Source organism: Cornus florida, unplaced genomic scaffold (assembly GCF_030987335.1).
Source record: "Cornus florida cultivar Cherokee Brave unplaced genomic scaffold, ASM3098733v1 CherokeeBrave_3.0.0_Hap2_Chr11, whole genome shotgun sequence".
NCBI classification, from domain to species: domain Eukaryota; kingdom Viridiplantae; phylum Streptophyta; class Magnoliopsida; order Cornales; family Cornaceae; genus Cornus; species Cornus florida.
In genome coordinates, this window is record NW_026775581.1 from 123,300,066 (window position 1) to 123,372,154 (window position 72,089).

The 72,089-nt window shown below is 34.8% G+C and overlaps 3 protein-coding genes, 1 long non-coding RNA gene and 2 other non-coding genes across 7 annotated transcripts; 3 read left to right on the plus strand and 3 right to left on the minus strand.

Annotated features, from left to right (window-relative positions):
• Window positions 1-19,190: 19,190 nt before the first annotated feature.
• LOC132282043 (heterogeneous nuclear ribonucleoprotein 1-like) lies at window positions 19,191-22,446 on the minus strand. The gene is made up of 3 exons (XM_059783675.1): window positions 22,180-22,446; window positions 20,169-20,177; window positions 19,191-20,075 (listed from the first exon to the last, which is right to left on the minus strand). Exons 1-3 carry the CDS (start codon window positions 22,444-22,446, stop codon window positions 19,191-19,193), a joined length of 1,161 nt encoding a protein of 386 aa, XP_059639658.1.
• A 10,479-nt stretch (window positions 22,447-32,925) lies between these two features.
• On the plus strand, window positions 32,926-36,965 carry LOC132285077 (growth-regulating factor 1-like). 2 transcript variants are annotated; one of them, XM_059787242.1, is made up of 4 exons: window positions 32,926-33,586; window positions 34,304-34,525; window positions 35,037-35,391; window positions 35,763-36,965. In XM_059787242.1, the coding sequence occupies exons 1-4, from the start codon at window positions 33,163-33,165 to the stop codon at window positions 36,562-36,564; spliced, it is 1,803 nt and encodes a 600-aa protein (XP_059643225.1). In that variant the 5' UTR covers window positions 32,926-33,162; the 3' UTR covers window positions 36,565-36,965. The 2 variants fall into 2 exon arrangements, with proteins under 2 accessions (XP_059643225.1, XP_059643226.1); XM_059787243.1 differs by having other exon boundaries at window positions 35,766-36,965.
• Window positions 36,966-40,907: 3,942 nt separating this feature from the next.
• Window positions 40,908-41,001, minus strand: LOC132287599 (small nucleolar RNA snoR8a). The gene has a single exon (XR_009473094.1). It is a non-coding gene; the product is annotated as a small nucleolar RNA snoR8a (small nucleolar RNA).
• Window positions 41,002-41,113: 112 nt separating this feature from the next.
• LOC132287607 (small nucleolar RNA snoR126) lies at window positions 41,114-41,214 on the minus strand. Its single transcript, XR_009473101.1, has one exon. It is a non-coding gene; the product is annotated as a small nucleolar RNA snoR126 (small nucleolar RNA).
• Window positions 41,215-58,215: 17,001 nt separating this feature from the next.
• LOC132285072 (phytosulfokines 3-like) lies at window positions 58,216-58,946 on the plus strand. The gene is made up of 2 exons (XM_059787236.1): window positions 58,216-58,433; window positions 58,549-58,946. The coding sequence occupies exons 1-2, from the start codon at window positions 58,320-58,322 to the stop codon at window positions 58,675-58,677; spliced, it is 243 nt and encodes an 80-aa protein (XP_059643219.1). The 5' UTR covers window positions 58,216-58,319; the 3' UTR covers window positions 58,678-58,946.
• A 4,224-nt stretch (window positions 58,947-63,170) lies between these two features.
• On the plus strand, window positions 63,171-66,702 carry LOC132285562 (uncharacterized). Its single transcript, XR_009472572.1, has 2 exons — window positions 63,171-63,498; window positions 66,216-66,702. It is a non-coding gene; the product is annotated as an uncharacterized LOC132285562 (long non-coding RNA).
• Window positions 66,703-72,089: the final 5,387 nt, after the last annotated feature.

Sequence of the window (72,089 nt, forward strand, 5' to 3'; positions counted from 1 at the left end):
AAAAATAATGATAAAAAAAATCATTATCTCATTGTTTTTGCACGTTACCTTACCTTTGTACCAGTTGAGTATACTATTAGTGATAATATATAAAGTTGCTTTAATAAATTTTTTGTTAATTTGAAAATAAATAAATAAATTACTTGCAACATTTCATGGGTCCTTGGCTCATGCTATTACTAAAAAAATGGTTTACCTTAATAAAAATTTCATTGGTTGAAAGTAAAATAAAATATTTTTTACAATTTTTTTTTGTATTTTTTAATATAATTACTGGCAACTATTTTACACCCTTTCACAAAGACGATTTACAGATCTAGAAGGTCTTACATGTCTCAAAGTCTTTCGTTCAAATTTCTATCTCCTCTTTATATCTCTTTACGCACAGTATAGTGGACTTAGAACATTTATATTTATTTTTTAATAAAAGCTTGATGTTGCTGATAAGAAAAAAAAAAATAGTATACCACCTTGCAATTGTAAATGATTTGGTCACATGTATAATTCATTTTGGAGAATACCATAATATAATCAAATTGTAAATATATATATACACAGACACACACATATAATCAAATTGGCAATATTACAAAATAACTCACATTATATATTTTATTACATGGGCCAGGGCCATTAGATTTGGTATAGTTTTTTTTGGGTCTTGTCTTCGAAAGCAAGTGATTAGGCTACATCACATGGGCCTTTGGCATGGTAAAGGTTGAGCTAATAGTCGAACACATACTTCTTCTTTTTTTTTTTTTTAAATTTATTATTTATTGATTTATTTTTTATTATTATTATTAACATGAAACTCACACACACTCCAAGTATATAAACAAGATCCTAATAACCAAAAATCTGAATATGTCTTTTTAAGAACTATATTGACAAAAAAAGTTTCAAAAAAAAAAAAAAAAATAGCAAACTATACATACATTATACAATACCAACTATACGAGAGGGCCTGTTCGGAAGGCCAAAACGTTATTGGTTTTGTGGTTTTGGTTTCGGTTTTGGGCTCATATCTCGTTTGGTGTGGGCTGATTTGGTTTTGAATAGTGTAAAAACAATACCAGATTTGGGCCAAAACCAATATCAAGAATTTGGTGATATTGGTTGATTTTGCACTGTAGCGACGGTATCAGATTGGGCCGAATACTGTAGTGCTGGTATCAAGTGATACCAAACACTGTAGCGGTGATATGAGGTATAAAAACATACTTTTTCTCAAATTAGGTCATTTGTGCCTTTCGTTTCTCTCTCTTCTCCCGCATGTTTGAGAGGCGATTTGGGGCGATTTGTTGTCTACCTTTGATATACAAAGGTTGTGCAAAGATCTTCGAGAGTTTGTAGATCCAACATCAAACCAGTGGTTGTCGTACCTCTCTGTTGTCTAATTTGTCTTTGTTTTTGCGCATCTCTTTGACGCGATTTTGGGGTTTCAACTTCAACCCTTCTCAGTTCAGTCGTTGTGCGAGGTAGTTCGAGACTTTTGTGCAACACCGGGTCTTTGAAGGAGCTGCAGGTAACGGCACTAGGAAACCCTAACCCTAAAATTAAGACTCTATTTGTATGTATTGTCGATTTCGAGTTTCTGTATGTGGGATTTTTGTTTAATTATGTTAGTGGTATTCTCGATTCTCAGATCTATGTCTGTTGTCTGATTTGTCTCTATTTTCGCGCATATCTTTGACGCGATTTTGTGGTTTCAACTTCAACCCTTCTCAGTTCAGTCATTGTACGAGGTAGTTCGAGGCTTTTGTGTAACCAGTCTTTGAAGGAGCTGCAGGTAACGGCACTAGGAAACCCTAACCCTAATTAAGACTATTTGTATGTATTCTCGATTTCCAGTTTCTGTAAGTGGGAAATTTTTTATAATTATGTTATTGGTATTCCGTATTTGTTATGGCTTGATTATAATTAGGAAGTGGTACTCTGTTTTCAACTTTATTTTGTGATTGAGTGCTGTATTTTTCTTTACCAATCCTGAATTAATTTGATTCTAAACTCCTTATTTAAAGACTAATTGGGCAAGCTTAATGAATCTTTAGACTTAAAACTGAATATGTTAGGTTGATTAATCTGTCTAAAGACAGAAATTTTAAGAAATTTTGTCAACATATGGAATATTAGTTTTTTGCGAACATATGAAAATGTTAGGTCGATTAATCGCATATTGTGTTTGTATTCTTCTAATTAGTAGTAGTGGTTACACCTTCTTTTTTTTTAATGCAATACCTGAACTGGACACTTGTACCAGAAAAAGTGCACCAAAAAAAAAAAAAAAAAAAAAGAGCAAAAAAAAAAAATTGTATTATGATACTCATAATGTAAAGAGAAATGAAAAGAAGTACTTTTATTTACATATGTACTGCATAAATGCAAAGAAGTACCTTTATTTACATATGTACTGCATATACTGATACTTTGTTTGGTAGTATAGAAAAAAAGTTAGGGGGAACACTGAAAATAAGGGGTGAATGAGAAATTCGGTCTTTTTTTATTTTTGTTTTGTTTGATAGAAAAGAAGATAATAAATTAACAATTTATTATGTTCTCAAGAGAGAATGAAGGATAAAGTTTTAAATTATTTTTATCATTACGTTGAGTAATATCTATAATATTGTAATTGATAGTAATATAATATTGTAATTATATAATAATTTATTTTTCCTTCCCTTCTTCTTCCGCTCATTTTTGGACCAAATTTTTTTTATAAAGAATGAAGAATGACATATTATTACTATTATCCTTTCTTTCATTGCATCATTATTACCCAACAAAAAATTGCCCCTTATTGAAGTGTTTTATAGATAGTACCTTCTTTACTTATCATTAACGTGTTAAATTATGAGTCAAAACACAATTCAATGTACTAAACTGTTTAATTACTTAATAATAATCAGATGGACATGAACAATGACAATGTTGAGCAATACCCATCAAAAGACATTCATTCTCTTGATGATGAGAATGGTAAGGATGTTGTACTTATTGAACAGGCCGATGCCGCTGTGTGGTGTGATGCCCATCAAGAGAAATTCATGCTCTTGATAGAGGAAGAGGTTGGAAAAGGAAATTATACAGGCACGACTTTTAATCCAATTGGGTGGACACATATTGTGACGCAATGTTATTGGAAACTGAAAAGAAGTACACGAAGGACCAATGTAGACAAAAATTCAATAATATAAAAGCACTGTACAAAGATTGCAAACAAATATTATCTGAGACTGGTGTAGGGTACAATAGTGAAACTGGGATGATTGAGTTGGAAGCTGAAAGATGGGTTCGATTGTGCAAGGTTAGTATTTCAATACGTGTCTATTTACCATACATACAGTTAGTAATTAGTGATTTAGTATTAAAAGGGTTTGATGAACAATAATTGTAAGCTAATAACGTGTAGGTTCTCAAGTATGGCAAAAAAATAAAAAAACAGGGGTGTAAGAATCATGAGCAGATGGTAAGGATTTTTGGGAATACACATGCTACTGGCAAGCATGTTCATCCTTCTACAAAGCCACCCAGACCTCACCAAGTGCTAATAATGCCTCAAGTGGCAACACATGAAGCTGAAATTCATAACACTGAGGGCAATGCGGGCATGACTGATGTAGAACAACCTAATGTAGAAGGACCTATTGACCTCAGTCCTACTCCCAAACCTGTAGCTAAGAAACAGAAAAAAGAAACTTTTTCAGAAACAATGTCTTTAGTGATGGAATGTTTAACTAATATTGGGAACGCGAAAGCTGAGAAAATTGCAAAAGCCATAGCAGAATCATCTTCTAGTTGTCAACCATCTCGATTTACCGAAATGCCTGAAGTGACATCTCCTAGTAAAAAAGAAAAAGAAATGGATCCCCAGCTTGAAGAGTGCGTTAAGATCGTCAACACATTAGTGGGGATTAATGATACCTATTATGCTAAGATCATAAGGATGTTTGGTGAGGACAAGGTGTGGAGGGACATATTTCTTTGCATTCCTGATGACAAGAAGGTTAGGTGGGTGATGAATCAGCCTCTGTGATTTCTTCGGTATCTTACTTTTATGTGCTTTTGGATGACTGCTTTATAACTGCTCTTACATTACTGTTGGATGACTGTAATGAATTTTTCTTATCCACTGATTTTACATTATTGTTGGAAGAGTGTATTTAATTCCTCTATCTACTACTTTTAAATTAATGCTGGATAACTATTTATGTTCTATATCTATTGTTTTTACATTATTACTGGATAATTGTATGATTTGGTATGTCTTTTCCATTTTGCTTAATTTTTATTACAATAACTGCTTCTGTTTATTCTTAAATAGGATAGTAGCTATGGACATAAGGACAATATTAACCATTTATGATGATGATGATGAGGAGGAAATTCTTGTATTGATCGCAGCCGTATATGAGTACTATCATAAACATTTTGATAAGCAACGTTGTAAGAATTCCATGTTACAAGGGGAAGATTACATTCGAGCTCTTAAATGGACATGAAGATAGGTGTTATGAAAATTTTCAGATGTACCCTAACACCTTTAGGGCATTGTGTCGTGAGTTGAAATTGTCAGGATTGAAAGATTCAACATTTCTAACGGTAGAAGAACAAGTTGCAATCTTCCTACTTACCATGTCTCACAATGAAAAGAATCGTGTCGTTGCTGAAAGATTCCAACACTCTACATCTACAATTTCATATCACTTTCATACTGTCTTAAAGTTAATTTGTGAGTTAGGGACTAATATTATTGTTCCCTCAGATTTGAATGAAATTCCTAAAGAAATAAAGAACAATCCAAAGTTTTACCCATATTTTAAGAATTGTGTAGGAGCCATAAATGGTACTCATATCCATGCTGTAGTGCCAGTTGACCAACAAATACCCTTTTGTGGTAGAAAGGGTGATACGACCCAAAATATCATGGCCGTGTGTTCATTTGATATGAAATTCACATACATTCTAGCAGGGTGGGAAATGTCTGCTAATGATTCGAAGATTTTAACTGAGTGCATTCAGAATCAGGATTTCAATTTTCCATCACCACTCGAAGGTAAAAATATTACCTTTCCATATTTATGCATTTAACATTACAAATACGTTAATTTTAATACTTAACATACTTAACATGACAGGTAAGTTTTATTTAGTGGACTCTGGGTACGCCAATCAACCGGGGTTTTTGGCCCCTTACCGGGGTCAACATTACCACATGCAGGAATATCGTAGACATACTAGAGGACCACGTGGTAGAGAAGAGGTGTACAATTTTAGGCACTCGTCATTGAGGAATATCATAGAGCGATGTTTTGGGTTGGTAAAGATGAGATTCGCTATATTGAAGCAAATGCCCCCTTATCACTTTGATACTCAAGTTCTTATTGTCATTGCCTGTTGTACATTGCATAATTTCATAAGATCCAAAGGTGAATCTGATGAAATTTTTTATTCTGAAACCCCTTAATCTTCACAAAATGAACCTGATGTGGATGACGATGTTCAGGTGGTCAGTGTTACTAATACACAGATACGACAGATGGATATTTATCGTGATAGTATTGCCAACCTAATTTGGGAGCACTGTAATCACTAATTATAAAACTGTCTAATAGTGTGTAGAATTTTAATATGGATAACTTTAATAACTAATTATGTTACGTAAATTAAACTCAGATGCTCCTTATTTATGGATAACTGTAATAACAAATTATATTAGGACATCAAATATTAAATGCTTTAGTACTTATAGGTGCACTTATGTATAGGCTTAAAGGTGAGCAACCACAATGTGCATGTGGTAGAGGTCCTATGCATCGGTATAGGGCTCGAACTCCAAAAAATAATGGTCGACAATTCTATAGGTGTCCAGCTCGGGAGGTATGGTTTTAAACTTTTAGGTGCTATTTTTGCTACTATTTCCTAATTGTATAATTTATATTTCTTGTAGTCACATATGAATGCATTTATGTGGGTGGATGAGTTGCACCAAGGTGCACAAGTTGAAGAACAGATTCAATCTGACTTGGACAGAGTTATTGCAATGATTCAAAATGAACAATGTAGACAGAAGTACATGCTCTTCCTAGGTTGTGGATGTCTTGCTATCACAATCATGTTTATTGTGATTGTCCTCTTGTTGCTCATTATCGTTGTTATTAAAAGATGAAGTTAAATAAATTTTCATCTTTTGTAATATATGACATGTAATACGTATTTAGTTAATTTCCTGTGTTTCATTTGGTATGTAATATATACTTAAATGGTATATTTTGAACTGCATATTAGTTGCTGTTGTATTCTCTACTCTGTCATTTTGGGAGTGAGCTTTAGGGCATTTCTAAAATTTGCTACTGAGGTCATTTACACTTTATTTGCAACTTAGTCTAAAAAAGGTTAGATATATCTGATTTAGTACTTCTAATTATTTCATTCCTACCGTGTTATTTTGTTTTTCTCTAATGTTGTTCATGTGTTTTGTTTTGCATGAGGTCATTTACACTCCAAATTTGCAGCTTAGTCTGAAAAAAGGTTAAATATATCTTGTTTACTACTTCTAATTATTTCATTCCTACCGTGTGTTATTTTATTTTTCTCTAATGTTGTTCATGTGTTTTGTTTTGCATGAGGTCATTTACACTCCAAATTTGCAGCTTAGCCTGAAAGAAAGTTAGATATATTTTGCTTGAATTAAATTTCTGGACGGTGGCCCTTGTTAATTGAATTTTGTGCGCGGTGTCCCTTGTTAAAATAATTTTGTGGGCGGTATCCAGTGATACCCCCGAATTTCCGAATGCGGGTTGGCCAGGCCTACGCCCGAATATCCGAGGATATCAAAACAAATTGATAATAAACGAACACAGAGTACAAAAGAATAAAGAAGAATAAATAAAATGATGACAAGAAACTAAAATGATAATCTAATAATAAATCTCATAATATATTTCCATTAATTAATAAACTCTTCTGATACAACTGATCCTCTAAAATACAACTCGGGAATCCATACTGTGTGGACCCCTAGAAAATCCAAACTAAACAAATGATAGTAATCTAAAACAAGAAACTGAATCATAAAGGAACTCTTATGTAGCATCGGAAGAATGAAATAGACTGATCCCCGCTCAGCACGAACAACCTCTACTTGTGACGAACACCTGAAAAATAATGGTGGGTCAAGCCTACAAACAAGTTCTACTCTACTACAGTCCAAGCAGAGATCCGATACACGTATACATCCTAGTCAATCCAACAGTAACTAGTAGTCCGTATATATATATACACACACTAAAGGAACCTCACTAGACTATAGGGTTGTCTCAACCTGAATAGTAGGCAACATGCAAAACGCACATATAGTGGGCATGAGTACCTAGACCTACTAGGGTACACAACTACACTATATCTAGCTACACATCCCTGGCGATATACGCGCCCTAACCATTGATCCTGAGATTCAAGCTCATATCATGGCACCATACTTATATATATATATAATCTAGTAACCATCCTATCCAGTATAAATTAATCCTCCATAAGTCATTCAACTTGTTCAGCTGACCTGACTTGAATATAAGTAGGACTTAACATTTTAGTTAATCCATTCCCTTATATAATAAATTAATCCTCCATAAGTCATTCAACTTGTTCAGCTGACCTGACTTAAATATAAGTAGGACTTAACATTTTAGTTAATCCATTCCCTTATATAAAATAGGTAGGACTTAACTGATAAGTTAATCCATCCCTAGAATGCCACCGTCCCATACCGGTGCATTAAACCACACAATCCAAGAATTGATGTAACAATTAAGGAAATACATCAAACATTCCATAAATAACTATGATAAATATGATATCAAGTTATCACATAATAGGAATGACTTATTATTTCTTTAAACTTCATATATCATATGTCATACACAAACTGAATATTATACATGATGATATTTTATTATACCGTTAAATAAGGATTCTCTATATCCAATTCATCCTACACATTTAATCTCAATTGTTAAAATATTTTAAAAGATTAAATCCATTCGTTTATTTAAAACATTCAAATAGCAAGCATCATTATGATTGAGTCTATTTAAATTTATTAAAACCCAAACCTAGTTCCTATTTAATGTTTAGGAATCTTAGACATGTTTCTACGTTTCATCATTCCACAGATATAAAAAATACGTAATTTAAACATGTAAAAATTCACATAAGAAATCAAATCAAAATCATACATTTTATCAATTCAAAACACAAGAACAGATATGAACCAATTTCATAAAATCTATGTTCTAACCCAATTAAACATGCATAATTATTTAATTTTATGTGTTTAATAAATTCTGAAATTTCCTAGGCATGTACAGAAACACGAATCAAAGGGAAAGAGATAGAAGAAGAACTTGCCTTAAACTTTCGAATCGAAAGTTAAACTTCTTCTTCCTTGATCTTCTCTCTACAGGGTTTTCTCCTCCTTCCTTCCTCTTTCTCCTTCTCTCTCTAACTCTTTCTCTATAGAATATATTACGTGATATATTTTCACTCCTTTTTCAACCTATAGTTGTGTATTTATAGGCTAAATAATAACCCTATTCCTTTTCCTAATCCAAGTCAACTTAATAAAGAAAAATAAAAAATGAAAATATTAAAAAGTTAACTTAAAATATGTTACGTATATAATCTATGTATATCCTTATTAATTAAATAAAATATATACATCAAATTATTTATTAATACTAAAGTTACCATAATATTAAAAGGTAACTTAAAACATATTACGTATATAATCTATCTATATCCTCATTAAATAAATTAAATATATACATCAGATTATTTATTTATACTAAAGTTACCATAATATTAAAATGTAACTTAAAACATGTTACGTATATAATCTATTTGTATCTTCACTAAACAAATAAAATATATACATCAGATTATTTATTTATACTAAAGTTACCATAATATTAAAAAGGTAACTTAAAACATGTTACGTATAAAATATATGTATATCCTTATTATATAAATATATAAAATATATACATCAGATTATTTATTAATATTAAAGTTACTATAATATTAATAAATTACTTTCCTTTTTATATATATGTATATACATATATATCTATATATATACATATACAACTATCCATGGGTAATTATCCATACCCATCCAACCTCCTATCCAAGTAGTCCATGGGACCCAATTAGTTAGCCCATTACCACTAACCATAACCATAAAATAAAATAAAATAAAACATTTAATCATTTAATTTACAATTAATTATAATTAATCAAATACACCATTTAAGCACATAATCTAATTAAACAATTAATACATAGACAAATACAAATAATACATAAACACATAATCAAATAATCAAGTAATACCTAATTCAATTAAACACATAAGCAATTAGTCAAATAATTAATTAAATAATTAAAAAATACAATTAAAACAAATAAATAAATACCGAGACTATCCTTTTAAAATTAGGGGTATTACATTCTTCCCCCCTAATAAAAGGAATTCCGTCCTCGGAATTCGCCCTTACTTTCTTCCATTATGATTGGAAACTGTGAGCGAAAAACATCCTCAGATTCCCAAATAGACGCAACCTCACTATAAGGGCTCCACTTAACTCCAATATACCAAGTGGTATACAGAGTTCCTATATTTTAAGAAACACAATAATCATACAATGCGTAGGTTGTATCAAATAACAACGTAATCCTCCTATGTCGACAAGGGAATGATCTACATACCTCCAAGTGCCATAGAATATACGCACAAACTCCTATGCACCCAGCGCTAATAATTTGGTAACGCTAATTCAGAGGTGACTACCTCAATTGCGAAACACAATCTTCTAAAAGTCAATGTAATAAGTAAAATTAACCTTTCTCCAAAAATCGCCTTTCTTCCTACATAGAAAACAGAATGAGCAAACTACTCCCTGATAGAAAAACTCTAGTATACGAGTTCAACTATTTACAACATCCTACTGTTGCCTCCCAACCGCGCGCAGTTCAATATAAAGGGAAGTATCTATTTTCGACATATTTTTAAATGAAGTCGAGGTCTGATTGTACAACCCTTACTTCTATTTCCAACCAACAAATGAGAGGTATGCATTGTGAAAGATACAAAACCTCCAAAGTTGTCACACTAACCTCCTTGTGCCAACAACATCACAGACAAAATTCCGACAAGTGAAGTAAACATTTCCAACAGTCCATGAAAATCTAGGATATACGCCTCAAACATATCCTTTATGGTTTAATTTAATCTCTCGATTAATTCCTCCGTCTATATATATGAAGTAGAGCTGCTGCTCCAAAATCTTCATAAAGCTCATTCGAAATAGCACTTTGCATCCACTAATATGGACATCCACATGCTATAACACCACTATCACTGAACTATATAACTACTATGAAGTTCTAAAATAAGCATCACTTAAATTTATGTCCTCAAACGATCTTTCTCAATCCACTACTCGGATTCCATATGGAAAATTGAAATTCCAAATCAATGTCGATCCTTCCCACCAACTATCACTCCTGTTTAGTTCAACTTCTTTGTTATAAGAAGTGGCTAAAGATTCCTATGATATCTAATGATCAACTTTCCACCTTTGTAGTAGGTTTTACACTTAGGGCAATTATATACACGTCCCTATCCGTACCTGTTCACCAAAACTGACATTTGATGTCGTGATGTACCTTCTAACCGTTTGGGTGTACCAAGAAAAATTATAAATTTCCATCTCAGTCGCCCGACAGTCATATCACTATTTATAGAAACTACTAACTTCTCCTCCAGTACCTTAAACTCCATCTGAGTAAGGTAACACATTCTCTAGGGTCAGCTCCGATATTCAAAATTGACCTCCTGAACTACCTTGGTAATAACAAGTGTTATTATTCATACTTTGCATCCATCTAAGCCGTCTCGTGATCCATTATATTCGTATAAACGGATATCTTACCAGCTCGATCAAAATAGACAAAATGAAACTGATTTAATTTTATCAGTCAACCAATATCCCAACTAGAATCCTAACCCTTGTATCAAATCAGCAATCCCTCAACTAAATCCGTGAAAATGCTCTGTCATTTCCACTTCAGTATAGAAAATAGCAGCAAGAATCCAATGATCTCTGATGGTCCATCTCTGCTATCTAATAAATATTAGACTTAGAGAAAAAACACTATATTCCTCTTCCTGCCTGCCCTCCAAACATCTGCTTCATACCGTGAAGTATCATATTTCCACTAGGATAAATAAAGAACTAAGAGTTGTGAAACTCAGTCTTTGCATCATCCATCCAATTTGTCTGCAGAAAGTACTGTTAATCCGGTACCACCAGTTTTCGTCTGTACCCATTGTTTAAATTGGAGCATCTTCAAAAGCGAATTCTGCAACTAAATCTATCCACTACTGATCTGTGATAAACTTACCGATATTGAAAGTCAATTGGTAATTCCATTTATCAATAGTCAGTTATGACTTTAACTCAACAAAAGTCAACAAACTACGACATTTCCATACATACCATGCATCTTATCTTTATAAAGGTGTTTAGTCTCACCATCTTGTCTTTGACACACCCTGCTTCTTTAAAACAAGTTAATGACAATCCGACTTCTTTGTCTAACTTCAAAAGAATATGAAATCTTCCCATCCTCTACATAAGTCATCAATTTCCTTGCAATAGCTAATTGTTGCAAATTGTGACTAAAAAAATAATTCCATATTATTTATGGAAATGAAGAGACTTAGTTTCCTCCTCCATGTGCAACACCGGCAAATTCTTCCTAATGACACACCCTCTTGAATAAATTCTTGATTAAGAATTTACTGATGAATATTTATTCAGTCTTGTATCCTCACTCGGTGTCATTCCAATAAGTACTTAATCCAGTACTAAATCCTCCTTCTGACTTGGTAACAACTTCTGAAATTTTCAAGAAGATGTTTAGCAAATCCAGCACCTCTAATAAATCATCGTGGCGTTACAGTGATCTTTATTTACCACCATCTCACGCATCCCAAAATATTAACAACCACCATTATCATAGCGTTGTAATATGACACAAATCCGTACCTAGAGTAAAGTAAATCAAACTAATCATACTAGATTATTTGACTCACAGTGATGGTTTAACTATCCCATCCCAAACAATATACTAGAATGACACATGTCCAGGTCTAATAGATTGGCTAGAATTATGTGTATCTACCATATCCTACAACCGCATGCTCACAAATCTAGTGTAAATAGCGCTATTACTCCATATTATTAAAAACAATAGTTGGCTGATCACATACTTGTGTCCCCAACTAAACCATATACCATTAACCGAAATAATCAACGAAAATAAAATACGTATGACAAACACACTAGCACAAAATATATTCCTACTTAGGACATCGTTCTTTCTAGAAAAGAAAGTCTCATTTGAAATCAACACTACCAAATTGTTTCACAATATCCTTTTATAGTTTCGTAGGTAATCATCCAACCTCGAAACATATCCTTTAAACAGAGCTTAAAAGCAACATATGTTTGCCTAAGCAAATACTAAGGGTTTAACCCTCATCCTCCCTACACGCTGAATGTAAACTATCTAACTTGGTTTTATAAAGCGAATTAGAACGTCACAACATAATACCAATACCTTCCTGAATGTGATACAAAATCATACGTTTCGTTCTGATAAGAACTCCATCAAATCCCCAATCTTCTGAAGAGTACTTCTTATATATCTCTTTTAGAGATGATAAGAAAGCTTAATTATTTGTAGATTGATCAACCCCAATTCTACTAATAACATTCGCTATACTAGTAGCAATTCAGATCACCTCGCGCGATTATCCATCTTCAAGATTTAGTACCATTTTTATTGGATGCACATAAATCTCCTCCATTAGGATCCTCTTCGGCTCCTACTCCTCGTTTGTCTCCTTTTTGAGATCAACTGAAGTCGTGTTGGCCCCGATATGCGGTGACCTATCACGTACACCTAAATCCTTCCTTGGCTTATACTTTTAAAGTAACGCTAAATGAACCTAAACCATCGATCCCTAACTTTGCCTTCTGGCAACGAAATCGATAACGTACTCCTTTACTCATTTGGGTCTTTGTCGCTTTTGCCTTGAACCCATCCTTTTCTTAGTGCCAACCATTCTGTAACTACAGAATATAATTGACATCAACTCCTCCTAACGAATCGTAAATAGAGTACAATGAATCCTAATACAGGCTCTAAGTTTTAAGAGACGCAACGCGGAAGTCACATAACGAAAGACACTCCTAACAACACTTGAACCTGGAGTGTTCTGATACCAACTGTGATACCCCCGAATTTCCGAATGCGGGTTGGCCAGGCCCACGCCCGAATACCCAAGGATATCAAAACAAATTGATAATAAATGAACACAGAGTACAAAAGAATAAAGAAGAATAAATAAAATGATGACAAGAAACTAAAATGATAATCTAATAATAAATCTCATAATATATTTCCATTAATTAATAAACTCTTCTGATACAACTGATCCTCCAAAATACAACTCGGGAATCCATACTGTGTGGACCCCTAGAAAATCCAAACTAAAGAAATGACAGTAATCTAAAACAGGAAACTGAATCATAAAGGAACTCTTATGTAGCATCGGAAGAATGAAGTAGACTGATCCCCGCTCAGCACGAACAACCTCTACTCGTGACGAACACCTGAAAAATAATGGTGGGTCAGGCCCACAAACAAGTTCTACTCTACTACAGTCCAAGCAGAGATCCGATACATGTATACATCCTAGTCAATCCAATAGTAACTAGTAGTCCGTATATATATATACACACACTAAAGGAACCTCACTAGACTATAGGGTTGTCTCAACCTGAATAGTAGGCAACATGCAAAACGCACATATAGTGGGCATGAGTACCTAGACCTACCAGGGTACACAACTACACTATATCTAGCTACACATCCTTGACGATATACGCGCCATAACCATTGATCCTGAGACTCAAGCTCATATCATGGCACCATACTTATATATATATATATAATCTAGTAACCATCCTATCCAGTATAAATTAATCCTCCATAAGTCATTCAACTTGTTCAGCTGACCTGACTTGAATATAAGTAGGACTTAACATTTTAGTTAATCTATTCCCTTATATAATAAATTAATCCTCCATAAATCATTTAACTTGTTCAGCTGACCTGACTTAAATATAAGTAGGACTTAACATTTTAGTTAATCCATTCACTTATATAAAATAGGTAGGACTTAACTGATAAGTTAATCCATCCCTAGAATGCCACCGTCCCATACCGGTGCATTAAACCACACAATCCAATAATTGATGTAACAATTAAGGAAATACATCAAACATTCCATAAATAACTATGATAAATATGATATCAAGTTATCACATAATAGGAATGACTTATTATTTCTTTAAACTTCATATATCATATGTCCTACACAAACTGAATCTTATACATGATGATATTTTATTATACCGTTAAATAAGGATTCTCTATATCCAATTCATCCTACACATTTAATCTCAATTGCTAAAATATTTTAAAAGATTAAATCCATTCGTTTGTTTAAAACATTCAAATAGCAAGCATCATTATGATTGAGTCTATTTAAATTTATTAAAACCCAAACCTAGTTCCTATTTAATGTTTAGGAATCCTAGGCATGTTTCTGCATTCCATCATTCCACAGATATAAAAAATACGTAATTTAAACATGTAAAAATTCACATAAGAAATCAAATCAAAATCATGCATTTTATCAATTCATAACACAAGAACAGATATGAACCAATTTCATAAAACCTATGTTCTAACCCAATTAAACATGCATAATTATTTAATTTTATGTGTTTAATAAATTCTAGAATTTCCTAGGCATGTACAGAAACACGAATCAAAGGGAAAGAGATAGAAAAAGAACTTGCCTTAAACTTTCGAATCGAAAGTTAAACTTCTTCTTCCTTGATCTTCTCTCTACAGGGTTTTCTCCTCCTTCTTTCATCTTTCTCCTTCTCTCTCTAACTCTTTCTCTATAGAATATATTACGTGATATATTTTCACTCCTTTTTCAACCTATAGTTGTGTATTTATAGGCTAAATAATAACCCTATTCATTTTCCTAATCCAAGTCAACTTAATAAAGAAAAATAAAAAATGAAAATATTAAAAAGCTAACTTAAAATATGTTACGTATATAATCTATGTATATCCTTATTAATTAAATAAAATATATACATCAAATTATTTATTAATACTAAAGTTACCATAATATTAAAAGGTAACTTAAAACATATTACGTATATAATCTATCTATATCCTCATTAAATAAATTAAATATATACATCAGATTATTTATTTATACTAAAGTTACCATAATATTAAAATGTAACTTAAAACATGTTACGTATATAATCTATTTGTATCTTCATTAAATAAATAAAATATATACATCAGATTATTTATTTATACTAAAGTTACCATAATATTAAAAAGGTAACTTAAAACATGTTACGTATAAAATATATGTATATACATATATAACTATTCATGGGTAATTATCCGTACCCATCCAACCTCATATCCAAGTAGTCCATGGGACCCACTTAGTTAGCCCATTACCACTAACCATAACCATAAAATAAAACATTTAATCATTTAATTTACAATTAATTACAATTAATCAAATACATCATTTAAGTATATAATCTAATTAAACAATTAACACATAGACAAATACAAATAATACATAGACACATAATCAAATAATCAAGTAATACCTAATTCAATTAAACACATAAGCAATTAGTCAAATAATTAATTAAATAATTAAAAAATACAATTAAAAAAAATAAATAAATACCGAGACTATCCTTTTAAAATTAGGGGTACTACATGTCCCTTGTTAAATGAATTTTATGGGCGGTGTCCTTTATTGAATTAATTTTGTGGGCGGTGTCTCTTGTGTTTATTGTGTTTTGAAATTTTGGAAATGTCCATTTTTAAGGGGAAGTCATGCCGGATTTTTTTAAAAAAAATTGAATTTAACTTTGCTTTATATTTTGCTACTATAGGTAATGTCTTGTTTTACATTCAAATTCATTTTTTGCTACTACATTGAAGGACATGGCAGTAAGTTGTAGGCAGTGGCACCAGTGGGATTGATAGGAAGCATTCTCCAGTTGCTGCAACTCCAGAAAGTTACTGATCTCTAAGTTAATCAAATGGAGGCCTATGCAAGTATAAAGAAGTAGGTGTACATTTTATGGAATGAATATTAGTGATCTCCAGTTGTGTGTGCATTTTATGTAAGTGTAATGAAGTGCGTGTGTACACACATACTATTTTTAAGGAATGTCTAGCTCCTTATATGTGGAAGTATATATGTGAATGGGTAACACTCGAGTTCTTAAGATTGTGATGTACAAAGCAAAACTATACGTGGAAGTATATATGTGAATGTTGTTCAGTCTTGTAAGAGGGATCTTCCTTGATTGCTTGCTTTTAATCTTTATTCATATTTATCAATTCTGCTTATGGTTGGATATTGTATGAAATATTCACAAGTCTGTTATCAAAATAAATACTCAAGAAAAGGGGAAATGGTCCTGAGATCTTACAAAAAAAATATTACCAATTTGAAGGACCTCCACTACAAAATTTCAAACTAATCTAAGTGAAGTAAAACTATTCACAAGCTTCAATGTCCACCAAATCTCAACTCTAACCAATTCAAGACGATCAACGTTTTGGCTTTGTTTCTTGTTAGTTTCAACTACAAAGATCTCTCTCTCTCTCTCTCTCTCATTCATCATGAATTTATAATATATATATATATATGAAACAAAACAAAGTTAAATGGAATGCAAGCCAAAAGAAAAAGATAAATGGAGTGCAAAGATCTGCTCTCATTGAAAGATTATTACAAAGTTAGATTTGTAATTTAGTTGCCATTAATCATGTTTTTGCAGATTTATTCATTATTACAAAGTAGTTGGGTTGCCATTGTACATGTAAATTTATTCATAATTTTTTTTTCCAACTTTAATGCAGATTTTTTTTTTTTTAATACAAATTATCTCAAATCATAAAGAAAAATGGATTATTTTACATATAAACTTATAATTGTATTCATATATATAATTTTTCAAAACAAAAACTACCAAACAGGTATTCTGTTATTGATTAAGAATTTTTGATAACAAAACACTAATCCCAAACGTGTTTTGTTTTCGGATTCCTTAAAACGCATGACAATAGTAAACGCGTTATCATGTTTCTGATATACAATTATCAAAAACAAAGCAATCCTTACCAAATATGGATTCAATTTCTACTAAAAACATACTAATACCAAAACGGTTGTTTTCATATCATACCAAACCATAACATGTAACGTTATCGCCATCCAAACGGACCCTTAATGTGCTATATTAAGTCATTAGCATGCCAAGAAAAGAACACACTACATAGAAGAGTAAAGAAGTAAAATCTATTTAGAAATCAAAGAGAAGCAAACAATAGAAATCAAAGAGAAGCAAACAAGTATATAGACCGAAGGGTGCCATGCAAGTAGTTGTGGGTATAGGATGGCTGGTTCCACCAATTGGCATTACTGTACCCCCTCCTCCGCCTCTGCTTCCTCCACTTCGGCTACCACCTCCACCTCGACTCCTGCCTCCTCCACCTCGACTTCTGCCTCCGCCACCTCCTCGGCTGCTGCCTCCTCCTCGGCCTCCACCTCCGCCTCTGGCGGCTGCCATGTAAGTAAAGAAGAGGGTGATGACAGAGAGAACAAAAACAAGTATTAAAAGCTTAGATGCCGAGGGCTGCCTCATCTTCTCAACCACTCAAAACAACACTTATTTGCAGCACTTCCTCTCTCTCTCTGTGGATATCATATATAAGTAGATTCTTCATATCTATACCGTTTTGTGCTCACACTGTTGTCGTGGGCATATTATTTTTGTGAGGTACTTTAAATCTGAGTTTTTCTGTTCTCACATTATTTTTGTGCAGACTTAAAACTTTTCATCGGTCCTCTCTCTTTAATCTGCAATTAATAAAAAGGTTTAGCTTAATAAAGATTTCATGAATTGAAAATAAAATAAATCACCTAAAAAAATTTGGAAAATAATTATTACATTTTTTTTTTTAGTATTTGATTACCTAAAGAATTGGAAAAATAAAACTGGTAAAATACATTACACCCTTCAACAAAAATGACTTGCAGTCCCAGGATTTAGTGAATCTCAAATATTGTCTAAACAGCAACTTTATCTCTCCTGCATTCATATATCTTTATACACAGTATATAACATTTTTTTTTAAATTTATTTTAATTAAAAGATTGATCTTGCTGACAAAAATAAATTCTTCCCATAACGAATCTGCAACAACCTTTTACTAGTCACAACCTCAACCTCAACCTCATCACCATATCTCGGAGTTCTATGACAATTCTCTCACACCATGGCCTCACATCCATGCTAGACGAACCATATCCATGAGTCGAGACCTTTGCAAGCTAATTGAATATGCTTTGATAAAATAAGGTTTACCTTAATAAAATTTTCATTAATTCAAAATAAAATAATTCACATAAAATATTTTTTGAAAAATAACTTTTACAAAAATTTTCAGTATTTGGTTACGCAAAGAATTTAAAAAATATAATTACTGGTAAAATAAATCACACCCTTTCACAAATCCAGAAGTAATTTTACTCTATTCATTCAGATTTTGTCGGAACAGTAATGTTCTCTCTCCTATCTTCATATCTCCCTATACACAATATATAATCATATAGTATAATCATATAACAAGTTTACGTCACATAAGCTTCTAATAATTACAATTTCAAAGGCAAAGTGATACATAAACATATATGAAAATTATGACGTCAGAGTAAATAGGAAAAAAAAAAAAAAAATTTAAAAATTGCAAGATTATTCTAAGGAAAGATGCGATCAATGGCTCATTAGCATTGTGGTCGAGTTCTGTAATGGACAATTTGTCAAATATGTCTCGAGGAAGTGTAAAAGAATTAATATAATAAAATATTGAATTGAGTTACTTGTATATTCCACCTGAACAAAACCATTAGCTAGCCATGGGAACCATCAACTAGAATCACAAGAACGCCCTTTGTTCTGATGTTCTGCACCATTGTCTTCCGAATTCGATCCATCACCAATCTGCAACAACCTTGTACTAGCCAGAACCTCAACCTCATTACCATCATCATTGTCATTGTCACTTGAGTTAGTATTCACGACCGATGTTGAAGCATTCATGTCCATGACTCCCCTAGACCTATATGCCCCATTGTTCATATCCATGAACCCGCTAGACCAACCATAACCATAACCATAACCATACGCCTCACTGTTGGTTTGTGCGGGATAAGAGACTGTACTTCCATAACCAATTGGGCTCTGATTATAACTTGTACTAGCAAATGAGGTCTCATAGCCAACTCCATTGTACCCCATAAAAGGAGCTCCGGCCATGAAAGGAGCCTCTAATCCATTGTAAGAGTTTAATCCATAAGAATACCCTAAATTAACACCGCCAGAAGGAGCAGAAGGAGAATAAAACCCGAAAGATCCATTTCCGAAACCCAAACCTGTATTATTACAATCATAAATGGATATAGGCCAACCAATCATGTCCTTAGGCTTAGCCCTCTTGACCTCCACTTCCTTGTTTTTCAATTTATAAAAGCTCTTTTTCAGAACATTGTTCACTGCTTCCTCCGAATCAAAAACAATAAACCCGAAGCCTCTAGGTTTATTTGTTTCTTTGTTATGTATCACAACCACATCGATGATCGTACCAAAACGCTGGAAAAACCTTCTGAGATCCTCTTTCGTTAATGTTGGAGGCAAACCCCCCACAAAAATCTTAGTACAATTTGTTTTGCTCAACCTATTACTTTGCTGCTGTTGAAGATAATCGGGTTCTTTAAGCCTATCAATTTTGGGCTTTGCCATTTTTACCTCCACCTATATAAAATCACCATTCAAAAACATATGAAAAAGGTGGGGGTTAGCTCTGCCTCATGTGAACTCATGTCAAACATTTTGATAAATTCTCACCCATAAATCCTGTAGAAGAGTAAATTCATGATACAGCGCAAACTAGTATCTCAATACTGTAAAACACTCTTATATTATGATTTGGTGTAAATAGTTCTTGAAGATTTAAAAGGACATAATATCCTCGTTTAAATAGAATAAATTTAAATAAAATAAATTTATACCTACAAATATAAGTAATGTAAAATGATCATTATTTTGTTCAATTTAAATAGAATATTCCTAACCTTCCAATATGCCTTGTGGAATTTAAAATGACCATGTTATAAAATGGCCATATAAAATAATCATTTTGTCTAATTTACTAAATGACTAAAATGCCCTTCTCATTATTGAAAAAGATATTCCTAACCTTACACTGTGCGACGAAATTACAAAATTGACTTTGTGTTATAAACCCATTCTCTCTCTCTCAAATTCTTAATCTTTCTCACTTCTTTTGTTATCAAATTTTCATCATTTCAAAAGACCTACCACAATATTGTGTATCATTGCATATATAAATTATATTACACACCCCCTTACGTTCAACACTCCAGTTCTCTATGTTCTATGTTTTGTTTTGTGGTTTGTGTGCATGGCCGTGATACAATGCAATTTATGACCCACATGAATGGGTCATGTTCTTTCTATTGATGGGAGAGACTCATAACAACAAAAAATATATATCAAACACAAAGCACCTAGCAAATTGATCAAACTCAAAAAAAATAACAAATTATCATACCCAAAGCATACCAAAAAATCATAATTTTCACCTCTAAAATCCTCCATCTTCCATTTCTTTCTCTCTCCAAAATCCCCACCAACTCCACCCTTCACTGCCATCATCAAAGCCCCATCACAATAATCCCTATACGTCAATTTCCTTCCTTTCGGATCAAACACCCAAAGAAATAATACGAGTACGTACATTCATTTTCTATTTATGAAATTTAAACGGATAATATATAACAAAAAGACATATAGGTGTGTGTGTATATATGTAAGCAAGTATGATTATGTATGGCATCAATGGAATCTTTGACACGGAAGGAGAGAATTAGGGTGACGATGGGAGATACAAGAAGATGGCAGTGATCTAAAGTGGTCGAAAGGGCACAGTTGATAGGGATATATATTTTGGAAGATTTGAGATCTCAAATGTTGTGGGTCTGGGGTTTCAATCACAGTATTTGAATATACCGTTGAGAGAGAGGCGAGAAATATACAGGAGAGGAGAGAAGAGGGGTCGCGGTTGCCGTGGTGGTGACGGTGATGGAAGGAGGTGGCGATGGGAGGAGCTTGAGCGAGAGGGGTGTGGGAGTGGTGGTGACGACAACGGCAACGACTACTATCGAGGTGCTGGTGGTGACAACGGCAGCGGTTTTGGTGGCTAGTGGAGGCGGCAACGGTGGCGGGAGGAGGCGGCGGCGAAAGTGTGAAACGAGAGAACAAAAAGGGAGAAATAAAATAGATTTTTTTTTTTTTTTTTTTTTCACCAAAAAATAGAATTATGCGAAAGGGAGTATTAGCAAATGGGGTAATATGGTCTTTTGGTTTGGCATAAATTTTTTTTTATTAAAATTTTGTTAAATTAGATAAGGGTACAAAAGACTTTTCGCTGAATTTAGTGAGGTCAAACATTCCATTACTGCTTGGTAAAATAAGAACACAAAGGGTCCAATTGAATTTTTATATATATATATATATATATATATATATTTTGTGTTAAAAAGTGATTTATTTGTACATATTTTAAATTTTATGAATAAGAAATACATTATACACATAATTTATATAAGAGAAAGCGTTTTGCAACCTAATTCTAAATTCATGTGACGGTCTCAATTCAGAATCATAAGGGATTATAGTGACTGAAAAAATTTGACAAGGGATAATATATATATATATATATATATATATATATCATAAAATTAAGGAGGGAAAAATCAATGATGCAGTAGTAACAAGAAATTAAAATTGTTGATATAATGAAGAGAAAAAATAAGAGATGATTAATGGTCTTTACCATTTTTCCCAGAATGATGTGCTCATCCTGAAGAACTCCATCAACAACAAATGGATCTGTGAAGCTGATAAAACCAAACCCTCTTCCACTACCTGTGTTTCTGTCTTTGATAATCTCATACTCTCTCACTTGTCCATACTTACTGAAGTATTCTTTTAAGGTTTCTCCAGTTGTCTCCTGGGAAACCCCTCCAACAAACAACTTTCTGCTTGCAATAGTCTCTCGAGAGGTCCCTCCAAGAACCAAATCTACATCCTTATAATCCATGACTGAAAATACCCTAGAAAAACTAGGAAAGAAAGTACAAAAAGGAATTACATAAAAAGGAATTACATAAAAAAAAAAAAAAAAAAAAAAAAATTACAGAAACTTTTATATAAAAATAATACTCACAATATTCTTAGGAGACTTGAATTCGCTATCTTTCATTTTAAAAAAGGAAAGAAGATATCCTCAAGTTAGTCCGGAAATTACATTAGAGAATAAAAGAATTGAATAAAAGAAAATAGATTGCCGACCAGGAAGAATTTAGCTCAGTGCCCCCACCTCAATTTTTAAAATATTATGTTTTTGTATACATGATTTTTTAAAATTGTCTCTGGACTTTAAAAAATTTTATTTTTGCATTTATAATTTTTTAAAATTTTAAAATTTCCCCCTCAAATTTTTTTACTTTTATAATTCTTTAAAATTTTACCCCACAATTAAAAAAAAATTCAATTCCTCAACTTTAATTTTTTTTACTTTTGTGTATATATATATAATTCGTCAAAATTGCACCTCGTACTTTAGGCTAAGTGCCCCATCTCAATTTTTAAAACAATTATATTTTTGTATGCATAATTTTTTAAAATTTTAAAATTGTCCCTTAACTTTAAAAAGTTTTATTTTTGTATGTATAATTCTTTAAAATTTTAAATTTTCAAAAATTTACTTTTGTATGTATAATTCTTCCAAAAAATTAGTTTTGTATGTACAATTCTTCAAAAAAATTAGTTGTGTATGTTTAATTCTTTAAAATTGCACCCCTTCAACTTTAAAAATTTCCCCCCTCAACTTTAAAAATTTTTAATTCTTCAAAAATTTTAAATATGGCAGACTGATCATTCTTCCATTTACTAAGAGATGTTTTTCAATTTTTTTTAAATTTTTTTTTCGTAGAATTAGAAAATTAGATATCAATTGTTTTTTTAATTCAACATATATATATATAAGAGATGTTTTTCTATTTTTTTATTCAAAACATACTTCTTATTTTTTTGGAATTTGGCAAAAGTTTATGTTGATGTTGAGGTGAGTTTATTGGGTGAGAGCATGTAAAATAACTTGCCTAAAATTAATAAATAAATTATTTTTGTTAGATTTTAATATTGGATTCCAAAAATAACAAGCATTTCAATTTGTTCTAACCTCAGTTGTTATATTATTATTATTTAAACATACCAAAACAATATTTAATTAAATATATGAAGCTCAATCACATAATTTTTATGGAATCAGTAGAAACATACCTTAAACGAGTTGTAGCTTATGGATTTCGTTTCAACTCTCACTTCGGCGTCCAAAGGTTCTGCCTCCCCACCTTTGAGTTTTCTTTCAATCCGTTTGGTACGGAGAATCTGACTTTCAACATATATTACAGGACCCAACAATTTAGTTATAGGCCCACTAGTTCTCCAATCGCAAACAAATTAGTACTCTCAGTTCTTATCAAATTCTTATTTCGTATTTATCCCCTAATAAATAGAGAAAAAATCTAAAATTTCAAATTTCTCCCATCAACATACTTATAAGGAATTACTAGAGAATAAATTATTTACAAGTGAGTCAGTTTCTATTACTTCTTTGCTAATAGGTCCTTTTATTTTTCTTTATTTCAATACAAGCCACAGGGACAATAAACTTATTTCATTGTTATTCTTCTAAATTTTTAATTACTTCTACATGGTAATTATACTGACATAATGTTGGCCGGATTTATTTAATAAACCCAGGCAATTCTAGAAATGCTGGAATAATTATTTTATTTTTTATTTTTTTGTTCATTTAGAATAAATGTAAATTTTATGTTGAAGATCTCCAAATACGTTATTTAATAATCACGTCTGTATATAATTTCCAATTGAACTATCTAGACCAATAAATAAATACCACATAAATTCTTCAAGTTGTATACACTAGGGATTCGAACACAGATGCGCGGGTTTGGAAAGTTGAACAATCTATCAATTAGGTCATTGAATAATTGTATATCGTAGAAAATTTAAATGTGGGGGAAATACCAAAGGCATATTCTTAATGGAATTTGATTGTGGTAGGGGAATTGTTGGGTGAGAATTTTGAAGTTAAAACTTGAATTCTGGAAAACTGGAAGGAAAGATTACACTGGCTGACCGTTAAAATATGTTTGGCCAAACCTGTAAAACAGCAAAATGTAAAAGGAAAATGTCAGAGCTCACCATCCCAAAAATATGGCTGACATATGTAGTTAATGTCAAAGAATATAGGCAAACCATTTGTGCTTAGATTAATTATGATATCAGTCAGGACTCGAAACAACAAAACAAGTCCAAAACAAGCCACCATATATTATTTAACTGGCGGCTAATTTGGAAGTGGTTCACAGATATTCTTGTCAACCTTCTCCCGTTTAGGCCCAAAGAAATGGGTCTTGTAAGACTTTTTTAGGTAAGTTAGTTCGAAGGTAAAATTAAATTAATTTTTAAGTGGGGTAAGAATTTGGCTGTAGTGACTTAGATAGTCTCCAATTTAAGGTTCAAATCATCTTAAATGCAAACAATTTTTTGAGGGATAGATGTGTGAATATTAACTAGGAAAAATCGAACCAATTGTGAAATTTAAGAATTAAAAGCACATTAGTTAGCTGAATTTACCATAATAGTGATTAAATCACCCTAAGATGTTAGTTTGCAAGTTATGGCACAAACCCTAGGGACACAAATCCCTCATTAAATGTTGGTAAAATGACACCATGATAACCATTTGATTAAATACTGGGACCTCTCCTTCACATAAGGGAATCCATTTCCGAACCCTAGTCCCTACCAATATTAACCTCCCTGAGTAGTTTGACAATTGACATCTCTTAAGTAATGAAGCAAGTGAGCTAGAGCCGTGCTGGTCCCCCCACCACATACACACACACACACACACACACACATTAATTGACCCTAGCTCTAGAAACATGCTGGGGGTGCTGGGGACTAATAAGCAAGCACATCATCCCCTTCATTGGGCATGTCTTGGTCTCTTGAGGCACCATTCATGAGTTCATCTCTGTTTTTATGTCCTCTCCTCTCTAGTCACACCCATTACAGTAGAGTCAGTAGACTCATAGTGTAATGACAGTATTCAATTAAATTCATAGATCTTCCTCATTTTACTTTAACTCTCACGTGATGTTTTTTATGATGCTCTGTTTGGTATATTGATACATAACATCAATATTTCGTGCATATATGTGCGTGTATGTATATGTATGTATATACATATAAAGCAATTAATAAGCTTGCTCTAAGGAGTACAATTCGACCCTACACGTACTCATCACCGTGGTCCCAAAATTAAGTTGTCTGCAGGATACCGATTCAATCACTTTAATTTATCACTGAGATTCACGCCAGTGTTATAAGTTGCTAGCTATTAACTATTAAAGATGAGAGCTTACTCTTGACTTCAAATCTTCAAACAGCAATAAAGTTATATAATCCACATTTAGATATGCAGGAATAGAACATTCCCATTAAAATGTATTTTTCAATTTCTCATATAAATATGCAGGTTCATGTATGAAATTGGCGTAAGTGTATAATAGTAATGCTACCATTCGAGATCCATCACCTGGGTCAATAAATTCCTACTTGAAAACAGAGTTATTTATATTAATTGTACTGTCGCCCTTGGATATTTTTGTTTGCCACCCATAGCCATGGCAGAGGTATAGAAGCATGTGGAAATCAGATACAGTATATAGTATGCCCTGTTGTATTAATGTGCCAAGATGTGGCCCGATTTTTGTTTTCGTCGAGGTCACCGTTGCAATTCAATTTTGACCCAAAAGATGGTTTTGTGTAGATCTTTTTATCTACTTTTTCTTTTAGGGTTTGGGGGCTAAACCAAATTTTCACCGCACACATAAATTTTTGGCGGAGCTATGCAAATAATTCTGTTCTTTGTACGAAACATGTTTACTTTTCTATTGCTTTTGTCTGTAATACAAGTCATTAAATTCTTACCCGAAAACCGAGTTATATTAACTGTAATGTGGTCCTTGGATATCATGTTTGCCCCCCAGTGCTATAGCAGGGGTATGGAAGCATGTGGAAATCAGATGTATATCATGCCATGTTGTATTAATGTTTCTTCCTGTCAAGTTCTTGATTCTTCAGTTTGAGCCCTTAACTAGTTAGTATCGTTATATTTGACATATATAACTATAAACAACAAAATAAAAATAAAAATAAAAAATAGAGAGGGTGCAAGACTCGAACATAAAATCTTCCTAACTTCTCAGATAAGACAAAACTTGTCATTAACTTCTGAGTGCCTTTTTTTTTTTTTTTTTTGGCTTTGTATTGGATGCTCCTCTAAAATAAGTGATAATAGCATTGGGGAGGTTTTTTTTTTTTTCCCCCTTCTTTTTAAACTTAACTTAGCTCTACAATTTAAACAAGCAACAGGCCAAATTAACTTATTTCTCTTTTCTTATTATTATTATTATTATTTGCCAAAATCAAATTATATAATAAAGTGAGACTCAAATCTGAATCACATCAGATTTTCAAAATATCCCCTGAAAATCCAAATTTGTATCTCTTTACACTTCCAAAAACTCCACACTTAATAGTCCAAGTAAAAAAAGGCTCTTAGGATATGTTAACACACATTTATTTGAAATAGACTGACAGCAATGTAACAATGCCTAGGGACGGACCTATGGTTCAGGTAATGTTTTCAACCCCTTCTACTTTTTCACAGTGCACCTATAAGAGGAAGAAGACAATACCAACTAACCTAATAAAGAGACATGATCTATGTCTTACCCAATAAATTAAAGCCTACATTTTAGTTTTCCAAGCCATCATTGCCTGTTCATTTACTATCTAAGGAAATTGATCAAATGTATACACAAAGTGAACTTCTACTAGTTTTAGTTACTCAAAATTGAAAATGAATAGACATCTAACAGTTTTTGAAGAAAAATCAGACTCTGAACTAGAATACTCCGTATAGACTAAAGATATAAATGGAAAAAATAAAGATAAGTGATCATCGTACTTGTATAAAAGTAAATGAGCATCTTTTATAATGAGCATTGAGAGATGTCTAATAGTGTTTGAAAAATTCACCCGTTCTAATTTAAATGTCGTCATTAAAAACTGTGACTCACAATTAGAAATGACTGACTAAAGATATGAATGGTAAAAATAAAAATAGAGTGATCATTGTACTTGTATAAAAGTAAATGAGCATCTTTTATAATGAGCATTAGAGAGAATTTGTGACTCATAATTTTGTACAATTTTGTGAGTCATAGTTTCCAATGACGACATTTAAATTAAGACAGAAGGAATATAATTTCATAGTTTCCAATGACGACATTTAAATTAAAACAGAAGGAGTATAATTTTTCTTTTCACATTACTCAAGATTCAATATTATTTGGTTTGAGCTAATCTCTTAGGTGTCTTTCTGTAACAGGTAGGCGCTTGTTTATTTATTCAAAAATTCAAATTATTGGGTGGTATTATATACTTATCTATTTATACCCAATCATTTTTTCATCCAGATCCGATAGGTGACAAATGATCCTTCGGGCCACCCTGCTTACCCGGACGTCTCACACCGCATCAAGGATTGAGTCTGATTCTGATACCAACTGTAACAGGTAGGCGCTTACCCATTTATTCAAAAACTCAAGCTGTTGGGTAGTGCTGCATACCCACTCATTTATACTCAATCACTTTTCCATCCGGATCCAATGTGGGACAAATAACTCTTGTTACATTATCCCCTATCCAAACTCGCAACAGTCTCATTGTGGCTCAGGCCACCCTGCTTGCCTGGCGTAATACCGAATCAAGGATTGGGTCTGACCTTAATACCAACTGTAACTGGTGGACGCTTACTCATTTATCCAAAAGTTCAAGTTGTTGGGCAATGTTACATACCCACCCATTTATTCCTAATCATTTTTCTATCCGGATCCGACGTGGGAGAAATGATCATTGTTACACTTTTCCTATTTATTTATTTCGGAGATGATGCTAATTCGGAATTCAAGGGAAGTAGACATTTTATTTTACCTATTTGTTAAAATTCTATATGGGGAAGTAAGAAAATAATGTATTCAGTGTGACTTTATCGCATTAGTTAATATGTCCATAAATAACAGTTAAATAGAGGTTATGTTGTTATTTAGATAGTTTGTTGAATTTGTAAATGTGATTAAAACAAAACTAACTTGGATCGTGTTTATTAATATATCAGCATGGTAATTCTATACGTATCCAATTTACTTGAGTTAGAGTTTAATAATGATCAAGATATTACTCAGAAAAAACTTGTTACGAATTATGATATCATGGCTTTTATAAGTCAAACAGTACTAAACAAATTAGAGTTTGACTAAATTTATTTGAATTCATTAAGTGAAACTCATTTATCATAGAATATCAAATATTCAAATGTGTACCTTTAATGTTACAATTAAGCTTCACATCCACTGGTTAAGTGGTCAAATAGTAGTTCAAAATCACATAAAAATTGGTAGGACACTAACCTGATGGTCTTCTTTTACTTCATATGTAGTCCATGTGATAGGATGGAAATCATGGAATTAAATGGAACCATTAAAAAAAAAATTTGATGTACCAATATGCCTCATTAATATATTTTTATGATGAATATCGATTTACAAACTCAATATTATGAACAATCAACTTAAATAACGATGTTGGTCTGAAAATCACATTAGCAAATTAGATGGTCACAAATTAAAATCAAAAAATATAAGTTTATGCTAAGTTTGAAAGCACCTAACCAGTAACTTAGATTTGAAATAAGACAAATTTTAGTTACAATTTTGTACTAAATTTCTTTCAATTCTAAATTCAAAATATCAATTGGATATTCTCAAACACAATATTAGTGTATTATTTTGCCGTACAAAGATACATGAGTTTCTTGCAAATTAAAAAATTATTAAAAAAATAATTGATATTTTAAAAAATTTTGCAATAAATCAAAATTTTCAAGTATTAATCATCCATTAAATCGGCCACGTCATCACATTCAACAATTAAAAGAGCCGCTCCACATTGCGATAAAATTTGAACTCGACTCAGAGTAGTCCAAAGATACCATCAACTCACATGCCTCTCGCTAGTCATTTGATACAGTACAAAATTACAAACCACCCCACCCCACTTAAGATCATTAGATAAACTTAAGATCAATACATACAATGACAGGACAGTTTCAAAGTCAAACTATAATATCTCTGATCTTGACTAATCGTCGTTTGCCACGTGGTAGAGAGTTCAATGTCTGCTCATCCAATCACTCCCCGAACTCCAAATTACTTTCGAATATGGACAAATTAGAAGTGGAGGATTGGAATAGTTTGAAGTTGTTTGTTTGATGACACAATGTAAAAAAGGGGTTTAACTAGGGTTTGGGGTGTGAACTGTGAAGTCACGTGGGGAGTGCACTGTTGTTGGTTTGCTAACCCACACGCGGTTTAGCATTGTCCCTGCGCTAATAAATCCAGGGATAAGGCATGAGACACAGATACAGATAATATGAACGCTACTTAGTGGAAGTCTTTAAGAAAGGCAGGTTGTTAACAAGAAGACAAGAACCCTATTCAAACTCTAGATAAAATCTTAATTATCTTAGATGAGATTGAAATGACATCAATAGCCCCATTCACTGAAATGACTAACTGGTCCTCTTCTTAAAGTTCTCACTTCCATTTTCTCACGATATGACTATATTTGGTTTTTTTATCACTTTTTGTTTCTTATTTTACATATTTGTACATGAAGCCCCAAATGTCTTGAAATTATTCTTTAACTTGTATTTGGCCTTTTATAAACTTATCATTAGCTGTCAAAGTATTTTTTTAGAAGATAAATGACATTCATTCCATTTTTGCATACTCATTTGCTTCTTCAAATATATATATAACTTATAATTGTTATCTAAAGAAGTTTTTAATTAAGGTTTTATGTTTGTAAACAATTCGAGTTTGTTTGTCAAGGAAATAAGCCAAGTTCAAATTATACAATTTTTATCTTTAGTTTTTAAATGGTAAGATTTTACACCATTTAGTTCATTTTTTAGTGATGTTAAATGTTACTAAATCACGTCAACACAAGTCATATCATGAGATAACGATTTCGATATATCAAATGCAACTATTCTACATGACTAGTATGATAAAATTGAGATTCTTATTTTATTGACAATTTAATCCATTATATATTTTAATGGAGTGACGGCCATTATTATTGTCCAAAAGCAATTATAATAAGAGCATTGACTTTAAAAGAAAATGCTGCAACGAATAAAATGTGAGAAAAATATCGACGAGGAGGAGGAAGGTGACAAAATTTAAATATAAAAATATCGTCTATAATAGAAACACAACAATTGATATACAAGTGACGCAAATAAATTCTACATCAAGATTGAGATTGTTGAACTTTTTTCAAAATTGAAGTGATCACTGGTTAGGGTGAGCTAATTAGATCATCAATAAATAAATAGGTCGTTTTTGCTTCCTTTTTTATTCTAATGGCATCAATTGCATAGTGGCAACGCTGTTATTACTTATAAACCACGTTGTTCTATTAGGACTTGAATCTCAGTTTTTTTTCTACAAAGGAATTGAACTTGTGTTAAATAGTCAGTAGTCACCTTAATATCCTAATAGTACTACTTTGCAACCACACGTGGACTCAAAACGAGGGAGGTAAGTTTGCTACCTCTAATGGACTGAAAGAGATAAATTTCAAGGTACGTCGTTTCAATTGATGTCATTCAGTATATGCATGATTGATAGGATATAATTCATAAAATATCATGAACACTATCATTATCATCATCTTTGTCTTTAATTATCTCATTGAGATAGAGCCGACAACATGAAATATTATGAACAAATACCATCAAAAGTTTTAGTAAATATTAGTACATGTTTTCAATACCTAGATCATGGCTTCAGGTAGTTGACAGATTAAATTTCTTAAAATAACCATTTATTAAATCATTTATGCTTGCTAAAATCTTTTTTTTTTTTTCATTCTTTTTTGGTAAATAAGATACTTGCTAAGATTTTTCTCTAGATTGTACATTACTTGTTAAATCTATTGAAGCTTAAGTGGGTATTTAGAACTCCTTTTTGCTCAAATTTTTACCACCAACTTTAAAATAAGATTTTTTTTTTTTGCCCAAAAACCCCTACCCAGCCTAATTGTGTGAATTTAGTTAAAATTTTCCATTTTTTTTTTCTTTTTGAATAATAAAATTTGAACTTATATTTTCTGTTATATATATATATATATATTTCTTTTGTGATTGGCAAGAAACTTACACACCCACTTTGTTTCTTTAGAGATTCGAACTCTCACCATCCATTTTGGAAAGTAAGGAAGATACCATTGGCCCGCAATGCCCATGATTATTTTCTGTTACATTCATCACCATAATTTTAATTAAAAAAAGCATAAAAAAAAATTAAAAGTAGAATTCATAGTTACGATTGTAGCTACAAATAAAGTGAAATCTTATGTGTTTATTCATATTATATTATATATATCATTATTATATTATGTATATTATTTTTTTAATTCATTTTATAGAATGTATATATATATATATATATATATATATATATATATATATATATATATAAGTATACGAGATAACCATTTGACCAAATAATTAGATTGACAAAAACTATTTTTAATTCAAAAAATTAATTGAATGACATAAAACTATAAAAGTGTAGGTTTTTCTCTCATTTTGTTTGATTGAATAGAAAGAAAAAAAAATGTGGAGAAAAGATACTGCAGGATTTAACTAGACGAGACTTATACTAAAGAGATAACATGTAGTTTTACTGATAAATATGAATTTTACTTTTACTTTTTTAATTTATTTTTATGCATTTCTTTAATTAAAAGTGTAGTGATACATGTAACAACAAACATAAGTTAAAATATAATTATTAAAGAAAGGGGAAAAATAAAATAAAATAAAATATTTTAGCTAAATTTACACAATTAGGCAAATTAAATAAAACCACCATTGATTTGGTGGGGGTATTTTAGTAAAAGTAACCCCTCAGTTAGTCAATTAATTAGAGGTTTTTTTTTTTTTTTTTTGCCATAATAATTTTAAAAGGGGTTTACTGCAAAACAACACAAGTCAGGGAGTTAAATACAATTTACCCTATTTTCTGTGCATCATTATGATTTTGTAGATTTTAGTATGGTTAAAAAAAAAAAAAACAACTCGCGGCAATATCACTGAAATGAGAATACAAGTAAATGGAAAAAAAGGAAAAATCCTTTCTTTTCCATTTTCATTCAGGTTAGGGAGATTTTAGTAATATTGTAACATCCCCAAAAAAAATCTATTACTAGATGGATAAGTGAGATTTTATTAAAATGGAGTTATTGTTGATTAACTTCAATTTCTCTTTTGGAGGCCTATAAATTAGAGAAATTTGCTCTAGCAACAGCATAATGTCCGAAATGTGGAGATAGTCTTTTGTACAAGTTTGTCTGCTGCTGAGTTCCAAGTTTCAACTCTTTTTCTCTCTCTCCCCAATTATTTTTTTCTCAAAGATCACTGCTTTTAAATCCCCAGAGTCACCTTAGACTGCACCCCTCTCTCTCTCTCTCTCGATTGCTTCTCACGAACTCATGCTTTGTGATTTGTGGCCGTTATAATATGGATTTTGGGGTGGTGAGTTTAGAGGGTTTAGTAGGTCCAGAGAGTGGAGTATCTTCTCATCAGGTAGTTTCTGACACGGAGGCAATCAAGCCAAAGAACAATGGATCTGGGTTTCTCAAGCAGGAGGGATCTGAGTCTGGTGAAGATGAATGGGGGAGGTCCAAAATGGCCAGACCTGATGGCTTTGATGAGCCGCCCAAGACAATGTTGCATCAGCAGGGGACTGGTCTGCTGAGATCTAACTCTTTGCTCTCTGCTGCTCTTGGCGGCGGTGGCCAACACCACAACATACTCAGCTTCTCTTTACCCAAATCAGAAGTTCATTTTCCCAGTAAAAATGGTGGATTAGTCTACAGGAATACTCAAAACTCAGTCATTCCTTACTATCAACACTCGCCTTATTCTTACTCTAGAAATACAGGTATATAAATGTTTTGCTAAAACTTACTTTCTCATTTTTTTTTTTTTTTGGTCAAATTGATATGTGGGTTTTGCTTGGATGGTGATTTTGTGAGAATCGCTTACGGTGGAAAATTTTTCATTATTTTTCATTGCACAAAATGGGATTTTTAGTATTTTTACATGGCTTATTTTCCTTTACTAGGTGATGGGTCTTTTCATAGACATTTAATAGAAATTTTGGTTTCGAGTCTTGTCAAATTTAAAATTAGTTGTTGGTTCTCTCTCTCTCTCTCTCTCTATATGTATATATATATATATATATATAGCACCAACAACTAGATTTATCCTGCAATGGTTAGGGTAAATTTTGGTAACACTAGAATCTAGATTTATCTGAACAAAAGGGGCAAAATGGGCATCAATGGTTAGGGGAAGCAATAAGATTCTCTAAGGCTAGAGATTTTCGGTTGGGTTTCATTCGATCGATCCTTTCCCTTTGTCTCCTGTTTTAATTTATGTCTTTCTTTCTGTATTCGAAGCTTCCTTAATGTTGCTGCCAATTCATGCTGGACTTGGATTTATTTTCATGTTCAGATATTACTTGCTTTTTAGCTGTCAAAACAGTTTAAGGGTTTTGGTTCTTCTGGTTTCACAGTAACTTATTTGTCACTTTTAGTTATTGTCTCTTGCTTGTTCTATAAATTTCAATTGATTGCCTTCATTTTTTATGTATTAGGATATGGTGCTGGAAGCTCCAATGCAGGCATGCATGGGTCTTTTCCTGGGATTAGAGGGCCATTTACTCCATCTCAGTGGATGGAGCTGGAGCACCAGGCCTTGATCTATAAATACATTACGGCAAATGTGCCTGTTCCATCCAATTTGCTCATTGCCCTCAAGAAATCCATCAACCCATTCGGATTATCCGGTTCACCTTCTTACTATGCCCCCAATTCATGTAAGCTTGCTCTCTTCCTTTCAAATTTTTTTTTTCTTTTTTCCCCTTTGAATTCAAGACCAGAAATAAGATGATTTCTCCTTTTATTTATGCTTAATTGTTTGTGTCCCTTTTGTTTATTTTTGGTATATGGATTGCTGTGTTGGAATATGAACTTCTGTTTATTAGGTTAAGGTAACAGGTATCTTTTATTTGTCCTCCAACTTTTAGAACCCAATCCTTTCATTCCTACTTACAATCTTATTCTCCTATTATATCAGACCTTCTGGTATCTTTAATTTGCTACTCAAGGATACTGTCTTACTCCCCTATAATTTAATACCATTTACTATTTTAAGCAATTAAGATTTATCTGCATTAACTCATATGGTTTTCCTCATCCTATATGCACGAATTAAAGTACTCCTAGCTATAAGACTGTTTGATGCAAAACTCGTCTTCTTTCTGTTGAATTTTGTCTACTGTCTTTGTGTTTTGTTTTTTGCTTTTCCCCCCTTTCTGGTACGTGCAGTCGGATGGGGTTCTTTCCATCTAGGTTTCTCTGGCAACAATGATCCTGAGCCCGGGAGGTGTCGTCGTACGGATGGGAAGAAATGGCGGTGCTCAAGAGATGCAGTTCCTGACCAGAAGTACTGTGAAAGGCACATAAATAGGGGCCGCCACCGTTCAAGAAAGCATGTGGAAGGCCAGACTGGCCATGTTGTCTCTGGATCCACTACATCAAAGGTGACACCAATCGCCTCTTCAACTTCAGCATCGGTAGTGTCCAGCAGCAGTGCATCCAACACCCTCAATGTCATGCAGCACCAGTTCAACTCCTTGCAGCCTGGTGCTACCAATCCTTCTACAGTTGCTCTCATCAATAGGTAAAAAATAAATACAAAATACTATTCATGAATTTGAGATTCCATACTTTCTCATTTTCCATATTGAGTTTTATATATTCATATTGGATCATTGATATAAACAACATGCATAGTTCCTACTTTTTCCTCTTTATTCTATAGTACACTCTACTGTGAGACTTGAGATTCCTTCTCTAAGAAGACTTTGTACTTGTCTCCCATGTTCAATTTTTATGGATTGAGTTCTTTATTTTTAAGATAATTTTGAGCTTTTCAATTTTATCATTGAGGCTTGTAAATCTTGACATTTTTTTTTGCTTTGTGATTTTACTTCATCTCTGTCCTTGTTCTTTTCTTATGCTTGTTTCTAAACTTTAAAATGTGTGTGACAGAAGACAAAATCCCCAAGACCTGTCCATGGTGTCCCCTGCCATCAACCTGATGCCTAAAGGCTCTGGATTCTCCGTTCAAAGACATGTCCCATTAGATGGGTTCTCTCAACCAGAGTTTGGACTTGTTTCTCATGATACCTTCCTCAATCCTTCACAGAGAAGTTCCTACTTCAATCCTAGGGACTATAACTCTTTCGTGGATTTCGGTGACCAAAAAACCCGTGACCAACATTCACTTCGCCAATTCATTGATGACTGGCCCAAGGACCAATCCAATCGTATCACCACTGCCTGGCCTGAAGAACTGAAGTCAGATTGGACCCAGCTCTCAATGTCAATTCCTATGACCTCCAACTTCTCGTCAACATCATCGCCAACCCTACAAGAGAAAATAGCCATCTCACCGCTTCGGCTATCTCGTGAATTGGACCCAACTGAAATGGGTTTGGGGATGAGTAATGACCTTAGCGAAACATTTCAAAAGCAAACAAATGGTGTACTAGTCTCTTGGGGAAGTTCAATAGGGGGTCCGTTAGGAGAGGTCTTGAACGGCACCTCTGGCACTGGGGGAGCCTGCAAGAATTCATCAGCTATGAAACTCGTGAATGAAGCATGGGATGGCAATACTCAATTGGGATCTTCCCCCACAGGTGTCCTGCAGAAGACTACTTTCGTTTCACTTTCAAACAGCAGTTCAGGAAGCAGTCCAAGAGCTGACAAGAAGACCAATGAGTATGGCAGCTTTTGTGATGACGGGCTGGGTTCAACACTAGCAAGTTCCTTCTCCGTACCATCCTTGTAATGAGAGCAAATCAGCAAAGCAAGAAAATGAAATTGATGGTAGAAGAGTGAGAAAGTTTAGAATAAGAGTCAATGGAAGAAGAATGAGGGAGTTTAGAACACCTCAATTGAATTTAGTAATTTCTCTCTCTTGTTTCTGTTTAATATGGTTTGCAATGTTTTATCTTGTTTTTGTTTAATCAAAGTGCATTAGCCATTTCTGCTTCTATTTGGGTCTAAAAGTAATTAATGTTATAATTCAGTGCAACCTTATTGTGATGTGTTATCTTAATCCCTTAGTTGTACATTATTGAATCATTCGAACAGGCATGCATTACTTATAAATGCTTTGTAAACATAATTTGATATCAAATTTGCATTGGTATTTCTGGCACATTAGGAATTGAAACAGGCATTTGTGAATTTTGGCATGGAAAAGTAGGGAAACACCAAGAGGCATCTCATTTCTCTATGTTATATATTCATTGTACTTTATGCAGTGTCATCTGCCAATTTTTTTTCATGCTTAAAGCTTACTTGCGATGAGATGCAATGAAATGGCTGGCCACTTGGCCTATTACATTTGTGATGTAAGTTGAGTATTTCATCATCATCATCATCATCATCATATGCTGCCAAATACATCGTAGTTTTCTGAGATTATTGTATATTGCATTAATTTTAAAGATGGCATTGGGAGGAGGGGAGGGTCAATGTCTGGAACCAGAATCCTCTCCTGTATGCCAATCTTGTTTCCAATGAAATAAGCAACAACTACATGAGTGGTTTAAATTCTCGATTTAATAGTGTGATATCGTTGCAATAAAATGTAACATACAATGTTGCATCTTTGATATAAATACTTTGCTTAACAAGGGAGAAAAATGAGTGCACAGATCCCTTAAAGGGAGGTTATCCAAGTGCCAATGTCAGTGCTCTTTTGGGCCTAATAAGGGAGAAGAATTTGCAAAGTTGAAGCAGATGGTGGCATATCAAAGGATCAGAGTTAAAACCAATCAAACACCATTTGGGTTGGTTGGGAAGAAAATCCTCTCATGTGAACAGAGCAGATCATATTTCGTCAAGTTTGGAATGCACTCTAAGGGATCTGTGCACTCATTCTTCTCCCTTACTACTGTTCCACTAGAGAGGATATTTGTCCGGGTTGGTTGTCAGCTAAAAAAGAATATCATAGTGGCAAGTTTTTGCCAAGGAAAAGCAAGCCCATCATTGGGAACAAGCAGGTTGCCAAGCACAGAATCTCTAGCTTCTTTTTTTCACAGATGGACTAATATATATATGTGTGTGTTTTGTGTGCGTGTGTGAACTCACATGGCCCTTGGTTTGGTGACACAAGGAAAGAGTTTCTAAACTTTTATCACACCAATATTGTTGGGCAATCTTTAGAAGTGCTTCGCAATCCCAAAGCCCTGATTTGTAAAGCATCAAGGCGAAGGCGAAAAAAGATGTTAGCAATGTACAAGAAACCTTGCGATTCCATAGTCTCTTGATTGTGGAGTTAAGATGGAAGTAAATGTTCAATGATAAAGAATCTTATAATCTGAAATTTTACCATCTTTTTAATTCTTTATGGATGGAAAAACTTGTTCGGAAATTTTATCATGTCTTTACAATGATCATCTCTCTTTAAAGAGTCGTGTTTACAACTTGGTATTTATATTCTCAGCCAGTCAGCCCTTGTATTCTATCCCAAATATCAGCCTATTGCAACATCTTACCCTATACCCATTACTTGTTACATATGACTGCCGTAAGATTAATTGTCCAAAAATTAGCTCATCAACGTAAATTGATCATCCATTTTGGGAACCATAGCATAAATGAACTTGTGCTGAAAAAAAAAAAAAAAAAAAAAAAAAAAAAAAAAGAAAAACCTAACGGAATTTTAAAAATTCACATTTAAGTCATATTTTATGATTTGAAGAAAAATCAAATGGAAGGATTTTTATTTTTTGAGATACCATCTAATTAAAAACTTCAAATTAATGAGTTGAGACTCTTTTATTTCGAAATAAAATACTTCTCAAACAAGGTTGAAATGTTTTCCACATTTTTTTGGTGTTTGATTGTACATAAAGATACTAAAATGTTTTATATTTAACATATCAAATCCAAAGCTAAGTCACATTACAGGAGGAGCAGATGCAAGAGCACAAGAGCGCGAAAGCAGCAAAATACGAGAATGCACGGAGCGCTTCCAAAGTCCACAAGTCATTTTACCCTTTGTGATTTAGGATGCCAACCTTGTTTATATTCTTTTGTTAAATTACACTAACCTCCTCTGTTGAATGCCTAAATAACAAAAACCTCCCCATCTAGTTTTAAAAATTACACTAACCTCCAAGGCGGCCTTAGTTTGAGTAACTACTCTAACCAATATCGTAAATGAACCAAGCACAAATAGCTCGAACTTGGTTCACTAAAAGGTCAGTTCGTATTTGTTTGTTTAATAAATAAACCAAGTTCAAACAAAATTTTAAAACTAGATTAATAAACGAATCAAACTCAAACAACTCTTTCGGCTCGTTTGTCCGTGAACGCATTCGTGAACAAAGACTGATTAAAGCTTAAAAAAATGTATTATATATACATGTGTATATATGTAAATTATGAAAATATACATTAAGCCCACTTATAAAAATCTCCAAAGCTTTTAATCTCTTAACTCAACTCAATTTTTTTGTCTAGTTACAAAACAAAACCCATTACAAAACCCAAACCAACCCAAACAATTTTGTTTCTATCACAAAACAGAAGCCAAGATGACCAAGCCCATCACACACACACACACACACACACATCTATCTAACCCTAACCTATCTTCTCAACTTCAATGGTCTAGGTCATTTTTTCCAATCACATTTCTCTCTTCAAAAAAACTTTGATAGATTTTGGGGATTACTGTTTCCATCGAAATCAAAACTGTGATAAGTTATTGAAAATCTAGTTCTCTCAAAAGAAAAAAGTAGAGAGCTATCTAGCCAAGCTCATAACAAGAATTAATTTTGTAAGCTAAATTCGAGCTCAAACCGTCTTTATTGGACGGAATCAAGCTTGAGCCCACCGTTACTAGGCTAGTACAACGGATAAACGCTTACTTATTTATCCAAAAGTTCAACATATTGGAAGCATATCCATTTATATCCAATCACTTTTTCATCCGGGTCCGATGTGGGACAAATGACCCTTGTTACATTCTCCCCCGTCCATACTCGCAATGTCCTTGTTGCGGCTCGGGCCACCTTGTCTACCTGGAGTGGCTCACTTGGACGCTTTCCGAGTCGAGTGCTTGACGTGACATCAAATCAAAGATTGAGTCTGATTTTAATACCAACTGTAACAGGTGAGCGTTTGCCCATTTATCCAAAAGTTTAAACTATGTTGAATAATGCTGCATACCCACTTATTTATACTTTCCATCCGAAGCCGATGTAAAACAAATGACCATTGTTAATGGTTACAACTAGCCTTCTTGTCATTAAAAAATAATAATAATAAATAAATAATAATAATAATAATTATTATTATTATTATTATTATTATTATTACATGACATGCTTAAAATTTAATTTTGCCTTTAAAAAATTTGAAATGATTTTTTATCCATATAAAGTAATGATTAATAATAATAAAAAGGACTAGTTTAGAAAACTTAAAAAGACATTTTTGTCCATATTATGGAATGATAAATAATAGGGAAAATTACATATAAATGGAGTTAAAGTTCCATATTTACTTAGAGACTGAGTCAAAGTTCCATATTTCTCTAAAATGGATTGCTGAGGTGGCACATGGTTTTTTACTGTTTAAAAAATTATGGTGCCTAAAATGCCCTTCCCTAACAAAAAAGTAGTACTTCAGTTCAAAAAAGTAGTACCTTCAGTTCAAAAAAATAGTACCTTCGAAGAAAAAGTAGTACCTTCGTGAGTGTTTAAAAAATATGGTACCTGGACACCAAAAAGTAGTACCTTCAGTTCAAAAAAGTAGTACCTTCGAAGAAAAAGTAGTACCTTCGCGGAAGGGTATTTTAGGCACCACAATTTCTAAACAGTAAAAAACCATGTGCCACCTCAGCAATCCATTTTAGAGAAATATGAAACTTTGACTCAGCCTCTAAATAAATATGTAACTTTAACTCCATTTTTATGTAATTTTTCCTAAATAATACTCCATACAGTAATAAAAAGGGCTAGCTTAAGCACGTCATGTAGAATTTCATCTGAAAATTTGTTCCGTTCTCTTCACAAAACAACATTCAATAACAGCAATTTTCTGAAAATTAGATTTTTTCCCCCTGTAATGGGTTGGTTGAACAGAGCGTAAGAAGCATTGGAGAAATTAGGGGCTGCTCAGATTCTATGGGTGTAAATAAAAGTCTCTCATGCTTTTTTATTTAGCATTCAGAACGAGGAATTTACTTTATAATCACTGCAAACCCCCCAAAAATTCTCTCAATACATCCATGCTAACAGTGATTTATATTCAAAGGCAAAATAACATAGAAACTTAAGAAGTAACAACCATTCACACACACACACATAAACAGAACTAAGGCTCAGACACGCACAAACAGTGTCATCATATAGCAATATAATGGTCAATAAATATAACCAAAATCAGAATCGAGAAACGATTTCTGTCATCATCGCCCCATTATTCACAAAAATCAACTACTAACGCAATATATACATATATATAGTATCGACAGATTAGAACATATAATTAAGTGCTACCAGAAAACATGTTGATGAATGAAATAAGATGAGGCGAGAAGGTGTGGGCGGCAGATGCTGAGATATATACCACACATTGGGAACTTTAGGGTTTGCTATTGGCCTAAACGAAAGCCCAAATTTCCTCCAAAGGTAATCGGGTCTCAATTAGGCCCACAATTTGCTTAGGTCGTTATTTTCGGTATGAGCTCATCATGGCACCTTCTTCCGGAATATTCCACTCGAATCACTTGTTGATCAACAGAATAAGATTCTCAATTTTTTTTTTTAAATAATATTTTCCAACTTCTAGAATATGAATCTAAAATATATTGTCTTTAAAATTATTAAAGCATTTTCAATTCAATGGTTGTCTATATATAATTTTTTTTTGTAAATATATATACATAAAAATTTTGGACTAATATATATATATATATATAGCTCCAATCACTTTTTTACACATTTTGTATAAAAATACATTTCTCAATAACAAACTAATCACGTGTCATACCATGACAATAGTTGGATGTGACTCTATAAAAGAATTGTACAAAATACACAACAATTTTATACATTGGTGGGGCTACATTGATTTGTTAAGTATGTTTGTAAAAGTTATATGGGTTTGGACATGACACGTGGTTGATTGTTAACTTATTATTGACAGATATATATTTACACAAAAAGTATAAAATAATAGTTGGAACTAAAAAAAATTATTCCAAAATTTTTGTTCAAATCTATTATGACATATCATACTAACACAAAAATATATATAGACAACCATTAAAGATGCTCTAACACATTATTGAAAAAAAAAAAAAATTAAAAAACAAAAATTACACAACGTGTATATTTTACACCAAATAATCTTTTAACACATTGTTATGGCATATTTAAAAATATGAAAATTACTTTCATCACATACAATAAAAAAAAGTTACTTTTGATAGTAAGAAGTTTGATCATCTAGAATTAGGCCATACACTTAAAGATAGGGGCGGAGCATGCATGTGCCCAGGGACCCATGCTGGCTCACTGAATTTTTTTTTTTTTTTTTTTCTATACATAAATTTGCAGAAATTAATAAAACACCTTTCTAAAATTAATAAAATAGCCTCTCTATCCTTGAATTCACTATATTTTATTTTATTTTATGCATATAATTTGTAAATATTTATAAAATACCTGAAGATACAAGAAATTCCTTCCCTCTTTCTCTCTCTAGAATTCCTGTATTTCAACCAAAAAATATCTCCCCTTTTCTTTCCATTACTTCTCCTATTTATAGAGATTTGCAAATGTTGATGGACTGCTGGATCTAGGCCCGTTCCTCCATGAGTCCCGGTCATCTTTGATGGGCTTATGCGCGTTCGGCCAATATGACAGTGTCTTTCTATGGGCCTGACCCATCTGTACGGACTGAATGTCGCGTTTGCAAGTCATATCCGGCCCATGTCATCTCGGGCCTCCTCAACTGCCCCCATAATTACCCCTTGTTTAATAAGGGGGTAATTATTGAAGGCGTCTCATCATGACGTTGACGGCTCGAGAAACCCACATGGGGGAACGGATGGTCAGATCCAGAATCAATGTTCCGGGGCTCGATGAATTTCTCGCCTTCCTGACGCTTCGGCCCTCGGGTCCCCCTCGCCTTTATAAGGCTCTAGAATACCACTTCATGCCTTTTTACCGTCTCCATCATCAGTCAAATCTCTCTCTTTTTAGAACAGTGCTAAGCTTTTTCCGGTGAAATCCTTCAAGAGTCATTCTTCCAGCGGTCTTGCAGTGCTCTTTGTTGCTTTCTACCTCAGAGGTTAGTTTTGTTCCTTTTTACTTTCGGCAGGCTTCTTTTTACCCCTTTTAGATCCTTCAAACACTTCCACCATGGTTGTAGATCTAGATGTTCTTCGTATGAGACTTAGACTTCCTGACAACATCCAAGTTAGGGTTTGCCCTAAGGATGTTAATATTATGACCGGTGCCGGCCTCCTTCCCGGCGAAGTTTTATTTTCAAACCTTCAACTGAATGTCGTTAGGTTCCCTCTGCACCCCTTCTTTAATTATGTCTTCAATAGACTGGGGATATCCCCCCTGCAGGTAAACCCCAATTTCTTTAGAATCATATCCGTTATGCTACTGTTGATTCATGACAGAAGTCTGGACCTTGACCTCATAGATCTTCTTCTGTGTTATAAGGTCAGTAAGATCCGAACTAACGAGCCCTTCTACCACCTCTACCCGATCGAGAAGATGTCCATATGTACGGACACAATCAAATCTGAAAAGGGTTAGAGGGATAACATCGTGGGCATTAGTGGGGCTTGGTCTTCGCCGGCTGCAGAGGATTACCCAATCCCGAGCGCCTTTGGCGTCTGTTCTGTTTCCTCATATAAGAAATTCAAATCTCACAAAAACGATTGCCCCTGCGAAACATGCGTTCCTCGCTTTTGTACTTTCATATGCCGCCCTTAGGAATACCTTGTGATGACTTGAGCTACAGTGTTTGCAGGGATAGGAGTAATTACTTGAAGAAATACGTTCTGAACGATATTCCTTCCTGCTCAGACCTCCTCACTTCAGACAACCTCCTAGCGCTCTTATCCCTCGGCTATAACATGAGCAGGCTTCAGATTCCCTCTTTTGGCAGGAAGAAAAATACTCCCCCAGCCACTTCTGCTGCTGGGGCAACCTCCTCTCCTGCATCAGCCTCTTCCTCAGCCACCATCTCTGACACCATCCCGAGCACGGTGGCTATTGACTCTGTTGTCAGCACCCCTGCTACCAACCCGAGCGCGTCTCCTCAAATCACTACAGCCCCTGCTGCCGCTGGGGGCGCTCGGGACAAAGAACGAGGCAAAAGGCCTCATCCTGACAGTGGAGTCGACCCTGAGGAGGAACCTCTCACAAGAAGGACCCGGGTCTCTGGGCCGGGTGCTCTCTTACATCGCCCGGTCAGAGCTCCTGCTCCCTCTGGGCCTGTTGCAGCTGGTGCCTCTGCTTCTGCTTCAGGCTTCCCTTCTCTTCCCACTTTACCACCATGGGCTCCTCGGTACACCCGAACGGATGGGACGTTCGTGAAGCCGAACGAGACCATGCTAAAGGATGGCCAGACCGCCATGGCGTATTATAGGAGCATGTGGACTCCGAAAGACCTTGAGGCGGCGAAAGGCCTATCCCAGAAGGATGTGTTCAGCCAATTTCCCCAATCTGCTATGGAGGTGACTTTTATTTTCCAACTCATGAATTCTCTCATATTATTTGGTCTTGCCTTCGCCCGACCAGACTATCGGTTTAACCATTATTAATGTACATCTATGCAGACTTTGTTCGGAATGATGGCTATGCAGAAGCAGGTAGAGATGGGGAACGCCAGGGTCGTAAGTTTTCTGATAGCCTGGAGGTGGCCAATAAGGAAAACGACCTTCTCGTCAGCAAGAATACCGAGGTATTGGCTCGGCTTGAAAAAACTGAACAAGAAAGAGATGTCTTGAAGAAGGAGAACGACTCTCTTCAGGATGAGAATGATGCCCTCCAGCTTGAAAAGAGCGTCTGGCAGACTGAGCGTGATTCAATCAGAGACAAAAAGGCAGAGCTCCAGCGCCTTTTGGCTGATGAACAGTCTGCTCGGATGGCTTTTGAGAAGAGAACTATGGACGAGCGTGCTGCTCTGATTGATACAATCAGCAGAGTGAACGGTGGGATGCTGGCTCTTCATGCTCGGTTCTCAAGGGTCGGCGCTCTTAGATATGCTCAAGGATTCCGAGAAGGTTCTCCGACCGAGTTCCGGATGAGGGACAGACCAGCTCAACTCCAGATGAGGTCGATAAGGATTTAGGGATTGACCCTCTGGGGGTCTATGTTGACCCAGAACCCACCGAAGCGGAGCACATATTTGATGAGTGCCAGGACATTGCTTCCTCAAGGATCACTACAGCTCCTCCACCGCTCTGCCTCTAACCGCTCCTCAATCGTCAACTGTGGTACCTCCCATAGCCACTGCTGACGTTGGCCCCCAGCAGAATGACTCTGTTATTCATCTTGATTCCCCACCTCGTGAGGGTGAGACGGCTGATGGGACCGAGGAGGCGGGTCGGCACAACCAGGATGCTGTCGGTACTGAGGCAGCTAGCTAGGACTCCTTCGGACTCTTCGATTCCATACTTTTTTGTAACAATGTGACTTGAATATTTCATTTTTTGTAAACTCAATGCTTATTATGAATGAGATGACAGAACTCTTTTTCTCTTTTTCCTTTGTGTTGCGCTCTGTTCAAACCCATTTTCAATATATATATACCCTTTCTCTCTTTTCTTTTATATTAACTTTGTCGTGTGCTTGTTTATGGCAAGTGCTTGGCGTTCGGCTTGCGGTGCCAGCTGCCACTTATCTTGCTCAAGTGCCTGGCGCTCGGTTAGAATGCCACTTGGCTTTTTTCATCATTTTTTTTTCATTTTTTTTTTTCATTTTTTTTTTTTTTTTTTTTTTTTTTAGCAAGTGTCTGACGTTTGGCTTATGGTGCCAGCTGCCACTTATCTTGCTTAAGTGCCTGGCGCTCGGCTAGAATGCCACTTGCCACTTGGCTTTAAATTTTTAGTAAGTGTCTGGCGTTCGGCTTATGGTGCCAGCTGCCACTTATCTTGCTTAAGTGCCTGGCGCTCGGCTAGAATGCCACTTGCCACTTGGCTTTTCATTTTTTAGCAAGTGTCTGGCGTTCGGCTTATGGTGCTAGCTGCCACTTATCTTGCTTAAGTGTCTGGCGCTCGGCTAGAATGCCACTTGCCACTTGGCTTTTCATTTTTTTTATTTTTTTTTTATTTTTAGCAACCCATTGAAGAGGAAAGTTATTTTTATAACTTCAGGAATTTGCACATGCATACGTACTTGATTGACAACAAACAACATCCAATAAAGCCGAAACTTAGCTTTTATTGGTAGTACCTCTTCAGAGACGAGCCATTCCAGGGCTTGCTGACCAACCTTCCCGCCATGGTTTCCAACGTATATGCTCCCTTGCCTATGACTTCTGCAATTTTGTATGGGCCTTCCCAGGGTGGCATCATTTTTTTGACTATCCCCACCTTTCTTTTCAGAACCAGATCGCCAGGGGCAAAGTCTCTGTGTTTCACTCTTTTGTTGTGACTATTCGCCAATACTTGCTGGTATGATGCTAACCTTATTGCTTCAGCGTCCCTCCTTTCGTCTATCATATCGAGGTTCAATCTTAACATCTTGTCGTTCTGATCTCGACTCCATGCTAAGCTTCTGATAGTTGGGACCAAGTGCTCAACCGGTATAACTGCCTCGGTACCATATGCCATTGCAAACGGGCTCTCCCCAGTCGGCCGCCTTGGGGTGGTTCTGTAAGCCCATAGGACGTTCGGGAGCTCATCCAACCACTTCCCTTTATGGTCCTCCAGTTTCTTCTTAATGCAGGCGAAAATGGTTCTGTTTGTAATTTCTGCTTGTCCGTTGGCCTGAGGATGACTTACTGCAGCCAACTTCTGGTTAATTCCATACTCCTCCAGCAGCTCTCTTACTTGCTTGCTGTCGAGGTTCGTGCCATTATCCATGACTATTGATCTTGGAACGCCGAAACGGCAGATAATATTGTTCCAAATAAATCGTCTCACATGAGTCTGAGTCACGCTAGGATATGGTTCTGCTTCCACCCACTTAGTGAAGTAATCCGTGGCCAGTAACACATACTTGTTCTGAGCTCTTGCAGTTGGCAGAGGACCAACCACATCCATCCCCCATTGCGCGAAAGGCCATGGCGAGGCCATTACGTGCAATTCCTCAGGTGGTTGGTGGATCAATGGTCCATATCGTTGGCATTTATCGCACCTTCGAGAGAACTCCTCCGCATCTCTTGACATGTTCGGCCAGAAATACCCTTGTGTCATTGCTTTATGCGCTAACGATCTTCCCCCAGAATGATTGCCACACACACCCTCATGAATAGCTCGCAATACCTGCTGCGACTCCGCGGGGGTGACACACTTCAAGTATGGGCCAGAATAGGATCTTCTGTACAGCTGGTTATGCACGATGGCGTACTTTGCAGCATTCTTTTTGAGTTTCCTAGCTTCATCCCTTTGCATAGGCAAAACGCCATCTCGAATATAAGTAATGATGGGGTCAATCCAACTCGGTTCATACGGTATGACGTTGACTTGCCAAGGGTTAGAGTCCAAGGGTTCTTCGAAAATAGATGGCTGGGTCAATATTCCTACTGGAATCACCCTCGCCAATGTTTCACCAGAACTCGAAGCACTACATGCTAACCGGTCCGCATCTGCATTCTATTCCCTCGGTAACTGTATGAATTCAATCTTTGTAAAGTCCTTGGCTTTATGCAGAACAGCAGAACGATATGCCCCCATCGTGTCATCCTTGGTCGCGTACTCACCATTTACCTGCCGAACAATCAACTGTGAGTCACTATAAACAGTCAAACTTCTGACCTGTAGCTCTTTGGCCAACTTTAACCCATTCAGCAACGCCTCGTATTCCGCTTCGTTATTGGTGACTCGGAACTCAAATCTAAGTGCTTGACTCAAAGAAGTACCCTCTGGGGTTTGCAGTTTAACCCCAATGCCAGCCCCCATCTGGTTAGAGGAGCCATCCACATAAAGTTTCCAAGAGCCGCACCTGAGGTCTTCTTCCGTATCTTCAGAGTCACATTCTAGCAGAAAATCGGCTACCGCTTGTCCTTTGACAGCTGTTCTCGGCTCATATGTTATGTCAAATGAACTTAACTCTATGGCCCACTTTGTCATTCTGCCCGAGAGTTCTGGCTTGTGCATAAGTATTCTGATTGGGAAAGTTGTTAGAACAGCTATAGGGTGGGATTCGAAATAATGCCTCAACTTTCTTTTTGCGTTTACCAGTGCAAGTATCACCCGTTCGGCCTTCGAGTATTTTCGTTCTGCCTCGGTCATTGTTTTACTGACATAAAATAACGGGTGTTGCACGCCTTCCTTGCAACGAATCAGAACGGCACTTGTCGCAACACTAGATACTCCAAGATACAAAAATAACTTTTCTTCTGGATCCGGGGTTGACAGGACTGGTGGATTCTGCATATATTCCTTCAAATGGGTCAATGCTTGTCGTTGCTCATCTCCCCAGACCTGTCTTCCATGACTCCGAATCGTGTCAAAGAACGGCTTGCAGCGGTCTGACAATTTTGAAATGAATCGACTTAATGCAGCTATTCGTCCTGTGAGGGCTTGCACCTCTCTGATCGTCTTTGGCTCGGCATTCTTAATCAAAGCCTCCGCTTGAGCGGGGCTAACTTCGATGCCTCTGCGGTTGACCACGTGTCCCAAAAACTGACCGGAACTCACACCGAACGAGCACTTGGTTGGATTGAGCCTCATACCATATCGCCTCAGCACATCAAATATATCTTGCAGATGTTTCAGATGATCATTCTTCTTCCTACTCTTTACCACCATATCATCAATATAGGCTTCCATAATCTTTCCTATTTGATCCTTGAAAATTTTGCTAACAAGTCTTTGATAAGTTGCTCCCGCGTTCTTTAGTCCGAAAGGCATAACTTTGTACCAGTATGTCCCTCGCTCGGTTACAAAAGAAGTTTTTTCTTCATCTGCCGGGCCCATAGGGATCTGATTATAACCTGAATAAGCGTCCAGAAAGGTTAAGCGTTCATACCCGGTGGTAGCATCCACCATTTGATCAATCTTTGGCAGCGGGAAGCTATCCTTCGGATAGGCTTTGTTCAAATTGGTGAAATCAATGCATACTTGCCATTTTCCATTCTTCTTCTGCACGACAACGACATTGGACAACCAATCAGGGTAGTGTACTTCTCTGATAAATCCCGCATCAAGCAGCCTATCAACTTCCTCGGCTATGATTTGGTTGCGTTCTGGAGCAAATCTTCGTTGCTTCTGTTTTACTGGTTTGAAATTGGGATTGACATTCAAAGAATGACAGGACACGGAGGGATTAATTCCAGGCATGTCTAGGTGACTCCATGCAAATACATCGGCATTGTGAGACAAGAAGTCAGCTAGCTCTTGCCGCTCTTCCCTGGTCAGTCTTATTCCTACTCTGGTAGTTCGTTTTGGCCTGGACTGATCGATCTGCACATCCAGAAGGGGCTCTTCGGTCAAGTCAACTGACCCCTCCACCCTGTTCTGCTTGGGCGGAGGTTCCTGTAATTGCTATCTGGGGCTTACCGGTCGGACGGGCGCCTTCCCTTTCCCAGCATACTTTAGTGTGACGGAATAGCACTCTTTGGCTGCAACCTGATCCCCACGAATGTCTATTACCTTATTTCCATCGGGTCCGAGGCACCTCATGACCTGATGCAAAGTTGAGGGTACTCCTTGGACTCTGTGAATCCATCATCTTCCCATCAGGAGATTGTACGAGGGGTGAATCTCCACAACCACAAAAGTTTCCATAAGAGTTCGTTCTGCAGCTTGAACTTTTACTTCCACCATTCCGATGGGCTCCACCTTCTTGCCATCGAATCCTAACAAGGGATTTCCAGTGGGCTTGAGCCTCTCTGGTTTAATCTCGAGCCGATCAAATGTGTCCCTCGGCATGACATTCGCACTGCTCCCGGGATTGATCAGAACTCTGCGCACCAAGCAGTCTGCCACTGTCAAACTGACTACCAACGGGTCTTCATGGGGGATTTGAACACGCTGCAGGTCTGTCCTGTCGAACTTTATCTGTATCGATGTGATCTGCTGGTGTAGAGTATTCACACTACTGTCCCTTTTCTTCATCTGCGCCTGCCGTAGGCGCGCTCGAAGCAGCTCATCTGAATCTTCGCTGGGCTCGGGTCGAGCGTGGATAGCATTGATTATATGAGCTGGTTGTGAATTGTGGGAGCTTTGTTTATGGCTCCTTTTTACTTGTTCCATCGGTCGATTCTGCTCTGTTGCCGAGCCTTGAACATAACTCGCGAACTCCCCTCTAGCTATCAACATCTCCACTTGCCTTCTCAAATTCCTGCATTCATTAGTCTGATGATCGAAATCAGAATGGAAAGCACAATATTTAGTCTGATCCCTCTGTTCGAGGGGTTGCCTAATTGGCAGTGGTGGATGAAACTTATCTTTGTTCTCCTGATATAGCCTCGCCAGGGTGACCTTCAGCGGAGTAATCAGCTCTTCCTCCCTGAACCTCTTTTCTGCCTTCCAGGAGGTCTGACGCTGCGGCTGAGCCTGCTTCTGCCTGATCTTTGCCTTGGACTTCTCCTCGGTTGACACGAGCGACGCTGTCCGAGCATTGGCTGCCTCCTCTTCTTCTAGGCGCACAAAGCCGTCGGCTCTTTCATTGAGTTCATCCATAGTCGTCGGCGTGTTCACTACCAGACTGGTATGGAACGGAGTGCCACGTGTCATGGCTAACTTGAAGGCTTGAACCGCTGTAGAAGGGTGGCATTCGATCACCATACTCTTAGTGAGATTAAACCTAGTGAGAAAAGCCTGGAGACGTTCATCTTTGTGCTGTCTCATTGTGACTAGGCTTGAGATGTCCTTTGGCGGACGCTTGTTCCCATAGTACTGACTTATGAACCGATCGCACAGATCTCGGAAGCTACCAATGGAGCTCTTAGGCAAGTTCTTGAACCAGCTGAGCGCCGGTCCAGCTAGGCTTGTAGGGAAACATTTGCACATTAAAGCATCATTTTCCGTATTCAGGGTTATCTTCAACTGGATATGGTACACATGATCGAACGGATCGGTTGTTCCGTCAAACAGAATAAATACTGGCATAGCAAACTTCCTTGGATGAGGGGCATTCAGGATCTCGTCAGTGAATGGTGAATCAACCGTTCGAGCTGCGGATCGGAGCGCTTCATTCTCTCTTTGGCGCCCAGTGGTAGCTCTGTGGGCTACGGTTCTGCTCTCCGAACCGCAATGAGTGATTGTAGCCATGGAAGGCCGGTAGGACGGATCAAACGACCGTTCCTCTATGAGCTCTCTTTGCCAAGGCGACGCAACTTGGCGGCGATCAACCTTTATCACCTCCTCTCGGTTGAACCTTTCCCGATGTGGATCTAAGGTCATGGCTTCATTCTGTCTGATCTGCTCATGTCGCGGATCAACGTGAGTCGATCCTTCGTGATCCTCAACTCGACGAGCATTTGGCGGCAAATCACGGTGGAGAGCTGACTGACTGTTCTCGTCCTGCTCGCCTTGATGCGCGATATTAGATTGAACACCTCCTTCTCCGGTCGGAGGTGGACGCGAAACCGCGGACATTTGCTGATGTTGCATTTCAGCTTTCAATTCTGCATTCTCTTTTTTGAGAGCCTCGATCAAGTTCATCAACTCCTCAAGCTTTGTTTGCTGGACAGTCTCCATCGGATTAGAGCTTTCACCTATCATTATTCCTGAACGGAGTAAAGGCATTAATCTCAAGTTCGCGAGTAGATCCGAGCTTCGTGAGTGGGAATTTTTCAGATCTGGTTTCGAATTCTCTGAATTATGCTCACGGTTGACGAGATCTGAATTGTCCGAATTCTAAATCCGTCAGATCCTGCCACAATCGAACAACTCGTTGTTGCGTAGATCTGAAGCCACTTCTGCCAAAGCTTCAGGAACTAAAATTCCTCCAGAGTAGGTCACAATCGCTCAGATCTAGATCCAACTCCCAAAGATCGAGTCTCGATCAACCGAATTGGTCTGAATCCACGCGATATTCATCTTTGATCAACCAATCTTCCATGCGTTCCCACAGACGGCGCCAATTGAAGATACAAGAAATTCCTTCCCTCTTTCTCTTTCTAGAATTCCTGTATTTCAACCAAAAAATATCTCCCCTTTTCTTTCCATTACTTCTCCTATTTATAGAGATTTACAAATGTTGATGGACTGCTGGATCTAGGCCCGTTCCTCCATGAGTCCCGGTCATCTTTGATGGGCTTATGCGCGTTCGGCCCATATGGCAGTGTCTTTCTATGGGCTTGACCCATCTGTACGGACTGAATGTCACGTTTGCAAGTCATATCCGGCCCATGTCATCTCGGGCCTCCTCAATACCCCCATAAAATTATCCATTTCTAAAAACGTTTTTAATTCTTTATTCCTTTTCTTTCTTATTCTTCAAATTTCTTTTTGTTATCTTCAAAAACTTTTGCATTCTCTTTCTAAAATCAAAAACTATTTTTTTCTTCAATTTTTTTTTTCTTTTTATTTCATTTACTTTTTAAAAATTCATTTTTTCTTGCACTCATACATAATTTATGTGCAATAACCTCTATTTTTTTTTTTTTCTCTTATTTATTTTTTATTCACTTATTTTAATGCAATGTTATTACGCTATTATATTTTTGATCTCTTTAAAAAAAATTATTTTGTCAATATTAAAATGGCCCCTAAACCAAATTATTGGCTCCGCCCTGCTTAAAGATAGCCTAACAAGTTAACTTGAATGAAACCTTTCAAAAAAACAAAACAAAAAATGACGGCTCTGCGAAGGGTTGTGCTAGTTATCTTTGATGGACTGGGCCTTAGATCTACAAATCGTTTTGGGTCAAGTCCAAGTTAAAGTCCATGGGCCATACTAGTTTTGGGAGAGAATATTATTTAAGTGCTCAATCCGCTCCCTTTAGTAGGGAAAATGTCTTTGGGGTGGGGGCGACCATGGATGAATCACTTCAGATGATGGGATTAAGCGTTAAGCATAATTCTGATTCGTAAAATGGCTTAATTCCATCCGATCAAATTAGTAAAATATATGATCGGATCGTAGTGGTTCTTACCTGGGCTCTTCTATTTTTTTTTTTTTTTATTATTATTTTTTTTTGGTTTTATCATGGCCCAATAAAAAATAGAACAAATAATCTAAGTGCATGTTAGTATTCAGTAACCTAAATACTTAACTACCCCATAAGTATAACTGTATTGACAGGGATCGGGAGGTGAATCCTATTATTTACAACTACCTTTTTCTTTTTCTTTTTTTCTTCCTAAAACTCTCAACATGGGAATGAGTTATCACTCTCTCTCTTTCCTCTAGTGATGAATTCTCTTCTCTCTCCCTCTACCAGTCTACCACCCATCACAATGGTATCAATTAGTAAAAATTTAAAAAATGGTACTTCCTTCGTCCCAATTTAAGTATTGTTTTAAGGGAATAATAATTTTTAAAGAAATATGTGGGACATGCATTATTTCTGAAAAGTTACTAAATTGTCCTTTTAAGTTTTGAATATTTAAGTTTAAAATTTAAAATTCAAAGGATATATATGGAAAGATGTGAAATATATTGTTAAAAAAAAAATGAATAATTATTTTGGGACAGATAAAAAACTAATAATAAATAAATAAATATGACACTTATTTTAAAACAGAGGGAGTATCAGTTAGTAATTTAGTAATACATGTTACAACCTTAGTCACTTTTTTCTCCTTTTCTTTTTAATTTATGATAGATATAGTATTATTATTATTATTTTTTGTAGATTTAAAAGTGAGGCATTTATTCAACCTGTTGTTTTAAGATAGATTCATCTCTCACACTTTGTTTGGGTGATGTTATAAGGGCACTTACTTCCTAGTGATGATGTAAGGGATACTGGTCTCCACCAACAAGATTCAACAGTCTTCCAACATGATTTAAAAGTCTTCAATCATCACAAGACAACACTCATGATTTTAGTGAATCAAATGAAAGCAAGAGAATAGAATAAGATTTTATAGAGAAAAACTGAGTTACAAATAAATATTAAATATACAAAGTAAATAATTAATCATAATATTTCATTCACCTAAATTTCCAACATATGGGACACGGTTTTTAAGTTGATAGTTGAAACTCATTTGTGACATGATTTTTTTGGTTGACGTTCACTCCGGAGTTCCCTGACATGGTCTAAAATTGTTGCCAAACAAAGTCTCACAATTATTGATTTTGCTGTGACAGATGCTTTTCATCACTATTGTGCATGTTATTACACTTTATATAAAACAGAGTAACACGATTTGAGAGGTATATTTGTGGTTCCATCCATGCTTATGTTTTCACATCAAAGGACACGCACGCTACTGTGTGTTTTTTTTTTTTTTTTTTTTTTTTTTGCTTTTTTGACTATATTTAAAGTTAGATACCAATCTCATCTCCAATCCCCAATTATTCAAGTCCATCCAATTCATTGCATGTTGATTGCGTTTAGCTCCATGACTCTGCCGTTGTGTGGACCTTTATTTTGTCTCCTTTAATCCTGTGGTTCCTACTGGATTTTCTAAAAATCTATCATGGAACTTAACAGGGAAGAGTGTTTGTTTCTAAGGAAAGTGATGCTCTGAAAATTTTGAATAGCTCTCAACATAGTAATGAAACAGAGTCTGTATAGAGACATATACCCAATTCAATCCATATGTCAATATATCATTTTTGGATACATTGTGTAGAATTCAATTACAAATGGGAAAGGTTCAACAATTTGTACAAAAGTTTTCTGTAAATTTTCTTTCATGGAGCCCATGACAAGTACATCCTTTGAGGATGGTCTTATCGTTTTGTGATTAACATTGTTTTTAAATGTCACATTAAACAAACTATCATAAGAATGTCACAAATTCAAAGATGACCCCATTTGTGAAATTTTTAGAAATGTATGAGAAGCTGCAGTCCCAATAAAGTCCAAGGAATTTTTTGTGCTTTCTCACTGCAACTTTACAACACTAGGATCACGTGACATGCTCTGTACATGATACATATCTAGTTCCTCACACGCACAGTGTTTGTGTTTTGAGCGGAAAAAAAAAAAACAAAAAAAAAAAAGGATGGAATTTGTTCATGTTGTTTTTATGTTATTACGTTTTGGACACGTTTTCGCTTTTATTCTGTGTGACTTAATTTTCACAGCGTTCATACTCTAACTAATGTACACTTTACCTACCCAAAAGTTCAACTAAAGAAACTTTTGACCTAATTCAAGAATTGGGTTCTAATTACTAAGAAATCCGAAATCTAATTCCTATATGCCTTTCCAATTCCGTTAAACAATTGGTAATGCTTTTTTTTTTTTTTTTTGATCTTCTGAGTTGGCTTTGGTCAACCTTGGTAAAGAAAGATGAGAGATACTTTTCCTCCGGCCATTTGTTCTGAACCAGCTCATTCTTTGTTTGAAGTTTGAACCCACACTTTAAAATATATTTATGTATTAATCTGCTAGAACGAAAGATTCAATTTTTTTATTTTATATTTGTTATAAATAAATTTTGTTGGATGTCTCCGGAACTCTTAATTTTCTTTACTGATTTCTTCTTTGTTCTTGCTGTGCATGTTAGACTAACATTTAATAACAGTGTGAACTGGAATCTAGAAGGAACTTTTTTAATCTTATTATAATTAGAATTAAAATTCTAGAGTGGTCTTTTAATAATCCTTGTTATTAAGTAGTAACACGCTTTTCCAAATGATATTGCATTTGTGTCGGCTTTAGTGCTTGACCAGTAATAGTTCTTGTCCTGTGCTTGACCAGTGATAGGATGTAGATTCGAATCCTCTCTTGTTCCTCACTTGTTTTCTGTTTATTATATTTAGTATTAAATCAACATTTCAATTTATAACATATTTTTGTTGCCTAGCAGTTGAGTTGTCCCCTGTTATTTTTTTATAGCTCAGCTTTGAATTCTTTAATACTTTTAATTTTTAATCTAGCATTCTTACTTTGAAAAAATATATATAAAATGAGAGGATTCTTACTAGTAAGCAAAGAAGCGGATTAAAATGTCATATACTTGATGAAATATTAATTTTTACACTATGGATCACGTCCTTTGTTTATTTTATTTGAGAGATTTTAAACATGTGGTTCGTTAACATAATGTCACCCAATGGCTGCATTTTGGTATGTACTTCTAAAAGCATTAGAATAAAATTAAAAAAAAAAAAAAAAAAAATTCAATTTGTGAGAGTTGGTAAGTTGGTAATGAAATTAGAAACCCGGAGGAAATGGGATTTGAGAGTGACTTAAAACTCTCTCACAATATGTTTTGATTGTTAGTTTAAATTTACGGTGCTTTCAACAATTGTAAGGAAACCCTTAACAAAATTTATAATATTAAGCACTTTCTGCTGTCATTAATATTGTTTTAGCACCAAAAAAAAAAAAAAAAATGTTACTCAAACTAAAGAGTTCGAATAGAATTTCTTAAACGAATATTTTTTATTAGTCATTTATGAAAGATATAAGGGAGTGGGGGATCTCACTTCTTTATACTTTGCATATATGATTAATTAAAAATATTCGGTCAAATTTTTTTTTCCAAACCCTCAACTTTAAAAATACTTTTTGAAAAATATTCATCCAGAAGCATTTGAATTTAAAGAAGTCACGGTGACAATTTTACCAACAAAGAAAAAAAAAGAAAACAAAAAAAAAAAGTTGTCATGGTGACATCAAGATTGATTCAGCCATGAAAAAAGGAAAGAAGATGGGAAGCCTTCTAGGGTATTCTAGAATGTGGATATTAATATGATTTGACTTCCAGAGAGAGAGATATATATGAAATAGTAGTAGTGGAATAAAAGTCTGGAGGTCCTTGCCTTTCAGTATGGAGAACTTGTGGTCCAAATAAACAAGGAAAAAAGAGCACTTCTCAATATGTTCATTTATTTTGAATTGGGACATAAATTTGACATATAATGAGGCAATAATGATCATTTTGTTAGATAACAGGCAATAATTATCTCTATCAGACAAACTATCAGAAGTAATAACTATCAACTCCTTTTAAGTCATCGGAAGTCCCAACAACTTAACCACACTTTTTACTGTATTATCTTATCAATTGGGTGCAGGGTACTCATAATATACTACTTTTATCCCAATTGAAAGTTTCTGTATTATTTAATATACTACTGAATTTCTTTTTTTCTTTTATTCTAGCTAATCAGAAATGTGTCATTTCGTTCTCTGTATTGTTTGTACGGTAGGCGACTAAATGTCAACAAAAGAAATGGTATTTAAGTCGATGTGTTAGGGCTAAAACACTAATTGAAATCATATATAATTTTGAATATATTTTAAATGTTTGATCTCATATTTTTCATTTAAAACATATTTTACTAATAAAATTCCTTCTGCTAGGTTACATAGGTCTATGTTATCGACCAGAATATCATTGTTTTAGCACAAATGAAATTACTTACCCTTAAAATGCTTATTAAGAGTTTTTATTAATGTCGAGATACCTTGAGAGTTTTCATTAATGTCAAGGTACCACATATAAATACTCTGAAATTATTGTATACTTTCTCGGCAATAACATGTATGGTTTTTATTAAATATATGAATAAATATTGTAATGTATTATATTGAGATACATGAAGATTTGGGATAAGTTAATGATGATCAAGACATCTATACATGATAACTAAGTAAGTAAGTGGAGGTATAAATGGTAATCGGATAACGGAGATGTAGATGTGTAAAATGGTAATCCGGTAATGGAAATATAGATGTGTAAATTCTAATTTGTAGATAAGAGATATTATAATACTTTTATAATCTCCCAACTAATAAATAAATAAAATACTTTTATAATCTTAACAGATTTGATGTATAGTCTTTGGGAGCTGTTTGTTTCACTGATTTATTGGATTAAAAGATATCTGGACAGGTCCGAAAGCATAGTACTCTTGGCTTCACGGGTTCTCTCTCTCTTTCCCTCTTCCTTCCCAAAATGCCCAGACTAAGTCGGCTAAGTAACTTCCTTGACAGCAGTATAAAACACATTGAGGAAAATGTCAAACCCCTTTAATGCCTTTTTCTTTTTTTCATTCATGTGGTTGCCTTTAGTTACTACTTCTCTTTTCTTTTCTTTTCTTTTCTTTTTCAATTTCTTAATTTTGTAAATATATATATATTTTTTTAACCATCATAAGCTGCTTTATATTAAAGGTCCCTCTCACTCTTCCACATATATTCACACACACACAGGCCAAAGAGTCTTCCTCTATCCTCTATATAAATTAACATCATCACACCCTTCTCTGTATCTTCATTCTCAACCAAGCTTTCATTAAAGCAAAAATGTCCAAATTCTCCACCCTTTTCGTTGTAGTTCTCCTCCTCAGCTTCACACTGTCCTATTCAGCCCGCCCCGAGCCAGTGTTTCACAGTGACACTCTGGTGAACGCCCAACATGTAAGTTAAATTATTATGTCACAAAGTGTTTTAGGTCTCGGAAAATGATTTCCAATGATGGGTTTATGATTTTGATTAATGGGTTGCAAATTTTTTATTTTTTTAAAATTCTCAGGAGATTGAAGCTCAGCAAGTTGAGGTGGTGGATGAGAGCTGTGATGGAGTCGGTGAAGAAGAGTGCTTAACAAGAAGGACCCTTGCTGCTCATACTGACTATATTTATACTCAGAAGCAGAAGCCATAGAATTTTAAAATGTTCATTATTATTTTAGCTGAAGCATACATATATTGTACTTGATAGCTGTAATAAATGTTTGGATTATAACATATATATATATATATATATATATGCTAAGTTTGTGTGTCAATTTATGTACTGGAGTTCCCAGGACTAGTTGTTATGAACATGGTTGCCAGGCTAATATATGGGTTGAAATGAACTATGATGGGCTTTTGTATATCTAGTTCAAAGTTGGAACAACAAAATTATATATGTAGCTCATTTTATATCCTTGTCTTTCTCTTTGCTCCTCTATTTCCTATTATGGGTGTGTGCGTTGAGAGGAGGAGGTGGTGGTGGTGGTGGTGGTTGTAGTGGTGGTGGGATTATTTATTTATTTATTTAGTGTTTAACCCTTTTTAGAGCAATATATCATTGGTCCTCTTAGAATGTTTCAGTTATTATGGTTGACCCCGGGAGAAACTAAAAGTCTATGAATTTAGTATATAAAACAGCTGATTTCTAGTTCATTAATTCTGATTTGTGCTTCTTTTGTGTCGCGTTGACAATAAAAACTAGTGTGTTTTTTTCTTTATTTTTTTTTCTGTAGATTACAAGATCCATCATAGAAGAGAACCAAGTGTGAACATAAAAGCATATAGCCATGTCCTATCTACCAAACCCCAAATAGTAATCAATCCCACCATATAAGAGTTTTGGTACTAATTGAAAATGTGGTGCTCTAATTATTATATATACGACACATTGTATTTCTTACTACACTAGTTCTTAATAATCACAGTCATCCTTGTGTTCCTTTTGGGAGGAAACAAGAAAGAAGGTCAAAACATTTCTTTGCCTCTTCACCATATTTAAGCTGTGTTGAGGATATATATGGAACACTTTCATATTTAAAAAAATAATAATTTAAATTAAAGGCTTTTGAGCTTAAGGGAGAAAATAATACATCCTCTGAGAACATTTACATAACAAGAGTCCATTTTGGATGAGATTTATTTATATTTTACTAAGAAGAAGAAAGAAAAAAAAAAAAATCAATCATGCCACGTTATTGGACAAGACAATTGGAAACAACAATCATAACAGGGCTTTTAGCTTAAACAGAGTCCTCAAACACAACTCAATTTGAGCCAAGTATCACAACACTCACAACTATTTCTACACATCCTGTATATTGTCTTTTTCGTTTCAAGAAACTAAACTTATTATTAGTTATTAGACCAAATTTTACATAATAATAATAATAAATAAATAAAGCCAACAATTTGGAGTTAAAAAATGCTAGTAATTTTACCTTCTGCTATTTCTTTCATTCTCATCAATAAATTGTGTAAAATTGCATATCTACCTAAAATAATGATGAGAGGAGCAAAACTATCCTCTGGAATCTGTGATAATGCATTCAGAATTTATTGATTTAAATTGAGATGGGGAAGTTGAGAAAGCAACACTTACCAGATGATAATATTAATGAAGGTAGTTGACAGTTGAGTGATACTATTAATTTGATTGCAGAAATAGTTGTTAGGCTTGAATGCAAAATTACTTTGCCAATTTCCATCTCTGTGACCAGATCATAGAGCTTATTAACCACTTTTAATTTAATTTTATTTTTCCTAAGAAAATAATCATATCTTATTATTAGTTTTTTCGTAAGCCCATTTCATCAATCTATGGACTACATACATGATATTCTGAATTATTTTTAGTGATGCAGTTCAATGGCATTGCCACATTAGTACTCCATACATCACCACCACCACATCATATGCATCAGCTATATATATCCCATTATCATCACCACTGCCACAACACACGCATCAATGGCGGCCCCTTGGCGACAAATATCACCGTCCAGTCCAAGCTTTGGGGTTACCCTTTGCATAACCATCACGGTACGTTGACAAATCTTAGAAATGGCACTTAATAATGCCTCTTGACAGCACATGTTACACGTATGTGATGGTTCTCTGCCTAGCAATATTGAGAGGTTTTGGTTACCTTCCGCGTAGCTTTCATGGTGCTTTGTCAAAACCCTAGCAATTTATACTCCAACACAGTTTCTCGCTGACCATTTAAAAAGGACTAATCAAATTTCATTTGTATATATATATATATAACACCACTTTTCAACTGACACACACAATGCAATTTTCCTTCTTTTTTTGTTTAAATAAATAAATAAAAGGATGTGTGATGGTGTTCATATATTCATATTGATGAGTCCTTGTCAAGCTCTAAATAAAAGGCTATTTATCTTTTGAAACCTAACAAAACCCAAATATGGTTTCTGGTTAGCATTCACGGTTCACCATGGGCCATTTAATGTTGTTGCGCCCGTAAACCGGATGTTTATATGGTCAATCAAACTCCTTCATGTCCAAGTTGACAACAGTCGATATATTCTAGAAACCAAGTGGAAAAATGCTAATTTATAGTAGCAATGTCCGTACTTATTGACCAAAACCAAACCACACAGAATTTGACTATATATATATATATATATATATATATATATATATCCGTTCGCATCTCCAACTTGGCGGTCCATGCCATATCGTATTTATTAATGTTTAGCAAACCAATGTTTCTTGCCTGCCATTTCTTATATGTGATATAAATATATACAATGTTTCAGTATGACAGCAACTATTTTGTGTAAAGTAATATCAAAAGTTTAAGTTTATCTTCAGTCTTTCATCTTCCAAAGTCCACATTTTGGTAAAAATTATACAAAATTCAATATTTTATTTTCTACTGAGAGTTGTTATTCGCCCTCCATGAATCTCCTTCCGCGCTCCAACTCTACGAAGAAGCTTCCTTGCTGAAGAAAGAAAGAAATGGACAAAAGAAGACTTTGTTGGAGCGTCAATATTGTGTCCCTTTTTAAATTTTCATCATCCTTGCATAAAGATATTTCAGTATTTATATCATATGGGCAAGGTGGTAATCCCTTAATTGTTTATTGATGATTGATGAATGGTTAATGAAACATGTGAACCTAAAATGGTTAATGAAACATGTGAACCTAAAATAATACGAGTAGTGTTCAATAAAATTGCAAAAGCAAGTGTTCAAACTAACCAAAATGAAAAAAAGAGTTGATGACAGGAACATATCTAATAAATAGCGAGCAATTTTGAATGTCAACACAGTACTGCAGTTCAAGAATAGTCTGAAAAGCGTGCATTCGCCAACCGGATCAGAGTCAAATTGCTTTAAAACTGTTGTAACTTTCAAGGGCGTTGGGTGGAGTTTAATTAAAGTCTACTTTTCAAAGGTTTCAATTCATGATTGTTGCTACATTCATTCCTCCTCTGTTTTTCCTACAAGGGCTCAACACATCTACTGGGTGGACAAATGGCTACTCATTGTAATAGTATAATCTCTCTCTAAAGTATACCAACAAAATCAGTTAAATCTCTCGGTAACGCTTTTAAGTAGGAGAAATTATTAGATAGTTTTGGATGATAAATTTAGATTTTAGAATTGAGAAAATGGCCCTGTAAAAATGTATTAATATATTATAAAGAAATCTCAACTTTAACTTTAATTGAATTAGTTCACCAAATATCAAATGGATCATAATCATCTAGACCAAGATGCATTTTCAATCAATTTATGTTTTAATTAAATAGATTTTTTTTTTTTTTTTTTTTTTTTCCTTCCCTTATAGCCCATATATTAACTTTCAATTTTTTTTCTTTCTTTCCTAAAAAAATCATTTCAAAATTTAAGGCTCTCTCTGGTAATCTTTGACTTATTGGACTCTTTTTTCTTCATAATACAAATTTTAGATCCGAATCTACACGATTTTGTTCTTGAGTTTTACATCCAAAAAATCTCATACTATTTGAAAACAACACTAATACATATAAAGCACTTCACTCTATTAAGCAATGTGAGATCGTATACCCATAGTCTATCAGTGTTTTGCATACATCCACAAACTCGCCGCAATCACCCCCTTATGTATAATATTGTTGATTTTATATCCGAATCTACACGATTTTGTTTTGGGGTTTTACCTCCAAAAAGTCTCGTACTATTTTGAAAACAACACTAATACATATAAAAACACTTTCACTCTATTAGGTCGTAAACCTATAATCTGTCGGTGTCTCACATCCATCCACAAACTCTCCACAATTACCCCCCAAGGAATCCAACTAATTTGTCAATCACACTTCTAGGTCAACTCTGGCTCTAATACTATTTGCATATAAGGATGACCCTGTGGGTTGGTGCAAAATACTAAGCAAGTTACAAATGCTTGATTTCACATTACTTGGTAAGGTGAAAGTAAAATGCTTTATACTCCATGTGCTAATGCTATCTCCAAATTTTATGAAGCGTTTTAGAGTAAAATTTAAAAATAAGATAATACGAGTTCAAACTCAAAATGAATAATACGATCATGTAAACTATTACAATTTCACTTTGAGTTGAATTGAAAAAACTCAAAAATCTTTAATAGAATCAAACCGAATCGATTTTTGTTCCATTGGGTTGGATTCTACAATTCTAGCAATCCAATTCGAGTTCTAAAATTACCATTCAAAAAAAAAATTGGAGTTCTAAAATTTTTGAATCCATTGAAGTCGTTTTGGTTTTGGTTCAGCCTAAAATGGGTCCGAACCGGACCGGGTGCACTCCTGAATCAGCAGAAGGTTAGCAACACACGCACGCCACACGGGCGCTTAGGATTCACCTTGCCAAGTTAAAAAAGGATCTAAAAACCCTAAAAGGCTCTCTTTTGAGGGCTTTGAAAATGTTCAGTCGAAGGAGGTTTCTTTCGTTGCCTATGGTGATTGGAGCTGTTGTGTAAGCTTCTCTTCTTTCTCAATATCTATAAACAGACGCATATTATACATATGTGTATATATATCTGTATGTTTATTTATTTGCGGTTTACAAAGTGATGCCATGATCTGAGAATTGCCTCTGAATAATGATTTTTTCTTTAATTTTATTTTCTGAATGCTTCTGCACACAGTACTGGTCTGATTTAGATTTATTTTAAAATTATTATGCGTTGCGGGCAGTGTCGACTGTGAAGGCATATAGAGGAAATTCACACAAGTTCTGTTAATCGCAATTCATGTAAATTAGATATTTAACCCTAGTTAACGCCTCGGAAGTATCGTGCCTGGATTATTTTATGCAATCTTTAAGTTGTTGCCATTTTTGTAGTCGCCTAGTTGCATCTATGAATGTTACTCATTCTTTTTTCCTTCTTTTTTTGAATGAAAGGACCAAAGAACCAGGTACAATGCATGTACACGGTATATGTTGTTGACAAATTATTGTCAAAACATGGTTTAGATGCGTTTTTGCAGGAGAATTACTGCTTAATTCCCTTTTCTCTCTCTGTTACAAAGTAAAGTTTTGGTTTTGGATCCTAGATTGGATTAATTGTCAATGTAAAATGTTTCATAAGCATAAGTTACAACTAATAGTTTGTAGAAAGTTGAGGATATTCGATGGGTCGCCACTGGGGAAGTTGTTTTGGAAATATGAGTGGTGTTTGATTATAGAATGAGATCAGGATGTCCTATGGTAGGCCTTTAGAAGAGCACATCATGACATGGGGGGAGGAGTTATCTAAGCACATTAGTTATGTCGTGGGGAACCGTAAGAGAGTGAGCTTTTGGCATGACTAGTGGTTCAGGGAGGGCCCTTAGAAGCCAAGAGTCCATGCTCATTTTGATTTGTCACATCAAGACTAAGAGATGGACTGGGTCTGGGTGGATGCGTTGTTTATTTTTATGGTATGAATTATTGGTCAAAGAGGGGGAGAGAACTTTCAGAAATGGGAAGCTTCTAGAAGGGGCATATTTGATGTGAAATCCTTCTACAGAAACTTGTTTGGGGGGTAGGGGGTGTGGGGAAGGACCTTCTTCTTGTTGTCATAGAAGGTTCTGTGGCAGACAAAAGTGCCAGATGAGGTTTTTCTGAGTAAACAGTTACTTTTGAAAAGATCATTGTGATTACTTGAAGTTCAAAATAAGTTCATTCGAAATTGGTGTGCCATGTTTTAGGATGTTTAGATTATCTATCACCTGTCACATTATTTGGTGTTAAGGGAGCTTCAATTATTGTCATTGTCCTTCTTTGGGATTGATCAGACTATATCAAGGCCCATGGTTGATGTGTTGAGAGTTGGAGAAGAGATTGTATCAAGAGGAGATTGAGAGAGGTGTGGGAAAGCACTGATTTTGGTAGTGTATTTGGTCGAAGCATAATAAAACACATTCTGAAGGTGGGTAAGCACTGGTTTTGGAGATTAAAAGGACTTCCTTGAGAGATATAGAGGGAGAGGTGGGGGTATAGCTTTCTCAATATGTGTCAAATTAATATGACGCCAGACTAGTTGCCCCAAAAGTTTAACCTATTGAGTAATGGATCAAACAATATACATCAAAACACCCTTCCTGATGTGTGGCTCTATATTGCTCTTGGAGAGACAAACACACAAACAGAATTGAACAGAGTCCAAACTTTCACAGAGAACTGGAGAATAAATGTACACTCAGAGACTGAACCTTAGACCTAAAATCAAGAGTGATACACCATTTCATACAACCGATTGCCTCAAAATCTTAAATTATTAAGGAATAGGCCCAGAATGTATATCAAGCCCTAACACGTGTTGCACCGCCTTTGAAGCCTTCTAATAATGTACTTTTACCTATAAAAAAACTAATAGTATGTGGAAAGTAAATTCTAGTATATATCTTTCCTTCATGACAAATTAAAAGTTACTGTTAGGGAATGTACTTAGTTTTAGAATTGTAGTGTTTCCTTTGAGCCCTAGTCCAAGTAGTGGTTTACATGTTTTTGTTGGTACCCAGCCCCTTTAGTTAGTATAGGGTCATTTTGAGTTGAGGAATTAATAATGGTGACCTCATTTAGGATAATTCTATTTTGTTCAAACGAAAACAACTGGATGCTTATGTAAGGAATCATTTGGATTATGTTAAAGGTCCCATGAGGAAAAGAGAAGGTGAAATAGAAAATGATTTGAGACGGGGAGAAAAAGCATTGTGGCACCAGCATTAATTTGTCTAGTCAACCCAGGTAGTTTGGCTATCCTGAATTGGGTTTGGCAGAAACTTCATCATGTACGAATTGAGGATGAGGACTATATTATTTACCAGGACTTAAAGTTGTTGACTTGCAGATATTTTAACTTCTCAAAGACGAGACCTGCAAGTACTCAAGATTCCTATTTCTTTTCCATAATTCATATTTACAAGTCCATATTCCAATAATAAGAATAAATATTCTATATATTATCTGTCAATTTAACCAGGTTCTCACAAGAATTTCTTAAAAAATTGTATACAAAAAACAGTGGTATATTTTGGGTTTTTATATATCAGAGGGAAGGATGGAAAAAAAGAGAGAAGATAGGAGAGTGAGGGCTTGTCTTTTATAAAAAAATGTTTCATGATAAATAATGCTCAAGTTTGGGATTTCTAAGTCCAACTTCTCCTCCTGGGAAACAAAATGTTCAATGATTTTTATGGCTTTTGTAGGATTGGAGTTGTTTCTGGAAAAGCAATATTTGGACCAGCACTTGATGAATATTGGAAAAAGAAGCTTCAGGAAGAGGCAGCAGCTAAGGAGAATGATGCAAGCTCCACCTAGGTGGCTTTTAAAATGAATTGGTTTATGGTTGAGACAAGAATGTGTTTGTTGAGTTTACTTGGCTTCTTTATGTAGAGATGGGAGCAACAAGTTTAAATTTTTTTTCCACTTCGACAACAACATCAGTTTGTGTATGTTGTTGTCTTACTCTTAAGACAGGAATCAGTCAGAAGGCAATGCATTGGATGCACCTGGGTCTTTAGCTTCATCTGATTTTACATGAGAGAACTCGTGTCAGTTTGTGTGTCAACTGGTGATTGGCCCAAGAGTCGGGATCCGGGACTATGTAATAATTTCTCATACACGTGTCACCAACTTGGATAGTACTTTTAAAGCATTACATGTCCTTTTAAAGAAAATATGATTGTTTGGCAAGGGTATGTTAAAAGAACTATTGTGGAAAGATATAATACTCCTTTATAAGCCTTGAAACTTGTTTTCCCCTCACGCCAATGTGTAGAGTACTACTACCTCTGTCAAAAGGGGAAATTGTGTGAGTCACATTTTTTTCAAAAAAGATATTCTTTTTGAGAATTGCTCGTACACAAAAACCGAAACCGATTTAAACGAAGAATGGTGTCCACGTGTCTTTCGGAGAGACTCGTGTTGGGATTTGAATTCTCACTTTACAATATAATGAAAATAAAAATACAATTACAAAAAAAGTCAAATACAATATTCATATTTGATTTATATTGAAATAATAGAAATGTTAATACTAATTAGGGTTAAATGCAAAAAATCTCCTTAAATTATAGGGGTTTTGCAACTAACCCCCTGAACTACAAGAAACCTCCTTAAACTATAAATTTGTTGCAATTTGCCCACTCAAGCCACCAGAAAGTAAGAGGACGAAATTGCCTTTTCAATAAAACGACGCAGTTTGTTAAAATTAACCTTCATCCACTATTGACCTGAGCCTAAAGAAGGCGGCGCACGGCTGCGGAGCGACGGGAATATGTTTGTTGTGTGTATATAGATATAGATATATAGATGTGTATATATGTACCGCCGTGAGGAACTCGACAGACATCACTTTTTTCGACCATGATGGCGGCCAAGTAACCGTCTTAGAAGGTCTCGACGTCCATGTCGGCCTTGTCAGACTCGATGACGACTATACTTTCGCCCTTGGAGAGCTTGTTACCCTCTCACTTGACCCACGACACAATCTTGCCCTCGGTCATGGTGGAGCTCAGCGCCGGCATGAAAATCTCTCTGATCTGAAAATCTCTCTGATCCGAATTGGTGATTGGGTGGTTAAATTGGTTGGGTTGAGTGTGGGGGTTGTGATTAGGTGATTGATTTTGGGTTTGTGGTCGCCGGCATAGATGGATTTGCAACAGCAGTCGTGTCGAACCTCATCGGAGAAAGACGCCAACTGACTGTCGAGATAAATTGAACCACCAAACCTTCAAATCTGACCTTTCATCACCCACTTTCACGCCGCTTGGGTTTGAATCAACACTTGGTATGGGTGGTGCCAGAGATTGCAACATCACTACAACCACCGGTCTTGATTTGCAGGTGGCGGCCATGGGTTTACCAAATCGTCATCAATAAATAGATCTGCAGCAATGGCGGCGACGACATAATTTCATGCCTCTAACACACGCCGTTAACTGCAAATACGCACGCTGCGACAATCGTCTTCTTCCTTATATGGCCAATTTTTTCCTCCACATCTCTCCATCAAAACCCCTAATTTTTCAACCCACGAAGGCCAAGGATGATTCTTGACTTCCATTCCCACTAAGATCATGTAATACCCCGATATTTTAAAAGATATATTAATTAGGATTAATTCTTTTTATTTGATTTTTAAATGATTTGGTTGATTTAGTTTGAATTAATTATTTTTATTTTTAAATGATTTGTTGGATTAATTACTTTTATTTGATTTTTTAAATGATTTGTTTGGTTTAATTGAGTGTTATGGTTAATGGTCTTATTTGTATTAAATTATGTTTCGTGATTATATTTGCTAAATTGGTGTGTTGGTTTGCTTTGTGAGAATGTCATAATTGTGTTTTTTTAAGTTGCTTATTTGACTACGTGTGATTTTTATACTAGTGTGATTTTATTGTGAATTAATTATAATTATTAGACTTAATTGGATTATTTTTATTTATTTAAGTTAATGGGTTTGGACGTAAGGGAAATTGGACCAAAGGATATGGTCTTGGGCTTGAATGAAACTTTATTGAGTTAATTAATAAAGCCCATGGTTTTGTGATTATTTAAATAATCATTTTTGTATAATTATAACTATATATTTAATTATATATAAATATAATTAATTAATTAGTATTATAGAATGATATATATATGATATATGATTTAATTAACCAATAGTTAATTATGGAAGATATATATATATATAGGTAATGTAATATATGTTTATATATATTATATTATTTAAAAGATAATTATTTTTTTTTTTATTTGGTAATCCTAGTAGGAATAGGATTAGGGTAGTTAATGTGTATAAATATAGACATGAGGTTTTATTATTAAAAAAATTTCACGTTAGAAAAATAAGAGAGATAGAGAGAAAAGAAGAAGGGAAAGCTGACAAGGTGTAGGCCGGATCTGAGAAAGAAGATACCGGAATTTGAAAAGACAATTAAAGCTTGAAACGTCGGTTTCGTTAAGGCGAGTTTTTCTCTATCTTTCCTCTTAGAACTCATAAATATTTCACCTTGAGTACCAAGGCTTTAAATTAAATTTATTTGATTAAATCTTGGGTAGATCAAATTATTTAAAAGTATAAATTATTATATTGTATTCTCTTGGAATTTTAAAATTTAATTGGTATATATGTGTGTTGCATATATTTTTAAAAATAAATTTAGAGGCTTGATCTGGACTCAAGAGGGTTAGATACGGATTATGAGGTTTTATAGTTTTTTTTATAATTTTCAGGGATTTTTTTATATGAAATTATTGTATTTTTTTTTTTAGTTGTTTTATTAAATTTTTGGGTAAAAATATAAACTACTAAATTGTTAGTGGCCCTGTTGATCGGCGCATCACAAGGGATTTGGATTCGGTGTGAGCGTGTGTATAGAAAGTGGGTGCACACACTAGTCTTGACCATTAAATTAATTAAAGGTAAATGGATTTATCTGGTTCATCGTGGCACATTAAAGGTTGGTGCGTATGTTAATCTAGGCCATACAAGTGGTTTGGTACATTGTGGATTGATCTAGTGTAGCGCAATCCATGGAGAGTGGTGCTCACTCAGATCTGAACCATTAATTGTGACTTGATGGAGGAAAATAATCCAGTGTGGTTGCACTTAAACAGCAACCGAGAGCTCATCCAGTCACAAGAAGACACATCAGCCAGAGAGGGGGTTATCAGGCGCGTGTGCAGCGCGTGGGAGCGCGTGACGCCACGTGGCTGCTTCTGGTGGCGCGTGGAGCGCGTGCAAAAAGTGTGGGAGCATTTGGCGGCGCGTAGGGGCGCGTGAGGAAGTGTTTGGGGTTCCGGTAAGGTTCTGTAGTGTCCAGTGATTTTTCAGAATTTATTTTAAGCTTGTTAGGGTTGAAGGCAACCACTAAAGGATGTGCTAATGGTGTTTTGAGAGCCATACAATATCATTACGATATTTAATGGGTTTAAGCTCTATTTAAATAATAACTGGGGATGGAAGGAAGTGTAGATATATATATATATATATATATATATATATATATATATATATATATATAATTTTAATAATCAATGATTATTAAGGAAGGTGTTACACACACACACACACATACACACACACACATATATATATATATTAAATAATATATATATATGTATATATCATTTAAGATAATTAATGTTATTGTTCTTATTTGCTATATTATGTTTTCCTACAAGTATGATTGATTAAATTATAATAGATTGGTTATTAAATTTATGTTATGCATATAATATGCATGAGATGGCTATGTATGAATTAACTTATTGTTAACTTAAAGTTGATACATAGTTGAGTTGCAGGCATGGATGAGTTGTCATAGGCGTAAATATATTGCCTTTGTATGAATAAAATACATACATTGGAAGCATGGATGAGTTGCTACTTTATTAGTATAAGTATATATACTTGTAGAGGAATGGTTAAATTGCCAATGTATAAATAAATATACTTGTGAAGGCATGGTTGAATTGCTAATATATAAATAAATATATTTATAATGGCATGGTTGAATTACCAAAGTGTAATTATACTATTATGTGTTAGATTATTAAAATATATCATCTATGGTTATTGTATGGATAAGTTGGATTAGGATTAGATATTCTTAAATTAGAATAGTCTAGTACTTACAGGTTAGTGTATATTTTTATATATATTAATAAAATAATACAGATGGTGACATGGATGATTTGTCAAAGCTAAGATAGTGGCTGTGTGATTTAAAAACTTAAACATCAGTATTGGTTTTAGAATCTAATATAATATTCTTTTAATTATATTTTATTATTTAAATTATTAAATTGTTGTCTACGATGGAATTAAGGTTAGAGGGGTTTTCTTTAAAAGGAAATTGTAGATTAGACTAGGTATGATTATTATTTAATCATTCATAATGGTTTTGAAATTAATGTGCCTAGTTATAGATGTTGTTGATATATTATATATAATCAATTATATATATGTATATAATTGTATATTAAAGATAAAAGACTTTATTAGGTTTGGTTTTGATCAGAGATGATCTACTTATTGGTTTTCAGAGGCCTGGTAGAGTGAACTTGCTCGTAAGGTTTAACTCACAATTTATTTTTCAAGTTATTAGAAGTTCAAGTCTCAAGGTTGAGGATCCGCAGGTGGAGGACTTATCTATTCTTTGTATTTTATTTTAAAGTAGGATATTATTACCTCCGTAAGTATTAATGGTTTAATGGATAGTGGATTTTGGTTAAGGGGTCCTTGAGTTAAGTGATTCCCGAGTTGTAACCATTGGCGAGTTATTAATGAAAATTTTATTTATTAGTTCTTCTTCAGCGTATTATTTATTCTATTATTTCATTTTGTACTCTGTGCTTGTTTGAAATACTTTAATTGTTTTGATATCCCTTGATTTTGTGCGTGGACTTGATCAACCCGTGTTTCGAAATCAGGGGGTATCACAGATCAGAGTACGATCCCATCTTTTTCCATCAATGGTCGAGTTCACCGCCTCATTTCTTCCTTACTGCCAAGCCCATCTTCATCCTTGCCGAGCCGAGCACAGCCTTACACCTTTGCGGGCTCGTCACCGCCTTACCTGCCGGTGTAGCGCCACAAGCACACCGAGTCTCCCTCTAGCTCGCCGGCCGTCGTGCAATCTAGCCGAAGCTGTATGAGTTGGCGTGATAAGTGTTTGCGGACCGACGACGACAAGGTTTAGATTGATGAAACTTCGGCGAACAAGGTATTGTAATAATCCGTCAAAAATTATAGATTGTTCCAGCGAGGATGAACCGCACAGCGGCGGAGATGGACCGTCGAGCTCGGCCGATTGAGCTCTCGACTGTGATGAAGAACTGTGGCGGCGATAAGCTCGGAGGACTGACGGCTGCTTTACTGATTTTTCTAAATTCTATAGGGAAAAAACCCAGTGTTATTCCATATTGTTTTGTTTATTGTCTCTGTTTAGCCATTTTGATTACAATTTGTTAGTTTTCTGTTCTTTTTTGAAATCGGAGGGTGAAACTGTTGATTGAATTTTACCAAAATCCTAGTCTGCGATGCGGGTGAAATCATTGATGAACAA

Excerpts from the sequence above, each read along its gene's own strand:
- LOC132282043 (XM_059783675.1), bottom strand. The coding sequence starts at position 22,446 with ATGGATTATAAGGATGTAGATTTGGTTCTTGGAGGGACCTCTCGAGAG.
- LOC132285077 (XM_059787242.1), top strand. The coding sequence starts at position 33,163 with ATGGATTTTGGGGTGGTGAGTTTAGAGGGTTTAGTAGGTCCAGAGAGT. Across the intron at positions 33,587-34,303 it reads TTCTTACTCTAGAAATACAG|GATATGGTGCTGGAAGCTCC; the intron begins GTATATAAATGT and ends TTTATGTATTAG. Across the intron at positions 35,392-35,762 it reads ACAGTTGCTCTCATCAATAG|AAGACAAAATCCCCAAGACC; the intron begins GTAAAAAATAAA and ends TGTGTGTGACAG.
- LOC132285072 (XM_059787236.1), top strand. The coding sequence starts at position 58,320 with ATGTCCAAATTCTCCACCCTTTTCGTTGTAGTTCTCCTCCTCAGCTTC. Across the intron at positions 58,434-58,548 it reads CTCTGGTGAACGCCCAACAT|GAGATTGAAGCTCAGCAAGT; the intron begins GTAAGTTAAATT and ends TAAAATTCTCAG.